The sequence below is a fragment of the Giraffa tippelskirchi genome, chromosome 13, assembly GCF_054371585.1.
Source record: "Giraffa tippelskirchi isolate mGirTip1 chromosome 13, T2T-mGirTip1v1.2.pri, whole genome shotgun sequence".
NCBI classification, from domain to species: domain Eukaryota; kingdom Metazoa; phylum Chordata; class Mammalia; order Artiodactyla; family Giraffidae; genus Giraffa; species Giraffa tippelskirchi.
The window spans coordinates 14466364-14533651 of record NC_137287.1 but is presented as its reverse complement, the minus strand read 5'-3'; the positions used below and the strand labels follow the sequence as shown (position 1 = coordinate 14533651).

Below are 67288 nucleotides of genomic sequence, written 5' to 3'. Positions count from 1 at the left end.
AATGGCTGCAGTTCAATTTGCTCATGTCTGAGCCTGAGCCAAGCGTGATGATCCTAGCCCGTTCATGGTCTTGGGAGCCCTAGGTAAAGCTCAGCAGCGCTGGGAATGCTCCTGAGTCATCAGGGACATAGCCAGCGCAGTGAGCTCTTCTGACAATTAAAAGTGTCATAGGTTCCCAAGAACTTTGATCTAGTTAGCCACCTTAATCCATCACTCTGCGACTATCACAGCTGTCTCCTCCTATTGGGTTGGCCAAAAATCATTCGGGTTTTTCCATACCATCTTACCGAAAAACCTGACTGAACTTTTCATGAACTCATTACATTCTCTGTCTAACCCAGGCTTTCCTTCCCCCTTGCTGGGATTAGTTTGTTTCCTACTTGGCCTTTCTCCCAATTGCCTTACGTAAAGCTGTCAAATATGTTTCTTACTACAGGGCAGAGCTTCCTTTTCGCACAGCCTGGGACACATACAAAATGTGAACAGTGATTTGTGAAGCACACTGGGATAAAGGGTGGAGGCTGCTCCCAGCTGGATGTACCTGGCCTGGTGCTTCGGGCCATCCCAGGCCCCACCCATCAGCCCTAGGAGATAAAGCAGTGGTCTCAACCCTGGCTGCACAATAGAATTACCCAGAAGTCTTGCAAAATTCTTTTGTGTACATTGCACCCAGGAGTAATCACAATGACATACAGGTGGCTCAGATCGTAAAGAATCTGCCCACAGTGCAGGAGACCCATGTTCGATCCCTGGGTCGAGAAGATCCCCTGGAGAAGGAAATGGTAACCCACTTCAGTATTCTTGCCTGGGAAATCCCATGGACAGAGGAGCCTGGCGGGAGACCATGGGGTCGCAAAGAACCGGACACAACTGAGCGACTAACACACACATAAGGTTGAGGGCAGGAGGAGAAGGGGACGACAGAGGATGAGATGGCTGGATGGCAACATCGACTCGATGGACATGGGTTTGGGTGGACTCCGGGAGTTGGTGATGGACAGAGAGGCCCGGCGTGCTGCGGTTCATGGGGTCGCAAAGAGTCGGACACGACTGAGCGACTGAACTGAAGGTTGAGAACTAAAGGAGTATCTGTTTGCCCTCACTACAGTGCTTCCCTTCTGAGCCACGGGTCCAGGGTATTAATAAACTAAGATCATGGTCCTGAACTCGGGTGTGCGCAGCTCTCAGTAGCTGGATCCAATGTCACGTGATGATAAAATTTAACTTCACCAAATCATCTAAGTCTAAATGGCTGTCTCCCGGGGGTTACCCAGTGGCCTTGTGGAAAGTTGAGAGAGCGGGTCCTGATGGAAGGCGGGTGTTTAGGTCGGTGTGAGGGATCTGGTGGGTGAAGGCGGTACCCGGCTGGAGACCTTAGGAACAGTAGTAGATGCCTGGATTATAAAGCGGGTGCAGCTGGAGTTGCTTGAGGGACTACTGGGAGATGAGCTAATGGAATAACGAGACTCGAGGAAGAGAATGGAGGGTGGAAAGCTGAAAAGGGCCGTGGAGGTGCTCGTCCGGCCCCTGATGACACCCATGTGGTTTCGGGGCTCAAGGCGCGCCGCATCAATGGGGATCGGTGGAGGCGAGTGTTCAGAATCGCCCCCCTGCTCCGGGAAGAGGCGGCTGCCCGTCTCCAGCTCTTACCCACGGAGACCCCGCACCCACGTGTCTCCTGCATGACACCCGAGGGTGCAGCGAGCCAGGGTTGCTCGCCCCCACTCTCCGGAAAGGGCCAGACCCCAGCTCAAGGAAACCCACCCGCTGCGTGGCAAGGGGTCCTAATCCAGGTGCCAGAACCCAGAGGGATGCCGGCGGCGGAGGCTGCGAGCGACGCCGCCAACTCTCCGAGGCCGGCAGCCTCCGCCGGGCCTGCTGGGAAATGTAGTCCCCGCAAGGTGCCCTGGGAAAAGGAGGTGAGTTGACCCTCCAGTCCCAAAGACCCCGAGACCCGGATGCGGAGGGTCTCGGGCATCCTCACTCAGCCTCCGGCAGGAGGCACTCCATCCACGGCCGCCCTGCTTGCTTAGCACCTCGTCCCAAACCGCCCCACCTGTCCCCCAACCTTCCCGACGGGCTGAAATGGTCAGAGCAATGAAAGCACCCCAAAGAACCGCGGAGAAACGGCATCCGAGTCCCTAATTAGAATGTGAGAGGAAACGGCTAGGAGCGGTCTTTCCTCAAGCGAGAGATTTTTAGATGTCACCTCACCACGTTAAGCCCGGTCACCTTGGCCAGGGCTCGCTCTCCTGGGCGTCGCAGTCACGCGCTTTTGTTTCATTTGCTATACAGTCTATTACTGGAATCACTGGTGTAATAAGTACTGTTCATTAGATGATAGTACTGGAGCATTGATAATTTCCTGACTTTGATAATGTCCTTGTTTTTAGAAAATACACATTATTTAGGAATATAGAGCGATGTTAGCATTTTGAACTGGGAGGAAATAAGAGGGGGATCCTGAATCCTACGGAAGAGAATCGGAAAATCACCTGGGCAGTGATCCGCCCTTCCTAAAGCTGATCTGCACCTGTCCCATGTGTGATGCGGGGACTCAGCGGACATGGAGTTCCTGTCCTCCCGGAGTGTGACTAGCGAAGGGAGGGAGGGGTTGTGACTTGGGGCTGCGGTGCTGTTCCCCCATCCCCAGTGCACCTCCAAAGCACCTGCCAGCCACTGTTGAGCTTCTAGGTGGGCGGGACTCTAGCTGCCAGCCTATGGCACATCCAATACATAGCACCAGCCTCTGTACCGCCCACCAGGCTCAGAGGTGGAACCCCGGTCCCAGGACTGGATGAGATCAGAGACAGAACGGGATTGGAGTCCGAGTTCATGTCCAGAACTAAGCAGAAGCAAAGCCAGCCCAGGGGAAATGATATTACTGACTCCCCCTCCCTCTGAGCCCACCGGGTATCTCCACATTGCTTGCTTCCCAAAATAGCCCTTCCAGGGATGTCTGCCAGGGGTGATTCCCCCGGCCACCTGCAGGCTCACAGGGCCCAATACTTGCCCTCTGACCAAGGCACACAGGTTTGCCTTGCCTTGCTGAATGTGTAAGCTCTGTCCCTACTCCCTCGCAGATACGGAAAGGAGTGTCAATATTGGAGGGTGATATCTCAGATGGGGAGACAGAGGATTCAGGCGAGGAGGGAAGAGGAGAAAAAATGATTGGGGGAGGGGACGGGAAGGGGTGACAAGAGAAAATGCCTCCACTGCATGAAGAGTCTTGGTCACCTATGAAAGAGTAGGCGCCTTTCTGTAGCAGTTAGGCAAGTAATACAAATGAAACACACTGAGGCAGGGATACAGCACGGAGCAGTGGGGACTGTCCATTTCCCAGGCAGCCGTTACTCAGCCCTGTCAATAGCTGTTGCTGGAAAGAACCAGTGATGCTGAATTTTCTGATCCTCTCCCCTCTCCCCAAACCAGAAATCTAGATTGTGATGTGAAATCTCCTGATTTAAATGTTGGCTCATGGGGATTCCCTGGCGGTCCAATGATTAGGACTTCCTGCTTTCCCTGCTGAGGGCATGGGTTCGATCCCTGATCAGGGAACTAAGATCCCTCAAGCTGCACGAGTGCACACACGTGTACACACACACACACACAAAGTTGGCTCAATAGTTTACACACACACACAAATACACTGTGAAGGCCAAAACTAACATGTTTGCCGTCTCTGGCCTGAACACTGGTCACATGCCTGGGCAGTGACACTGCCTCCCTCCCAGCTCAGGGCACAGTGAATGCTGAATAAACCCCAGTTCCTGTTTCCAAGGTCCGGTCTGCCTCCCTGCTCCAGGCAGAACCTGTTTCTACAACTGAGAGGAAATGGAGCACAGGGCTACTTACGTTAAGCTGAGAACCAGCTTCAGTTGATGGAAAGGGATTTTGCCAACAGATCCCCCTCCCGTGCCCATCTCCACCAAGAACCTCACGACCATCTGCACCTACAATTTTGCAGAGAACAGAATCCATCTTTAAGGAAGCTGAGGCCCCAAGGCCACAAGTAAGAGTATAAACGGGAGCTGATTATAACATCCATTTATTGAGTGCTTACTATGGATGTGCCCGGCTCAGGCCTCCCGCTCAAACCCTGGCTTGTGCTCTTTGAAATGCTGTCGACACAGGGAACATGCCAGAACCCTTCCCTTCATCACAGACCCAGATTGAGGAGACAAGTGGCATCTATTAGATGCAACTTCATGAAGCCTCTTAGACTCACTGCAGGTGATGCCCTTTCTCCAGTGCCGGCACTGGGTTCGAGTCCATCTCCTTCATGACACCACGCTACCCCGGGGCTGGGGCTGTCTCACTCATTTCTGTAACCTTCGGGAGGAGGCAAAAAGTGCGCTGGTGTGACGCCTGCAGACTGACACCCCCAGTGACAGGGTGCTCGGCCAGAAGCAGAGTTGGCAGCCGAGTTTTGCTGAGTTACCTCCTTGACCCAGGCGTTTCAAGTCAGTGATCCCATGGGAGCTTACTACAATCCTGGGAGGCAACCATCACCCTCGGTTTTACAGATGAAGAAACTGAAGCTCAGAAGAGGCAGACGTGTCCAAGGTCATGCAGTTAGGAAGAGACACTCTGTGCTAGAAGCTCACATCCCTTCCCTTTGGCCCTTATTCTCTGTGGTACAGTTCTAGATGCACCAAGCCTGTAAGAGGCAAGATTTCAGGACAAGGCACCAGAGGCATAGGGCTCATGATTCCCTGGGGCAGGCACTAAGCCTCCCCCAACCTCAAAAGGGCTACGTTCTGTGCCCCTCCCAGAAACACAACTGGCTACAGGAAGGAGAGCAGAGCCTCACAGCTTAGCCTCTGCTCCGGGCGCACATTGTGCTGTGCTTCGAGAAGCCTCCCTCTGGCTCCCATAGACTGTTTTACCAACAGAAACACATTTGTTTACATAGGCAGCCCACCCCAGTGGTCAGACTACAGTGCTGTGTCCAGCCCCCAGCGTCTGTGCACACTAAATTGTCACCATTTTCTCCTCTTTGAGAGATCAGAGAAAGAACCTGGGAAACCTTCGAGGGAAGAGGCTAAAGGAGAGGAAGGGGCTGATGACCAACCTCCGGTCTTTTGCCCCCGCCTAGAAATGCCACCTGGCTTCCTCGTCTGTTGCTTTGGTCCTGGGCCCCACCAGCTTCACCTTATAGACAGTTGTCTTTCAAAGAGATCATATACCCCAGAGCTCACCTAATGGTCCCCAGTTCAACCTCTCTGAGCCCTGTGTTAGGACACACCCTTCCTTATGGTCCCCTCTGGAGGTGAGACCCTCCCCGACCTCCTTCTTCTCCTCTGTCTTCCTCACAGGGGTTTGCCTGGCATCTGGCCCCATTCTCCTGGGCTGAGGGAGCCACGGCTCCTGTGTAATTTGCCCCTTCACTCCCTGTACCTGTGAAAGGATCTGATCAGCAGCTGCCAAAGATGCTTAGCGTCTTAAAGCAACCTGGCCAGTTCATTCCATCCCCAAACTCTCCCTCCAGCTGGAGTCCCATCTCCAGGGCCTCAGAGAACATGCCCAACCCCACTTTTCTGTCCCAATTCCTCCAGCCTGGCATTCCCTGATTCAGCCCACCAATCAGCAGCCCCGGAGGAGCAGAAGAGACTTGCTGAGAAATTCTGGTCCCCTCAGTCTCCTTAAGGACTGCATCAAAGTCAGAGCTGAAGTTTGGGCTGCACCTTAAGCCAGGGGTGTCGGCAGGGTCTGCCACGCTGGTGCGTCCGCTGTGCTGGCCCATGTCCCAGGTCGGGAGCTGGGGGCAAAGGCCTTGCCACTCTGCCTGCAGACGGAGGGCTTCTCTCCGCGGTGCGCCACCTGGTGGATGAGCAGGTGAGAGCTCTGGCGGAAGCCCCTGTCACACTAGCTGAAGCCTAAGGTTTATGGCCCGCCGGAGTGTTGGTGCGGCAGCAGATTTGAACTGTCTACAAAACTCTTGCTGCAGCTGAGTTTGGTGCACTTATTTCTTGTCTGTGTGCGAGCACTGTGTTTAAGAAGCTTGGAGCTGTGGGAGAAGGTTTTGCCACATTCTGGGTAGGAGTGGGGTCGTTCGCCCACATGGACGTGCTGGTGCTTGGTGAACTGGGTGCGCTCCTTAAAGCCATGGCCACACTCAGGACACTTGAAGGGTCGCTCTCCAGTGTGGGTGAGTTGGAGCCTTAGGCAGTCGGAGCTGTGGGTGCAGTTCTTGCTCCTCCTCCGCGTGCAATCGCTGGTGCTTGAGCAGGTAAGAGCTGCACCCAAAGCGGTCACCACACCAGACACAGAGGTAGGGCTTCTCACAGGTGTCGGAGCCCTGGTGCTGCGCCAGGCTGGAGCTGAGGCTGAAGCGCTTGCCGCAGTCCCCCGCAGCTGTAGGGCTTCTCCCCCGTGCGCGTGCGCTGGTGCTGGATCGGGTTGAAGCTAACACTGGAAGTCTTGGCACACTCGGCACAAGTATCAGGCTTCTCGCCCATGTGTCCCCGCCGGTGTCCGAGCTGCGGCCCATAACAGGCTCCTCGCACTCCAGACACTTGTGAGGCCGGAGGCCTGAGAGCGACGGTGTCGCATGAGGTCAGAGCTCAGGTTGAAGTAACGGTCACACTGAGGACCAGGGGGACGGTTTCTCGCCGGTGTGTACCCCGTGCTGCTTAACCAGATCTGAGCCCCGTCGGAAGCTTTTGCTATACTGGGGACAGCAGTAGGGTTTGGCACCGCCGTGGCTGCTTTGGTGATGATTGAGATAGGGGAGGTAGGCTTCAGCCAGTCTACACTGCTGGCACTCGAAGGCTCCAGGGACTGCAGGAGAGTTGGTCTTGGCAGGAGTTTCTTCCTCTCCAGGGCCAGAGACTGACCTACGTAGGTACCGCAGGCCCAGCATCATTTCCCAGGCGGCTGGCTGCCCCGGCGACACCAAGGGCCGCTTGTGCGAAACAACTCCGCAAACAAAGGCGGGTTTGCGGGCCTTGGGATTTCCTGGGATCCAGACAACCGGTTCCCCCGCTGCTCGGCCCCGTCGGAGTCCTTCCTTGCCGTTTCTGGAGCCCGCGACTCCATAGCCGGAAGAGCGTCCCGTTTCCTAGATACCAACCACTCAACTCACAAGCACAACCAGAGCTGAAGACTCGGGACCCAGGAATCCAGCACCGGAAACGGAAATGCCCACTAACTCATGCCATTCTAGGAAGTGGCAGCGGACGGTCTCTGTGGGTTTAACCCTCTCGTTCACCTGGCGGAGCAAATGCTCCATCTGCAGCCGCTATCAGGAACTTGACACTTTCCTCCTGGCTCGGGACTGAGTCCATCAGCGCAGACTTCAATGCCCCGGCCACCGCTGGGGGCGGCAAAGCGAGCTGTCGCTGCCAAGGACACGTCACCTGGAGTAGCACCGTACTGAGACTCCAAGGTCGGAGGTACTGTTCCACCTGAGGCCCTTTGGAGTTTCCCATCCATCCTAAGCTAGGCGTGTTCAACTTGGCGCAGACTACATATCCCAGCATGCATCGCACGCGCCTCTAGGGCTCTCACAACGATTAGATAACCACTACTCTCAACATTTTTTCTGCGTCTATGCAAGTCAGATCACCAGGATCCAGAACTACAACTTCCGACCTGCAGAACAGCGGCGGCGCTATTTAAAAAGCGTCAGAGAGGCGGTGCCTGGCCACGCCCCTCTTTTCCAGTTCCGCTCCCTTGGTTGAGCTGCGAGGAGAGGGGCGGAGCCTTAGGCCTGAGCCAAGATGGCGGCTGCGAAGTCAACCCCCACGGACTCGCTCTCGTTCTGCCTCGCGCAGCTCACGGCGGCGGCCGGGGAGGGTCTAGGTGGGGGAAAGGACACAGCTACCAACGAGACACCCTTGGGCCGTGCGCTCTTAGCCCTCCGTACGCGCCACGTCAAGGCAGCCGGGGGAATCGAGCGCTTCCGGGCACGCGGCGGGCTCCGCCCCCTTCTCGCGCTGCTACGGCGAGCGGCTGCAGCGGGTCCCGCCCCGTCCCAGGCTGGCACAGGCTCCGCCCCCTCGTCGGTCGAGTCAGCGACTTCTTCTGGCCCCGCCCCTTCTCCGGGCTCCGCCCCCTCTGCTGCACCTCCAGCGACACCCTCGCCACCAGCGCGCCTGCGCAAGACGCTGGACTTGGCGCTCAGCATCCTGGCCAACTGCTGCACGGAAGGGGGGTGCCGGGCTGAAGTGCGCAGACTCGGAGGCATTCTCCCATTGGGTAAGTGCTCCGCCCTCATTTCCTAGAAGGTTTCCACCCATACCGCTGTCTGGGGTTGGGTGGAGTCTCAAGTTCTTTGTGCTGCAACCTGGAGGGTTGTGTTTTAGGACGGCGCAGCGCCCCCAATTTTCTTGTTGTCGAGATCCGTGACGTCATTTCTCTTTCTAGAAATTAGACGCTAGCCCTCCTAGATCCGATAATTAGAGCTAATTACCTGGGTATTGATTGAGGAGCACCTCTCTCGCATCTGGGCTAGTGGAGGCCAAAGGGTTATTTGGTGACTTTGAAATGATTCTTAGTCTTCATTTATGTTCATAGCAGGCACTCAGTGCCTGCTGTGTCTAGCCTTGTGCAGAGCTCTGAAATCCCATTTGATGAACTAGACGTCAGGTGTAGTGCTTCAGAAAGTGGGCTCTGCAATCAGCTAGACCCATCAGAGCCTAGGATTGTAAAATGGGGTAATAATAACTACCTTAAAAAATTGGAATAGGGAGAAAATGAAATACAAAGACGGAGCACAGATACTCAAAGTATGGACTGGGTACTCCCAGTTATTAAAAACTAGCACAATAAGAACAAATCCTGGGAAATCCCTGGTGGTCTAATGGTTAGGACTTGGTGCTTTCACTGCTGGGACCCAGGTTCCATACCTGGTCAGGGAACTGCAAGCCTCCAGGCACAGCTAAAAAAACTAGAACAAATCCTAAGCCAGTATTATAACTATAAATGGAATGTAACCTTTAAAATTTGGGAATCACTATGTTGTACATCTGTAACTTATACAGTGTACATCTGTAACTTATACAGTGGTGCTTCTCAGGTGGCTCAGTGGTAAAGAATCTGCCTGCCAATGCGGGAGATGTGTGTTCAATCCCTAGGCCCAGAAGATCCCCTGGAGGAGGAAATGGCAACCCACTCCAGTAGTCTTGCCTGGAAAATCCCATGCACAGAGGAGCCTGGCAGGCTACAGTCCCTGGGGTCACAAGGAGTCAGACATGACTGAGCAACAGAGCACACAACTTATATAATATTGTGCATTATCTACATTTCAGTTTTTCAAATAAGAACAAACCCAGAAGATAGCAAGCTTTTCTGTTTACCAGCTAAATTGGCGCCTTCTAGTGCCAACGTTGTGAACACAGCGTTCTTCTTCATTGCCTGCCAGCTATAAACTTAGGCCTATTTTTATGAAATATTTTTTTTTTGATAAAATAAAACATTATTTTCAGTTTTCATAAAATGTATCTGGACCATAATGTATTTGACAAGAGGCCTGGCACATTAAGTCCTCAATAAATATAAGTTTTATTGTTAATGTATAACCCCCATCATTCATTCACTGTTCTGTAGTTTAAATATCTCCTGAATCCATCCCACTGCTTTGCCTTCTTCCATCACGTGCCCAGAGACTGTGCTGGGCTGTGTTGGTATCTGGGTCAACCCATCTTCTTGCTATTGCGACAGCTTCTGGGTTGCTCCCTCTGCCTTACTGTTTTCTCCTGTAATCCATTCTCCTCTTGCTGCCAGTTTATATCATGTCACGTCCATTCATAAAACCCTGTATGGCTCCCAGTGCCCTCACATTCAAGTCCTCATCTCTTGACCTGATAAGGCCCTTCGTGAAGTCATAGCATAAACACTAGATTTCACTCCTGGGCCTTTGCAAAGGGTGCTACCAAACCCGAAATGCCCCATAACACTCCCATCCACCATCCACCTAGCAAACACCTACCTATCGAACCTTCCAGATCCCACAAGTGTTAGGCCTGTTCTGGAGGCCTTCCCTGACTCTCTGAGGCCCCATTCTTTTTTTTAATTGGAGGCTAATTACTTTACAATATTGTAGTGGTTTTTGCTGTACATTGACATGAATCAGCCATGGATGTACATGCGTCCCCCATCCTGAAGCCCCCTCCCACATTCCTCCCCATCCCATCCCTCAGGGTCATCCCAGTGCACCAGCCCTGAGCACGCTGTCCTGAGGCCACATTCTTGAGGTGATTAAGAGAGAGACAAGAAGGGGTAGAACCCTCAAGAGGCCAAACTTTCTTGCAGTGACTATTCTTCAGTGTGTGAAGACAGACAGCATCCAGAACCGAACCGCCCGTGCTCTGGGGAACTTAGCCATGGAACCTGAGAGCTGTGGGGACATCCACTCTGCTGGTGAGCGGGCTTTGAGAGTGGAGCCAGCTAGGGCCTGGGGATGAAAGAAGGGATGGGGGGGGTGGGAATCTGTCCTCACTCACCCTCCATCTCCCCCCCACCCCCTACCCCCAGGTGCTGTTCCCCTGCTCGTGGAGAGCCTGACGGCCTGCCAGGACTCCCAGTGCCGCCAGAGTGTGGTTCGTGCCCTCCGCAACCTGGCGGACTCACCCCAGCACCGCCTGGCCCTGGCCCAGCAGGGAGCAGTGCGCCCACTGGCTGAACTTCTGGCCGCAGCACCAGATCCCGCGCTGACCTTGGCCTTGGTCCGTGCCCTCCTGGAGCTGAGTCGAGGCTGCTCCCGGGCCTGTGCTGAGCAGCTCAGTCTGGGTGGGGGACTCGGCCCACTGGTCAGCCTGGCCTCTCATCCCAAAAGAGCTGTGCGTGAAGCCACCATCTTGATCCTCGCCAACCTGTGCGCCCAGGGCCTGGTGAGGCCTGCCCTGGGCAATGCTGGGGGCGTGGAGGTGCTGCTGGGTGAACTCCGGCGGCGCCGGGGCCTCAACGGGGCAAGCCCAGCCTCCCAGCAGCCCCTGGTGCGGGCTGTGTGTCTGCTGTGCCGGGAGGCTATCAACCGGGCCCGGCTGCGAGATGCTGGGGGCTTGGAGCTGTTGATGGGCTTGCTGCGGGATCCCCGCGCCAGCGCCTGGCACCCTCGTGTGGTGGCTGCCCTCGTGGGCTTCCTGTATGATACAGGGGCCCTGGGCCGGCTTCAGGCTCTGGGATTGGTACCTCTCCTGGCCGGGCAGCTGTGTGGTGAGGCTGGTGATGAGGAAGAAGAGGGAAGAGAAGCTGCTTCCTGGGACTTCCCTGAGGAGAGGACCCCTGAGCGGGCAGAGGCCGGAAGCTTCCGAAGTCTCCAGTGAGTTCCCACCTGATGCTGTAGGGTAGGGCTCTTCACTACCCTCACTCACCCCGCCCCCACCCATTCTGTCTTTGTAAGACTTTGATTCTGACTCCTAATTCCTTGTTCTCACTGAACATGACCGCCTTCCAGACCCCAAATACACCTCTTCTCTCTTGGAGCCACCTTTGTTTGACCTTGGCTCTTTGCAGGTGGAACAGTGGTAAACAACCCACCTGCCAATGCAAGAGATGCAAGAGGCCTGGGTTCAATCCCTGGGTCAGGAAGATCCCCTGGAGGAGGGCATGGCCACCCCCTCCAGTATTATCACCTGGAGAATCCCATGGACAGAGGAACCTGGCAGGCTATGGCCCCTAGTGTCGCAGAGTCAGACACGACTGAAGGGACTTAGCTGCGTGCATGCAGGGCCTCTTTGGTTACTGTTCCCTGTGCCCAGGGCACTCCTCCTCTGAGATTCCTTGATTAGATCTTAACCTTCATGGGAACTTGATTTAAAACGTCAGCTCTTTCCTTACCACCACCCCCAACCCCCACCTCTTGTTTCTGTTCCCTTTTATTTTTCCCCACACATATCACTTCACACCACGATGACTAGAAACTCTAGAAGGTTGTGCCTTTTTTTTTTGCTGTTGCTTCTCTGTAGTACCTGAAACGCACTTAGCATGCACTAGGCAATAGGCAGTCAGGAATTGCTGAATGATGGGGGGGTGGGATTCCCTTTTTCCCCTGTCCCCCTCAGGCTGCCTTCTTTTCTGGCCTCAGTCACCTCTTGGAGGACCGCTCTTTTGACCTGCTCCCTCCCTTCGGCTCTGGGTTCCAAGTCCTGTCTCCCTCCTGCAGGTCCTGGCTGATCTCCGAGGGCTATGCCGCAGGCCCAGGAGACATCTCTCCGGACTGGTCCCCGGAGTGCTGTCCGCCGCCGCCAGAACCGGCTGATCTGACCAGCCCCACCTCGCTGCGGACGCCCCGCGCCCTGCGCCCGCCCGGTCGCAGCCCCACTGCCTCTGCCGCCGAGGAGCCCTGGGGCCGCGAAGGGCCGGCGCTGCTGCTGCTGTCGCGCTTCTCCCAGGCTTCCGACCCCAGCGGGGCGCTGGTGACCGGTCCGGCCTTGTGTGGCCTGTTGGCCTATGTGACGGGCGCGCCGGGCCCGCCGAGCCCCCGCGCGCTGCGCATCCTGGCGCGGCTCACCTGCAACCCCGCCTGTCTCGAGGCCTTCGTGCGGAGCTACGGGGCGGCGCTACTGCGCGCCTGGCTGGTGCTCGGCGTCGCCCCGGACGACTGGCCCGCACTGCGTACCCGGCCGGCCCGCCGCAGCCAGCACCAGCACCGGGAGCTGGGTGCGTCCCCCGCCCCTCTGTCCCTTCCCCTCCTCCTGCGGCTTGCCCGCTCTCTCACGCCATCCCTGCAAACAACCCCAGCCATCAGGTGGTGGCCGGGAAGGATTCCCTTCTTCTCCACTGTCCCCACACACAATTCTTCAACCTCTGACTATCTCTTGGGGCCCAGGGACCCCAGCACCAGGCTTGGCCTGAACAGCTTAGAATCTGCCTCTCCTTCCCCAGTCTCTTCTCATTTCCCTGTATTCCTAACTTCTGCACTGTGCTTGACTCCACTGGGCATACTGCTGTGAACTGCGGCTCAGGCACCACGTCCTCCCAGGCTCATGTCCTCCCAAAGTCCCTTTCCAACCCTGCCAGGTACTACCCAGTCTTCTGTGCCCTGTTTTGGCCCTCAAGGGCCCAGAGTCATCCCCTGACCATCCCACTTCCTGTTCTGGCCCTTAACCTTCTAGTTCCTAGTGTTGGGTTGGCATCCCTCCAGAGCCTGCGGTCATCACCCTCTGCCTTGCGCTGAGGTCACCCCCTCCTTCCTCACGGGGTCCCAGGGGCCTCTCTTGCCCATCCCCACCCCCACTCCAGCTGCCAACCTGACCTGCTCCGCCCGCCCCTGCAGGTGAGATGCTGCTGCAGAACCTGACAGTGCAAGCCGAGTCGCCCTTTGGAGTGGGGGCCCTCACCCACCTGCTGCTCTCTGGGAGCCTGGAGGACCGGGTGGCCTGCGCCCTGACCCTGCCCTTCATCTGTCGGTGAGGGAGACGTGGGTACCTCGCGGGGGCAGGGGGCGCAAGATTGCTGTTCTCCAGCCCCGCCCTTTTCCACCTTCTGAAAGATTCTCTTTTCCCCTCAAAGGAAGCCCTCTCTGTGGCGCCGGCTACTTCTGGACCAGGGCGGCCTCCGGCTTCTCCTCTCCGCGCTCACCCGGCCCCCTCCACACCCGCTTTTCCTCTTTTTCGCTGCAGACTCCCTTTCCTGCCTCCAAGGCCTGGTGTCTCCCACAGGGAGCCCAGCCATCCTACCTGCAATCCCCTTGGACCTAGACCCACCCTCCCCTTGCCTCTATGAACCTCTGCTGGGCCCAGCCCCCATGCCAGTCCCCGACCTCCACTTCCTGCTGGACTCAGGCCTCCGGCTCCCTGCCCAGCGAGCCGCCTCAGCCACTGCCTCCCCCTTCTTCCGGGCCCTGCTGGCTGGCAGCTTTGCTGAAGCCCAGATGGACCTAGTGCCCCTCCGAGGTCTGTCGCCCAGTGCGGCCTGGCCCATCCTGCATCACCTGCATGGCTGCCGGGGATGTGGGGCCGCCCTGGGGCCTGTCCCTCCGCCGGGCCAGCCCCTGCTGGGCTCCGAGGCCGAGGAGGCCCTGGAGGCCGCTGGCCGTTTCCTGCTGCCAGGGCTGGAAGAGGAGCTGGAAGAAGCCGTGGGCCGCATCCACCTGGGACCACAGGGTGGCCCAGAGTCAGTGGGAGAGGTGTTCCGCCTGGGCCGGCCACGGCTGGCTGCCCACTGCGCGCGCTGGACCCTGGGGCCAGGGCAGTGCCCCCGGAAGCGAGCCCTGGCTCTGGTGGGGCTTGTGGAAGCAGCCGGTGAGGAGGCCGGGCCCCTGACCGAGGCCTTACTGGCTGTGGTGATGGGGGAGGAGTCGGGGGGCAAGGGTCCCAGCCTAGACTGTTGATGTACCCTGGGAGGAGACCCAGGGATAAGTTAGCTAGGAGGAGGTCTCTCTCAACGGGAGGAGGCTGAGCAGAAGGAGTCACCGTCGAGGGCCCATGAGAGGATGGACCTGGAGCCCTGGGTGATGGTCTGAGACCCAGGAGTGAGAAGCCAAGGCCAGGGTCTGGGCATGGGGCCCTCGAGATGGAGAACAGCCCAGGGCCCCAGGCACCTGGCCTGGCCCAGCTTTATGGAGTTGGAATTAAAAGCTTTGGAGTCGGCTCCCCCTGTTGTGTGGTGTCTCTGCTTCCTTTCCTGTGGGAGTACCCGTACCTCTTAACCCATCCGGCAGGGTTGTGTCCAGGTATCTGTGTCTCAGTGGGCTTCCCTGGTGGCTCGGGTAAAGAGCCTGCCTGCTGGTGTAGGAGACGCAGGTTCAATCCCAGAGTCTGGAAGATCCCCTGGAGAAGGAAATGAGAACCCAGTCTAGTATTCTTGCCTGGGAAATCCCATGGACAGAGGACCCTGGTGGGGCTCATAGAGAGTCGAACATGCCTTAGCAATTAAACAACGACAATTGTGTCGGTACAGGCCACCCTTGGCGTGCAAGAGTTTAATAAGTAACAATGTTCAGGTTCCTGGAGCCCCGGGATATGCTGCAGTTGCCAGGCTGCTCCTGAGGATGTGGTTTTGGGCCCCAGGGGAAGCCTGCTTCCTGCTCAGGCTACTTCATTGCTCAGGCAGCCACCCAGCTGGACACAGACCTTGATCGGGGCTGAGGGGATGTGTGGGTGGGGATGGATGTCCAAGACCTTGGCACTATTGTTTCATCACCCATCACCCATCGTGGACCTTCTGTCTCTGCGTCCATTTTCATCTCTTGGACCAAGTGTCCTGCCGTTTTTCTGAGGGAAGACCTATTGTGTTCTTCAAGTCCCTGAGGCCACTAGTCATGCCCAGAGGGAGCTGGAGCCCTAGGCTGGCATTGCTTTGGTTGCCCGGGCAGGGTCTCCATAAACCTGGCTCCCAGATCATTGTCCACTTAGGTGGCAGCCTGACTTTGAGGACAGGGCTTGGACTGGGGCTCTCCACTAACTTCTGGGAAGCCAAGGGGGACCCTTGCTGCCTCTGAGAGTAACCAGGTCTCTGTTCTCAGTATGTCCTTTACAACCACCCAGAGAGCTTTTTTTTAAAATGGATTATATAAATATTTATGTAAGGACTTACTCATTTCTCTTTCCAGCTTTTTTTCTTTCTTTTTGGCTGCATGGCACGGCTCATGGGATCTCAGTTCCCTGACAAGGGGTCCAATCTGTGCCCCCTGCAGCGGAAGCTTGGAGTCCTAACCACTGGACCACCAGGGAATTCCCCAGAAAGCTTTTTAAAAAGTACTGATGCCCGGGCCGTTTCTAACTGAATTGGACTGAGGGGAGAGCGCCTTGGGCATCAGTATTTTTTAATTTATTTTTAATTAGTGGATAATTGCTTTACAATGCTGTGTTGGTTTCTGCCATACAACAAGGTGTATCAGCCATAAGGATACATATGTCCTCTCCTTCCCAGTGGAGCCCCCTCCCCCCGCATCAGTATTTTTTAAAAAGCCCCCGAGTTGCCATTCCAGTGCTCACTTCTCGACCTGTGTCTGAGTTGAGACCCACAGTCTGTCTGCAGCACTGCTGTGTCCGTCCACACCTATCTCTATAGAGTTTCTCATTTCCAACTTGATTTCTCAGTCCAGGGGAAGCCTCTTGTTCCTTTGTGGCCAGAGTCTGTCTTGCTTTCTTCTCTATCAGTATCTTTGGAAAGGGCTCTTGGGGGACAGGTCTGGGTCATCTCGGTGCAGGGGACAGTTGGCTGAGGTCTGGCTGACTGGAAGCATTTCTCCTGAGTCTGCGTGGGACTTGGGCCTCAAATTCTGTTTACCTGTGTCTGTATGTCCGTTTCCAACTCTATGGTTTAGAGTCTGTGGATGGGTTCATCATCTCTGTCTCTCGGAGATTTCTTTGTATCCAGTTTGTGTGCCTTTTGGGAACTCTGTTTATGTCATTGTCACAGTCTCTTAGGGAAGATCTCTGAACCTGGAACCTAACAGATCCTTAGAACAACACCACCGCCTCCAAGTTCAAAATTCTGTCTAGAGCAATCCTCTGGGAATAGCAGGGGGTGGGAGAGGATATCTGTCTAGGACTCAAGGTACTAACTTTGGGGATGGGGGGAGGTGGGCTTGGGGGCCTCAGTCTGTATCTAAGAGTCTCACTGAGCAGAGGATCCCGGGCTTTTTCTGGAGGAGCCACTTCTCTTACTCTGACTCTGGCCGCCTGGGGCTCCCTGCAGCTGAGGCCAAGGCTGGGGTGTGGCCGTCTCCGCAGCAGGCAGGCGGGCTGGGCCTGGGTGGGCCGGGGCCCTCCCTCCCTTACAGGCCCCCACCCCGGGTTCTCCCGTTCTCTCCCCCACCTTCACCCCCCCCCCCAGCCTTATCCCAGCGGGTCCCAGCTTCCTTACATGGTCACGGCTGGGCCTCCAGCTCCCGGACGTCCCCCGCCCCCCGCCCCCACCGGACACGGCCCCCGCCCTGCTCGCCCCGCGCGGTCTGCCCGCGCCCCGTCATGGAGGACCTGGGTGAGTGGGGTCCGGGTCCCCTTGTCCCCAAGCCCCTCACCACTGCCTGGACCCGCTTCCCCATTCTGGGGCCCCCTCGCACTCCCGGCATCTCTCCATCCCTGCCTCCCGGTCTTCTCACTTCTGGTCTCTGCCGGCGCCTCCTTTCCGACTCCACGTCCCCCTTCCTGCCGCTCCCTTCCTGCCTTTGCCAGACTGGTCGCTCCCTCCCTTCTTCCTTCACTTCGCTCCCCCGTCGCTGGCTGCAAACGGATGGGCAGGGAGGTGCAGCGCCTGCGGGCGCCTGGGCTCGGGAGCTCTGGGAAGGGAGGAGTTAAAAGGACCTTAGGTTCAGGGGCTGGGAAAGCAGTCGGGAAAAGAGACTATGACCGTAAGTTCTGGAGAAGAAAATGGGCTTGCCCTAGGGTTTGGGGAAGGAAAGAGTTAAGGGCCCTTGAGTATGGTAGGGTCAGGTCCTTGGGTCAGAAAGTAAATATAATAGATGAGTGCCGAGATGCCAGGGAGAGGTTAAGGGTTCCATCAAGGCGCTCAGAGATGCAGAGTAAAAGGGCAAGGACTTCTAAATTCTGGAAGGTTAAAGAGTTCAAAGGTTCTGGATCTGGGGATGGAGAGCGGAGTGAGTTGGGTTGTGTGTGTTGGGGGGTGGTGCTGTCTGTCCCTCTGACTTGGGGCAGAAAGGAGGACCCACGCATCTCATCGTCCCTGTCTTGTGAAACTGGGGCAGGAAGGCTGTGCGCTCTGTGGGAAAGAAGGAGTTCCAGCACCCTGCAGTAGGGGGTGCTGCTCAGAATGAGTAACGGGCACTGGTACTGAAGAATAAACCAATCAGAAAGCAGGTTCCAGCAGACTCACCAATGAGGTGCATAGGGCGGAGCCCAGTGCCATCTGGAAGGTGGGCCAGGGCTGGGAGGGGCCTGTTTAGGTGCGGGGGGGGGGTGGCAGAAAGAGCATCCAATCAGAAAGCAGGTGTCAGGCATACAGCCAATTGAGCAATTTGGGGTGGAGCCAAATTTGCCTCCAGTAAAGAGCCAATTACCAAAGATTCAGAGAATTAAAGAGTCAGGTAGATGAGTTTGTAAATGACTCTCAGGATGAGCCACGTGGGATGCTGTGACCGTAAATAGTCCTTGCTGCCCTTCCACATCTCTGCCATGGTCTGCCTTGTATTTCTTCTGATTCTTGACCTGTACTCTTAATACTGGCTTCTCTCCTCCTCAAATACTGCCCACTTAGAACACTTATTCTCTGATCTCTTAAGGCCCTGTCTCTGCCTTAACCTTGACCTCTCAACCTCTCACCTTGACGGCCTCTCCCTGCAGATGCCCTGCTCTCTGACCTGGAGACCACAACCTCACACATGCCAAGGTCAGGGGCTCTAAAAGAGCGGCCCCCAGAGCCCCTCACGTCTCCTCTGACACAGGTGAGCTCAGATGCTGGGGAGAGGGACAGCCACTCGGGCGAGGTTTGGTGCAAGGAAAGGAAACCTGGGCCTGAGTAGGGCAGAGTACAGGCGTATCATCCCACACACATGTCCTTCTCTATAGATGGGGCCTGGGGAATCTTCAGGAGCCTCTGGGGACAAGGACCATCTGTACAGGTGAGAAGACTGGGTATGGGGGGATGGGGTGGCCAATTGAGACTCGGGCTTGTATTCCCCACCCCTGAACCCAAGCTCCCACCCTCTTTCCCAGCACGGTATGCAAGCCTCGGTCCCCGAAGCCTGCAGCCCCTGCCACCCCTCCATTCTCCTCTTCCTGCGGTGTCTTGGGCACGGGGCTCTGTGAGCTAGACAGGTTGCTTCAGGAACTTAACGCTACTCAGTTCAACATAACAGGTACCAGGGTTATTGGGACAGGCCTTGATGGGATGGGGGCAGGGCAGGGCAGGGCTGGGCAGAGACTAAGGGGGGTAGCCATTCCCTTCTCCCAGGGGATATTCCTGACCCAAGGATTGAACCGGGGTCTCCCGCCTTGCAGGCAGATTCTTTACTGTCCAAGTCACTGAGGAAGCCCATAGACTTCCCAGGGTAGCAGCTAAAGGGATGTGAGCCTTAACTGGGAAGGAGGCTAGCGCATGGCTCCATGCCCAGTGCCCTTCTCTCCTCTCTGCAGATGAAATAATGTCTCAGTTCCCATCTAGCAAGGAGACAGCAGGGGAGCAGAAGGAAGAACAGTCTGAGGACAAGAAAAGGCCCAGCCCGTAAGTCTGGCATAGCTGGCGGTGTTGGGAAAGAGGTGGTCAGTTCTGGATGCTGGAGTTACTGGAGGAAGCGTTACCCTGAGACTCTGAGTTGACGCAAGTTGTGTTCTTCACAGCCCTCCCAGCCCCTCCCCTGTTCTCCCAAAGCCTTCAGCCACCTCAGCCACCCTGGAGCTAGACAGACTGATGGCCTCACTCTCTGACTTCCGTGTCCAGAACCATGTGAGTCACTCAGGGAGTGTGGGGTGGACCACTGTGGGTTTATGGCTCTCAACCCATCTGAGACCTTCCCATACGTGATGCCTTGCTGACTCAACTCTCCTGTCCTCACTATGGCAGCTTCCAGCCTCGGGGCCCACTCCACCACCAGTGCCAAGCTCCGTGAATGAGGACACCCCCTCCCCACCAGGGCCTGCCAGCAAAGGCAGCCTGGACACCATGCTGGGGCTGCTTCAGTCTGACCTCAGCCGCCGTGGCGTTCCTACCCAGGCCAAGGGCCTCTGTGGCTCCTGCAATAAACCCATTGCTGGGCAAGTAAGTGAAGCTCTGCGAGTAAGGGGGTAGAGACCCATGCGTGCCAAGTCACTTTGGTCATGTCCAACTCTTTGCGATCCTATGGACTGTAGCCCACTAGACTCCTCTGTCCATGGGATTCTCCAAGCAAGTGTACTGGAGTGGGTTGCTATGCCCTCCTGCAGGGGATCTTCCCCACCCAGGAATCGAACCTGCATCTCTTATATCTCCTGCTTTGGCGGATAAGTTCTTTATCACTAGCGCCACCTGGGAAGCCCAGAGACCTATAGACCCATTTCACTGAGAGTCAGTGGGTATTATTGTTATTCATATTTTGCGGATGAGGAAATTGAACCTCCGAGTCAGACAGCAAGTGAGTGGCAGAGTAAGAATTCCAACCCAGGTTTTATTTATTCTAGTCCTACTGTGTGCTAGGCATTATGCCAGCTCCTTTACAAACCCCCATGTAACTTTTTTAATTAATCAATTTATTTCATTTCTGGTTGCACTGGGTCTTCATTGCTGTGCGTGGGCTTTCTCTCCTTGCAGAGATTCGGGCTACTGTTTAGTTGTGGTGCGCAGGCTTCCTATTGCGGTGGTTTCTCTTGTTGCAGAGCACAGGGTCTAGGCACAAGAACTGCAGTAGTTGCAGCCCATGGGCTCAGTAGTTGAGGCTCATAGGGTCTAGAGCGCATGCTCAGTTGTTGTGGCGCTCGGGCTTAGTTGCTCCGAGGTGTGTGGGATCTTCCTGGAGCAGGGATCAAACCTGTCTCCCCTACATTGGCAGGCAGATTCTTATCCACTGCACAACCGGGGAAGTCCCCCATCTCATTTAATCTTCACAAAAGCCTCATTGGCTCCACCCACCATCTCTTCAGGACCCACAAAGACTGTTTCTCCTACACCAGTCTGGTTTGGGAGCTCCAGTTCTTGGCTTATTGACTGGGCAGATGTTATTGGCAACTGTGCCCAGTGGTTGATCTAGATCCTCCTGCTAGATAAAGTGCCCTACTGCCATCCATTTTGCTGATAATTTACAATCTCAGCAAAGCAGGGTAACATTATGAATTTTGTAAGCATTTTCACCTTCATGGGCCCCTTCCTCCATTAAAAAATATATAAATTGCATTTTATGACTGTTAGAGTGAAGATGAATGCATTAATATTATATATTAAGTCATTTTCTTCTAGCTCGTTTTTTTCTAATTTTAAAAGAAATTACAACATTTTTGTGGCCTACAAAAAGTATGGTGGGCCCTAGGTACTGTGCTGGAAGCAGGCTTAAATCTCCATCGCTTTGGGATTGAGTGACTTAGACATTCGATACTTCATCCTGACTTCTCAGAGATAAGATGTGAAAAGTGCCACGTAAACCTTGGCTCACTGGGCATCTGGCAGCCCGAAGGCCACTCTGACCCACGCCTCAACCCCCAACTCGCAGGTGGTGACGGCGCTTGGCCGTGCTTGGCACCCTGAGCACTTCGTTTGCGGTGGCTGTTCCACCGCCCTGGGAGGCAGCAGCTTCTTCGAGAAGGATGGAGCTCCCTTCTGTCCTGAGTGCTACTTCGAGCGCTTCTCTCCGCGATGTGGCCTCTGTAATCAACCCATCCGACACGTGAGCCCTGCCTGGACCACAAGCCCCGCCTCTGTTTCACCCAAGGAGCCTGTGGGATGAGCCTCATCCACTTACGCGTTTCCCACCCCCACCCCAGCCGCTTCCAGGGTTCTCTTCCGCAGCTCCTTGGACTCCGCGTTCTTTGATTCCCAAGTTCCTGCTTAGGTCTCCCGCAGCTTCAACTCATACTTCAAGCCACTCATTTAGGTTCAGGGTGGAAGAGGGAGGGGAGAGGAAATGGGGGGGGGCACGCTGAGTGTTCCCTTTCATTCCCCGCAGAAGATGGTTACTGCCTTGGGCACCCACTGGCACCCGGAGCATTTCTGCTGCGTTAGTTGCGGGGAGCCCTTCGGAGATGAGGGTGAGAGCTTGACTCCCATCTTGAAAGCCGAGGGTCCGGCTCGACATCCCGCCCCGCTCCGTTTGGGCCTGTCCACTAGGACCTCCGAAATCCCCGGGGGCCTGAATTTTCTCCTGCTCTCTCCTGGCCCCAGCCTATCCCACCTGTGGATTCCCATCCCACTCGCTCTCGCTCTGCCCCCCCACCCAGACCCTGCTCCTCTCCACCGACTGCGTCCTCTCACTGAGCCGCTTCCGGCCCCTCCAGTCTCAGATCTTTGTGGGCTCCCGGGGCCACCTCGCGCCCTTTTCCTTCCTCCTTACTCTGTTCCCGCTCCTAGGTTTCCACGAGCGGGAGGGCCGCCCCTACTGCCGCCGGGACTTCCTGCAGCTGTTCGCGCCGCGCTGCCAGGGTTGCCAAGGCCCCATTCTGGATAACTACATCTCGGCGCTCAGCGCGCTCTGGCACCCGGACTGTTTCGTCTGCCGGGTAAGCGCTAGTGGGCCTTGGAGGGAGGGGCCAATGGGGGCGGGACTAGGAGTCGGGGCGGGGTTAATAGTCCGAGCGGGGTCCCAGAGAGGCGGGGCTTCATGCTAGCTGGCGGTGCGAGGGGCTGCGGGAGTCTCTGGAGGTTATTCAGCTCCAAGAGGGAGTTATTTGGTCTGGAGGTCGGCGCTGACCCATCCTTTCGCGGTTGTCCTTCCTCAGGAATGTTTCGCGCCCTTCTCGGGAGGCAGCTTTTTCGAGCACGAGGGCCGCCCGCTGTGCGAGAACCATTTCCACGCGCGGCGCGGATCTCTGTGCGCCACGTGTGGCCTCCCGGTGACCGGCCGATGCGTGTCGGCCCTGGGCCGCCGCTTCCACCCGGACCACTTCACCTGCACCTTCTGCCTGCGCCCGCTCACCAAGGGCTCCTTCCAGGAGCGCGCGGGCAAGCCCTACTGCCAGCCCTGCTTCCTCAAGCTCTTCGGCTGACCGCCTGCCGGGCTCGTCCCTCCGAGAGAGCGCAGCCCCAAAGACCTCGCCCTTCCCCTCCAAAAAAGATCGGGCTCTCCAGACCCCAAGGAAAGCCTTGCTGTTGGAGCTTGGGGCTCCACCAGCCCGGCTTCTTGAGGCCCCACCCCACTGGAGGGACCGGCCCCGAAGGTACTGTACGTTCTCCGTGGGCGAGTTCAGAAAAGGCCCCGCGAACCCTTAAGGCCACGCGCCTCCCGAAGTGGGTCCGTACACTGACCGATCCCACGTGAGCCCTTCACTTTGTTCCCAGCCTTGAGGGAGCCCCCCGACAGGAAGAGGGCCCTTGCAATTCCCACGAATCCGAGGCCAGGCCAAGAGGTTCCTCTCCCCGTCCCTCACTGTTCTGTGCACTTTTTTCTACCTACATAAACACACATTCCACGTCACGTCGGTGCTGTGTCTCTGCGCAGGAGTGGCTCGCGTCGCGACGCCCCGCCCCTTGTACTACTCTGGCCGCCACGGGCTCTAGGCCGCCGCCTTGTGGCGGGAGCCGGGCCTGCAGTCTCAGCTCTTCAGATGAGCCTGAGGCTGGAAAGGTCGGCCACGTGCTCAGGATTGTATAGACGGTGGCCAGCCGGGACGGGAATTCAAGCGGGGCCCCATCAAACCTTCCTGTCCCCATACCCCCATTCTTCAGTTCCTTATATTCTTGAAATAAGCACTTAATCTGTACCCACTCCCTCCACCCTTGCCACCTTGTCTGGTCTCCAGATTTTCCCCCTCCTTTAATAATTTTAAAAAAAATTTTTACTTTTTGGCCAGGCTTTGTGGCATGTGGGATCTTAGCTTTCCCACCAGGGATCGAACTTGCACCCCCTGCATTGGAAGTGCAGTCTTAACCACCTGACCACCAAGGAAGTCCCACCCCCTTCCTTAAAAGACCCTCAGAGATGGGGCTCCATTCGAAAGTGCCCATTTATGCCCACCCTTTGGATCTGAGCATTAAATTCCAGCTTCTCTCATACTAGTATTGACTTATAACATCTCCTTTAGGCAGAAGATGGCACTTAGGGTGGTCAGGGCGCTGACTGAGGGAAACTGGGAGCTGTATGAGTTAGAAGGAGGCTTCTAACTCAGCTTGGAAATCAAGGAGGGCTTCCTGGAGATGACACACAAGCCAAGCACCTGCAGAGAAGGGTGGGACCAGGGGTTCTTAGGTGCAGAGAGGTTCAGGCTGCATCTGAATCCCCAAACCCCAGGGGTCTTTCTAAGCCCAGTATCTTAGACCCTGCAGTTCCCTAGGAAGGGGACCTAGATTTCTGCTTTAACTACAGGGACCTTTGAGGCTGGAAACAATGGATCCCCAAAGGCCGTTCCAGCTCGAGGAGGGGCTAAGAGCCAAGAACAGGTGTGGTGTGGGCAAGAGCCAAAGTTGAGGTTCTCTGCCTTGGCCTTGGGCAAACCACCTCCCCCAGGCCCTTTCCTCCTGAAGCTCCCCTCCTGTGTCTTCCTAAGCGTCTGGCTCTTCCTCTTTCACACATCCTCCCTGGAGAGTGCTGTCTTTCCCTTGGCTTGTAACTGCCTCCCAGTCTTGAGCCATTCATTTCCCAAGAGTTCACTGAGCACGTACTGTGCTAGGCCCCATGGTGGGTGCTGAGAAACATGTTCTTAGACTCCTGATCTAGTAGGGGAGACAGATGGAGAAAAAAAAAAAAAGAAAGAAACAAAACCACAGTGACGAGTGTGATAAAGTAACGGAAACTCCCCTGATGGCCTGGGTAAAGCTGGCTCTTCTCCCTGTTTCCACCCATAGCACCTCCCTAGTCCCTCTCTTATTACTAACGCAAACAGGTATTTGTTGCTTGTTCATTTATTTATTTTTTTTACTGGCCTCTGTAGTTGCATCAAGTGGGCTTAGTTGCTCCTAGGCGTGTGGGCTCTTAGTTCCCTGATCAGGGATGGAATCCTTGTCCCCTGCCTTGGAAGGTGGATTCTCAAGCACTGAACCGCCAGGGAACTCCCATGCTTGTTTATTTCTGAAATGAAGACAAGCTCTTGGGGGCTTGTCTGTCAAATGACACATTTGTTTTGCTGACTGTTATCTGTCCAGTGTCTAAGTTGCTGTCTAGCAGGTGGTAAGTGCTCCAAAAATGTTTGCTAATGAAGGAAGGAATGAAGAATGAAGGGAAGGAGGAAAGACGAGAAGGGGAAAAATAGAGAACTAAGAGAAGGTGGGGAAGGAGGTACATGAACCAGAGCATCAGAGAAGGCCTCTGTGAATATATAATATCTACACTGAGATTCTGAAGGTTGAGGAAAGAGCCTGCCAGGCAAAGAGCCTGAGGCGAGCACCCCAGGCAGAGGAAAGAGCAAGTGCAAAGGCCAGGAGGTAGGAACGAGCTTGGTGTATTGGAAGAAAGGAAAGAAGGCCAATGTGGGTGATTAGAGTGAGCAGGGGAGAGTCGTAGGAGATGCGATCAAAGAGGAACGCGGTGCCACATCACGCAGCGCTCTGCAGGCTCTGATGAGGGCATGTGTGTGCATGCTAAGTCACTTCAGTCATGTGTGACTCTTTGCGACCCCATGGACTGTAGCCTTCCAGGCTCCTCTGTCCATGGGATTCTCCTGGCAAGAATACTGGCATGGGTTGCCATGCCCTCCTCCAGGGGATCTTCCCTACCTAGGAACTAAACTCACGTCTCCAGTGGCTCCTGCATTGCCAGCGGATTCTTTACCGCTCAGCCACCAGGGAAGCCACAGAGATCTGATTTTAAGTGCCTACAACCCCAATGTGTCCTCTGATACTTGCCCCTAGATTTCTTCCTGACCCTTCATTTTTAAAAATTATTTTAGTTGGCTGTGTCGGGTCTTAGTTGTGGCACATGAGCTTCTCTCTAGTTGTGGTGCTTGGGCTTTGTTGTCCCATGGCATGTGGGATCTTATGCCACCCGACCAGATGGGATCTTGACCAGGGATGGAACCTGAGTCCTCTGCATTGCAAGGTGGATTCTTAACCACTGGACCACTCAGCCAGCCACTTCAAATTCATCACCTGCTGAAGCAGATGCTGTGGGTGCCCTGCCCATATCCACCTGGCCCATCCGGGAAGTCATGTGCAAACACTTCCCAGACCCTCAGTGTCCCCAGATGCTCCTTGAGTTTCTGTCTGGAGGAGGGCCTGGGAGGGTGGGTGGGAGTCTGTAACCTGAGAACCTCCAGCCAGTTAGAGATAGGGATTGGTGAATAACTACCCCAGCTCTCTGGTTCCTGGGGGTCAATTCTGAGGTGAGTTCCCCACAGTATCTCAGAGGGTACCCACTGGGATTGTCAAAGTGGTAACTTCTTTAAAAATATTTTATTTATTAATTATTCATTTATTTGGCTGCACTGGGTCTTAGTTGTGGCATGCGGGATCTAGTTCCCTGACCTGGAATCGAACCCCAGGTCCTCTGCATTGGGAGCTCAGAGTCTTGGCCACCACCAGGGAAGTTTCACAGTGGTAACCTTTTCATCAATACACCCTTTATTGGCTTTTCTCCCTTTGTCTCTCTTCCTCATTCCTTCACAGCCCTGACTGTGATCAGCTCCCCAATACAGTTCACGCACTTATCTTAGAGTCTGTTTTTGAAGGGACCATAATGAAGAGATTCCTTAAATAACTCATTACCTTCCCCTAAAATATTGTTCTCTGTTCTCATTTCCACCATGAACCCCACTACCGTAATCAGACACCCAAGTCTGGTCAGTTCTTCTAGAAAGATAGAGGTGCGGGTATTTATTTATCAAGCCATTCCCTTCTTGCGTCCAGCCCTGTGCTGAGCAATGGGATTCCAGGGATGAATCTGATCATCTCCTGCTCTTGGGAGAGTCGCTGGTCTATTGGGGAGACAGATCTGGACCCAGGCAAGGTCCACACAATGTGCTAAGAACTGTGTCAGGAAAGTCAGAGAAGTCTTTCCCGAAGAGTTGCCATGGGCTGGGCACTGAAGCCTGAGTAGGAGCTGGCCATTTGGGAGGCAGGGGGATGTTGCAGGCAGGGGGGTGTTGCAGGCAGAAGGCACAGCTTATAGAAAAGTTCAAGGGATATGAGAATCCAGGGGCTGGGGAGGGCAAAGGCATGGGAAGGAAATGTGATTTCATTCTGGGTTTGGTGTGAAGGAGCGAGGGAAAGGGTGGGCATGGGTCAGGGTACAGCAGGCCTGAAACTTCAGGATGAGAGGCTCCGGCCTCCTCCTGGGTGTGATGGAGAGCTCTGGAGGTTTCCTGAGCAGGGGAGTGACACTGTCAGATTTGAGTCCGAAAACAATTCCTTGGGACTTTCCTCGCAGTCCAGTGGGGCAGGACTTGGGGCTCGGGTTTGATCCCTGGTCAAGGAACTAAATCCCGAATGCTGTAACTGAAGGTCCTACATGCCGCAAGGAAGATCGAAGATCCCATGACACAACCAAATAAATAAATATTTCAAAAAGACAGAAAAAGGCTCAGTGGTAAAGAATCTGCCTGCCAGTGCAGGAGACACAGTTTCGATCCCTGGTCCAGGAAGATCCCACATGCCATGGAGCAACTAAGCCAGTGTGCCACCATTACTGAGCCTGCGCTCTAGAGCCTGGGAGCTGCAATTAGTGAGCCCACACGCCGCAACTACCAAAGCTCAGGTGCCCTGGGACCCATGCTCTGCAACAAGAGAAGCCAGCCACAAGGAGAAGCCTGCACGCTGCAACAAAGAGTAGCCCTTGCTTGCTGCAACTAGAGAAAAGCCTGCACAACAAGGAAGGTCCAACACAGCTAAAAATAAATAAAATTATTTTTAATCCATTTTTTTTAAAAAGAAAGAAAATGATCCCTCTGGATTAGTTTGAACTGGGGGGATAGCTCAGCCAGTTTCCCTAGGTCAAAGCTGAAGGATAGGCATTTTTAGCCTGTGAAAGAAGTCATTTTGAGCCCGAGTCTCTGGGGAAGAGATGGGGACTAGGGCCCAGGAAGGGGAATACCCTTGAATTTGTGTCCAGCTCCCCAGGACCACAGCCTTCAGCCTCTGTGAGGCCTGATTCAGCTAAACAAAGCCAGGGAGTGGGGGAACTTGTCGGCTCAGTGCCCCCGGGGTAACCATTAATCCTTCCCAGGGGGGAATCCAGGGGCTGGTGCCCTGAGGGGCAGATCGTGGGCAGAATGGAGGAACACACGGAGGCAGGCTCAGCACCAGTGCTGGGGGAACAGAAGGCTCTAATTGACAATCCTGCTGACATCCTAGTCATCGCGGCTTATTTCCTGCTGGTCATTGGTGTCGGCCTGTGGGTGAGCAGCTGGGAGATGCTGCTAGGTCCCCGTTTCTGGAGCCTGGGGGGAAGTCTCAGGGAGCCCTCTGTGTGGCAGGGGAAGGATGCCTGGATCTTTGAGGGAGAAACCCGGTGTGGGAGGTGGGGGACAAGTAATTCTTCTTTTGATAGCTTCAGGGTGGCCCAGCCCACACCCCTTGTCTGCCCATTTTGGGGCTGGACTAGTTTTAAGGGGTCAGTGGCTTTTCATCGGGACAGCATTCTAAATGAGCTCTCTGTTCCCCTGTCTACATAACAGCTGGCTGACCTGTATCCAGGGCCCACAGAAAAGTCAGGCCCCATCCAGCCTCACTAAGGCTTGGGGAGCTGGATGCTGCTTTAGGGCCTGGGTGGATCTGTGTCTTGGGAGGAGGCTGGGGGTAGGGTGTCGGGGGGGAATCATCAGGGGAGCTGCACGCCGGTTAATATTCAGCCTGGAACAAGGCTGAGGAATGTGTTGAGGAGGCTAATGAGGTCCAAAGATGTGCCCCGAACCCAGGCCTCTTCCCACTCCCATCCCCCAGTCCATGTGCAGAACCAACAGAGGCACCGTTGGTGGCTACTTTCTGGCAGGACGGAGCATGGTGTGGTGGCCGGTAAGAGAGGCTGGGCTGTGGAGCGGGAGGAGGTCTGGAGAAACAGCCTGGCTCACCCCCACCTCTGGCCACCCAGGTCGGGGCCTCTCTCTTCGCCAGCAACATCGGCAGTGGTCACTTCGTGGGCCTGGCAGGGACCGGTGCAGCGAGTGGCCTGGCGGTGGCTGGATTTGAGTGGAATGTGAGTCCCTCCTTTTGGCCAATAACCCCTACTCCCCACCCCTCCAGGAACACCTGGAAGGGTCACACCTGGAGAGGCTCCAGGTAGAGGTGTGAGACCAGAGTTGGGACTTCCCAACTGTGCCATGAGGCTGGGCTTCGAGTGATGCTCAGGCAGCCAGCTTGGAGGCAGAAGCAGGTGGGAGATCCCAGGATCAGGGCAAGGGTAGGTCCAGAGGAGGTGTATTAGCTGATCATATCAGCATTGAGGGCAAGATGCTTGAATTCATAGGAAGGAGTCTGTTAGTAAGCAGTGTTTTAATAACAAAGTTGATCATAGTATGGCTGTAAATAAAACTGATCACACGAATAATAGTGTTCAATACTGGGATATGGCAGGTGGTTTGATTCGCTAGGAGACTTCCCTGGTGGCTCAGATGGTAAAGCGTCTGTCTACAATTCAGGAGACCTGGGTGGGGAAGATCTCCTGGAGAAGGAAATGGCAACCCACTCCAGTATTCTTGCCAGGAAAATCCCATGGACGGAGGAAACTGGTAGGCTACAGTCCATGGAGTCGCAAAGAGTCAAGAGTTGTTTATGACTGAGCGGCTTCACTTCACTTTTTTGATTTGCTATTGCTATGTGAGCCTGGACCAGCCACACCCTCACTGGCCTCGATTTACTCCTCTGTGAAATGGGGTGAATGGTCTCAAAGTTGGTACAGTGCTTCTTCTGACGCCCTCCAAAGCGGTGGCCTGTGAGCATCTTTAGGCCAAATGAAAGCCCCTCACAGAAAAGGGCAGGAAAGGAAGCTCTGGGACTGAGGCTTGCCTCAGAGACTTGGGGAGATCAGGGCTTTGAGCTCAGGGCTTCCTGGAGGAGGAGGCCTCTTAGCTGAGCCTTGAAGGACAGAAGGTTTGGGTGGATGGAGAGGAGAGGGGAGGCAGAGGCTGGGCTTGGGCTGAAGGGTCTGTACTTGGATTCAGGTGCTGGGGGTGGGAGGAGGAGGAGTCTAGGGGTCATCTTGGGAGAGATGGCCAGGGGTCATGGCCCAGGAAGGCAAGAAGAGCTGTAATTAAGGGCCCAGCGAAGTATCAAGAGCTTGTCCAGAAGGCCCAGAGCCCAAGGTCATCGTCTTGTGTCCTCTGGGGCCCTGGTGCGACCTGGCCTTGGAGTAGCATGTTCCCCAACAGAGGAAGTTTCTTCAGACCCCTTGGGGGCGAGGACGGGCTCAGAGCAGGATCTAGGGCGAGGAGTCACCCTCCGATGTCGCGCTGTGCCCTCAGGCGCTGTTCGTGGTCCTGCTACTTGGCTGGCTCTTTGTGCCGGTGTACCTGACCGCAGGTGTCATCACCATGCCGCAGTACCTGCGCAAGCGCTTCGGCGGCCATCGTATTCGCCTCTACTTGTCCGTGCTCTCGCTTTTTCTGTACATCTTCACCAAGATTTCGGTAAGCACGAGTGGTGGGCGGAACGGGCCCCTGGAAGGATGGGACCACCCAGTGGAGGTCTCTAGAAAGCCCCGAGGGGGCGCAACTAAGGAACAATCGCTGTAACAACCGTAGTGGAGGCAGGGCCTGGAAGGAATCGATTTCTGGGGCTACAGCCATAGTGGGAGGTATCAAAAAATGAGAGCACTTTTGAGGTGTGGCCACTTTGGATCGTCATTCTGGGCAGGAGGTGGACCTGGGTCCCCACCCTGGCCCCTGGATCCTGCCCTGCGCGCTCCCTTCTTCCCCCAAGGTGGACATGTTCTCCGGGGCAGTATTCATTCAACAGGCTCTGGGCTGGAACATCTATGCCTCCGTCATCGCGCTCCTGGGCATCACCATGATCTACACTGTGACAGGTGGCGGGGGCGGGGTCTTAGGGAGGGGAGCCGTGCTAGGGGCGTGGACTGTAGACGAGGCTTAAGGAAGAGATCCGTGCTAGGGTTGTGGGCGGGGCTTAGAGGAGTCACCAAAGGTAAAGAAGGCTGGAGAAGTTGTGTGATGTGAGCAGAAGTATCTAAATCTTTGGAAAGCAAACTACACCTCCTCCACCCCAATCCTCTACTCCCCTCCCCTTCCCTCACCTTCCTTTCGCCCCCACGTTCCTTGGATTGGTCCGGAAGTTCGTAGCTCTGAGCTCTTCTTGGGCCTGTACAACAAGGGAGACTTAAGTTTTTATTAACGTCTGGGAGGGGAGAGTGGACTTGGCCAGACTCCAGGATAGCTCACCAATCTCAGTGAAGGACCGAGGAGCCCGGGGTGGGGTCTGAGGCCTGACGCTAGCCCAGAGTGGGCGGGGCCTGGTGTCAAGGCCTGCTGTAAGGCCCGGCCCCTCGGGATGGGATGGAGCTGAGAATTGGACCTTACAAGATCACCTCCTTCTGTTACACAGACGAGAAAACCTGGACTTAGAGGAGGGCCTGTAGTGGAGGTCCTACAAGGGGGGCACCTGGCATCCGTGGAGCCCCAAACTCAGCCCCACTGTGCTCACCCAGCCCTGCCTCCTGACGCCAGAGTGCAGGAGCTCGGAGAATGGGCCATCATTTTGAAATCTGCCCTCCAGGAAAATTAATTGGAAAAGGGGAACCCTTTTCCAATTCGCGCAAAGACAGTCTATGTACTAGAGGCAGCTTGTCTGGGCTGTGCCCCCTGACCCAGGCCGGTTGCAGGAGGGCTGGCGGCGCTGATGTACACGGACACGGTGCAGACCTTCGTCATTCTCGCGGGGGCCTTCGTCCTCATGGGTTACGGTACGGGCTCAGCCCATGGGGGAGGGGCGCGAAGGTCGCAGCTCGCAGAGCTCTCCACCCGGGAGCAGGGACATCGCGCGTCTGGGACGAGGTGGCCAGAGGGAGGGCCCTGTCGCTGGCGCCGGGTCCCCTGACGGCCTTGCCCTCACAGCCTTCCACGAGGTGGGCGGGTATTCGGGGCTTTTCGACAAATACTTGCGGGCAATGACGTCCCTGACGGTATCCGAGGATCCGGCCGTGGGCAACATCTCCAGCTCCTGCTATCGACCCCGGCCGGACTCCTACCACCTGCTCCGGGACCCTGTGACGGGGGACCTGCCATGGCCCGCGCTGCTTCTGGGGCTTACTATCGTGTCCAGCTGGTACTGGTGCAGCGACCAGGTGAGGGATCGGGGCTGCGGCGGGATGCGAGGCCGGGGTAGAACCTGCGGGGGTGCGGAGCTGAGATGGGTGGAGCCTGAACCCACCTGGGAAGCCAGGTGGAAGGCGTGGTCCGAGGTGGGGGGGGGCGGGAGGCCTGCCAGATAGACCTACCCAGATGGAGGCGGATCCAAGGGGCAATGTCTGCTCTTGGAACTGAATTGTCTGCCTCGAGGGGCCAGCGGCGCGGCCCGGATTAGAGAGGCGACTTGGGGCAAGGCCAGACAGCCGGCGAGTTACCCGGACTGGACGCAGGTAGTTTGAAAGCACCTCGTCGCAGGTCATAGTGCAGCGCTGCCTGGCTGGGAAAAACCTCACCCACATCAAGGCGGGCTGCATCCTGTGCGGCTACTTGAAGCTGATGCCCATGTTCCTCATGGTCATGCCGGGCATGATCAGCCGCGTTCTTTACCCGGGTAATGTCTGCAACCCCGCCCCGACCCCGAATCCTGAATCCCATCCAGCCCCTTTCTCAGTGGAGGATACAAGTGCCCGTCTCCCATTTCCGTTCCCGTCCGAAGATTTGGGCCACCCAGTCCCGCCTCCCACCTGGGGATCCCATCTCTCCTCCACTGGGATTCCCGGTCCCCACTTCGGCGATCCGAAGTTCCAGACCCGGCCCCGACCTAGCCGCGTGGCGCCCTCCTTCTCGCAGACGAGGTGGCATGCGTGGTGCCCGAGGTGTGTAAGCGCGTGTGCGGCACGGAGGTGGGCTGCTCCAACATCGCCTACCCGCGGCTCGTCGTGAAGCTCATGCCTAATGGTGAGGGCGGTCCCCAGGTTGCCCCGCATGCCCACAGGCGCCAGTGCGAGGCGTCATACCTCGCCCAGCCCGCACCCTCCGGGCGTTCCCTTGCGGCCGCAGGCTCACGGTTCCAGTCCGCCCGCAGGTCTGCGCGGACTCATGCTGGCGGTCATGCTGGCGGCGCTCATGTCCTCGCTGGCCTCCATCTTCAACAGCAGCAGCACGCTCTTCACCATGGACATCTACACCCGCCTGCGGCCCCGCGCGGGCGACCGCGAGCTGCTGCTAGTAGGACGGTGGGCCTGGGTTTTCCATCTCCGGTCCCACGACTCGGCCCCGGGGGAGGGGCAGTAGGGACAGGGGGAGACCGGGTCCTGGGTGAAACCTCCCGATGGCCGCCCACCGCAGGCTCTGGGTGGTGTTCATCGTGGCCGTGTCGGTGGCCTGGCTGCCCGTGGTGCAGGCGGCGCAGGGCGGGCAGCTCTTCGATTACATCCAGTCGGTCTCCAGCTACCTGGCGCCGCCAGTGTCGGCCGTCTTCGTGTTGGCGCTCTTCGTGCCCCGCGTCAACGAGAAGGTGAGCGTGTGTACACATCGGGCGCTGGGGCCGGACTTGGACGCCCGAGGAGGCTGACGCGCTCTCGGCCCCGCAGGGCGCCTTCTGGGGACTGATCGGGGGCCTGCTGATGGGTCTGGCACGCCTGGTTCCCGAGTTCTCCTTCGGCTCCGGCAGCTGCGTGCGCCCCTCGGCGTGCCCTGCGCTCCTCTGCCGCGTCCACTACCTCTACTTCGCCATCCTGCTCTTCGTCTGCTCTGGCCTCCTCACCCTCCTGGTCTCGCTGTGCACACCGCCCATCCCGCGCAAGCATGTAAGTACAGACCTCCCGTGGGGGCACTAAACGTGGGCGGGTGTGGCCCCTCTCCACCCCAGGCTGCAGTCTGCTTCCCACGACTCCCAGTGGGGAGGACCTGAATGTGTAAGGAGGTTTGGTGAGGGGCAGGCCAGGAGTCCAGTTTGAAGCTTCACTTGCAAAGCAAGCACAATGTTTTGATTTAAATCACATTTATTTGAGATGGTTTGGAGGTGGCCTTAAGATCATGGGGGAGGTGAAAGCCCCCCTGAGTCTTGGCCTGAGTGGTGGCAGGGAGGGACCTGGTACTATCCCGAAAGCCCCCAGAAGGCTTGGTCTTGTGCTGCGGGAAGGCAGGTGCCCCAGGACAGAGCTGATTGGGGGGCAGGATGAAAGAGCCGGGGCCCAGAAGGAGGGGCAGGACTCCACAGGTGCAGAAGGGGCAAAGGCAGAGAGAGGAAGCCCTGGTAGCAAACACCCACAGGGAGGAACACCGTGTTGGCAGGATTGGAAGACTAAAGTACTAGATTGAATTGTGAGTGTAGACAGGAGACATGGGGGTGATGAAGCCGAGTACAGAGCAGGGCCAAGAGTTTTTAAACACTCAGTTGAGGAGCTTGGGTTTAGCCTGAGGGCAGCCATGGAAGGTGGTCCCGGGCTGCTGTGCAGGCTGGACAAAGAGACATGCCAGTGTGGACGGGAGACCTCCTGCTCTGGGGCGGGGTCGGGGGACAGCGCTCCCACTCGGCCCCTGCTCCCCGCTTCCCCAGCTCCACCGCCTGGTTTTCAGTCTCCGGTACAGCAAGGAGGAAAGGGAGGACCTGGATGCTAAGGAGCTAGAAGGTCCGACCACAGCCCCCGTGCAGAACGGGCGCCCTGAGCACGCAGTGGAGATGGAGGGTAAGGCATTGCCCCCGGGAGTTGGGGCGGGGGAGCTGGGGGAGCCAAGTGTCCTCAGACTCACTGTCAGGCCTCAACTTCTCCCAGCGCCCCCGCCCCCAAGGCCAGGCCTATTGCAGCAGTGCCTGCTCTGGTTCTGTGGCGTGAGCAGGGGTGGGGCGGGCAGCCCCCCACGCCCTACCCAGGAGGAGACAGCTGCCGCAGCCAGGCGGCTGGAGGACATCAGTGAGGACCCACGCTGGGCCCGCATCGTCAACCTCAACGCCCTGCTCATGATGGCCGTGGCCATGTTCCTCTGGGGCTTTTATGCCTGAGGCCCACTGTGTCGGACACCCTGAGCCACAGCCTTGAGATGAGTGGGGGTGGGGAGCCCGCAGAGGTGAGAAGGGCCTGGGGCCAGAGAGTAGCGGGGAGGCCCCGGGACTCCTACTCTCTGCCTTGTTTCTGCCTGAGGTCCAGTCCATTTGACTGGTAGCCACATCCTGTGAGGCCTTGGCCAGCTGGCCGCTGTGGTTCCCCTAAGAACAAATAAAGCTGTCTTGCCTAGGTCGTGCTGCGGCCAGAGTGTCCTTGTTCCAGGCCCCTGTCCTGAGACCTGGGCCTCCAGCGGGGCTGCTCACAAGACCTTCTTTTCTGGGCACGGGAGCCATGTGGCCCTCCACTCATCCACCTCTAGCTGGTGCTTCTCAGTCCTCCAGCCCGCATCCTGTAGACCTGGGGAGAGGGCAGAGGGGTGGTGCTGCGGGACAGACTCTGGGCTAACCCTAGGGAGAGGGGTAGGGGGCAGCACGGGCTGGGTGTACTACTCAGGCTCCCCTTGCCTCTGTGGGGTGATCTCTGGTGTAAAATGAGGCTAAAACCTCATCTGGTTGAGGTAAGAATTCATTAAGCAGCACAGGGAAAAGGGCTAGAATGGAGTAGGAGCTAAATGAAAGATCATCATCATCAGTAATTTGTGAGCTTTCCCCCTCCCCCCAAGCCCTCCACCCCACTCCTCTTCTCCAGTGCCAACTGGGCTTCCATAGTCGGTCAACACTGAGTGCCTCACAGACCATCCTAACCTCCCCGTCCTGCAGACAGGGAAACTGAGACCCAGACTGGAGATCACAGAGAAATCCAGGTCTTCCACCTCCCAGATAGAGGGGTAGGGATGGGGCTACGCAGGGCCTCTGGGGAAAAGGTCCAAGAGCCGTAGATCAGAAGGATGTTACCTTTCAAGAACTTTGGGAAGAGCTTGTCCAGCACTTGGTGTGTCTCCCTGACAACGACCCAGCTCTCTTTCTCAGGACCTGGACAGGAGTGAAGAACCAGAAGCTCCCAGGTGTCCCAAGCCGAACAGGCTCCTTCCCCTCTCCACCCTGCTTTGGGTCAGAAGCAGCCTAGACTGCGAGGCATTTACCTGCCCATACTTGGTTCCTCAGTTCCTCCAGCTCTCCTGGGAGGGGTCCATCTCCCCGCAGGGCTCCAAGCACCAGCCCGTGAGTGGCAGCCCTTAGAACGGCCTCAGGTCCTGCCATCTGACTCAGGACAACCTGTACGTGATCTGGAGAGACCCAGGGACAGACTGGTACCCAGGGACAGACAAAAGGGCCAACTCCGCAACTCTCTCAGGCCTACCAGCCTGCTTCATCCCTGTCTGGCCCAAAGGCCTTGGCCTGGCATGAAAGGCCAGCTCCCACCCTTTCCTTTCCAACTTCATCTCCTGTTGCTCCCCAATGCTCTGGCCAAGCTAAAATGCCCAATTTCCAAGATACAACTTCAAAGCAGCATCCTGAGGTGGGCTTATTTTGCATGTCTTTAATAGCTAGTGAGAATGAGCATCTTTAAACACATGACCAACAAACCATTAAACTTTAGTGCCTGTTTCCTCAAGAGGTGACCTGAATAGGAGAGGAAAGAGGTTCCTTGGGGAGAACCAAAGGTCACAATCTCATTTGTGTGTGCTGCAATGTAAAAGTGCTTTTACATAATCACCTTCTTTGATCCTCACAAAAACCCTGGAGATAATAAGGCAGGTATTATTAGCTCCACTTTACAGAGTGGTTAAGGGAACTTTACAGGGGCATGCAGGTATATAATCTGAATGGATTCGACTCAGCTTCAAGCTCCCCTGAGGACAGCAGGCAGACTCCAAACTGTCCAGCATGTGTCCAGAGCTTGGGGCCCTGGGGCTGGAGGAATGAGAGGCTGAGCCCAGGAGGATGAGTCTGAAGCTGGGAGAACACGGCACACTTACTTCGTGACTGGTCCCAGCGAAGAAGGTAGGGTTCTTGGTGCCCCTCAACCAGCTGTTGCAGCTCAAAGACACTGAAGGAAACAAGAGTGTGCAGTCGGTGGTGGAGGGAGAAGACAAAGCAGGCGTGACCATCCAGTTACTGCACAGCCACCTAATCGTTAACCCGAACTATCCTGCACCTCTTTCCCATCCGCCCCTCAGCTGTTACCCTCTCCCGCACCAACCCTTCCTTTCTTCCCGCATCCAACAAACACATCAACAAACATGTTCTCTTTGTCTTACAAGAGTCACCTGAGTAGCCCTACACTCAGGCAAGTAAACATCCACAGAGTAGAACTACTTTATTTGGTGGTTCAGAAAGGCCGATCTGGGATTTCTCTGGTGCTCTTACTACAAGGAGCATGGGTTCAATCCCTAGTCAGGGAACTAAGATCCCACATATTCATGTTATACACCGCTTGCCCTCAAGAACCCACAGTGACCCACCCCCCTCCACCGCCAGTGGGAATGAAGAACCAGAGAGGTAGGGCTTAGTCAGGGGAGGCCAGTGATAATCAGAACAAGGAACGCAGGCTTCCCTGGTGGCTCAGTGGTAAAGAATCCACCTGCCAATGCAGGAGACATGGCTTTGATCCCTGATCCAGGAAGAGCCTGCATGCCACGGGGCAGCTAAGCCTGTGCGCCACAACTATTGAGCCTGTGCTCTAGGGCCTGGGAGCGGCAACTGCTGAGCCCAAGTGCTGCAACTACTGATGCCCTCGAATCCTAGAGTCCGTGCTCTGCAACAAGAGAAGCCACCACAATGAGAAGCCCTCGCACTGCAGCTAGAGAGTAGCCCCTGCTATCTGCAGCTAGGGAAAAGCCCATGCAGCAACAACGAAAAGATCCGGAACAGACAAAAATAAAATTATATAAAAAAAAAAAAGAACAAGGAGCACAAGATGGGGGGAGGGTGCCAGTGTGATGGGTGGGAGACATTGGGCCACTCACCTGGAAGTCACGCGGTGTAGGGGGGCCCCCAAGGATAGAGACACAGATGACCAGAAACCTGTGGGAAGCTGGAGTCAGGATGCCCAGGCAGAGGAAGGAGCTAGGAGACATAAGACTTGAGCCCAAGGGGTTGGGTCACCTGTCCACAGTGGCTCCATCTGATTGGCTGATGTGGGGCCAAGTACCTCTCCCCGCTGAAGGAAGTGCCTCAGGACCAGCCAGAGCCGCTGTTCATTCAAGGTCTCTATGACAAGGGCCCGGACCGCTCGGTAGTTGGCGTAGATGTGGAGGGCAGTGAGGAAGAAGAAACAGCCGAGGCTTAAGCTGAGGCGAGAGGGTGAGCTGGTCCGTGGGAGCAGAGGCCCAGCTGGGCGCCTCCTCCCTGCCTCGGATCCCGGCTTACCTGGGGCTATCGGACACCAGGGGCAGCATCAAGAGGCTGACCAGGAGCCCTGCCAGGTTTACCAGTGTCTCCTGGAAAATGGCAGAGGGGTTGGGAGCTGGAGGCTCCCCTCCAGGCCAGACTGAACATCCCTGAATGCCTTTCACCATAGTTCTCCCTGCCCCAGACGCTCCCTACACTGATATGGGTGCCTAGGAAATTTTTAACATTTTTGATGAGTGAGCCATCCTTTAAGATACCATCTGCTTCTCTGCACAGCTAGATGCAATGTCCGTGGAACATTTCTTTGTTTTGCAAGCATCACTTGTGTAGCCCTACACTCAGGCAATAAGTGTCCACAGAGTAGAATGACTTTATTTGGTGGTTTAAAAAGGCTGATCCAGGACTTCCCTGGCAGTCCAGTGGTTAGGACTCCATGCTTACACTGCAGGGGCCATGGGTTCAATGCCTGGTCAGGGGACGAAGAATCTACATGCCACATGGTGTGGCCAACAAAATAAAAGGCCGATCCCCCCAACCCCTTGGTATGCAATAATAGGCAGACCCTTCTGCAAAGGGGTCAACGAACCACCTAGGAAGAAATGCACAAAATCCCAACTTCCCTGGAGAATCAATATTATCAGACCCCACTGATGGCCCAAGATGGCCTGACTGAGCCTACCTTAAGGGAAAAGACCCATGGCCACGACCCTTGACTCATCAGGAGGGAGGAGAAGTCTGAACTGGGGTCCCTGACTATGGGGGCCCCTGGGATAGGCGGTCCTAGTGCAGAGGGGTGGGCTGTGGGTGTAAACTGGGGATCAGGGGCCTTGGGAGCTCAGGAACAGAGGGCCCTCCTCGGGGTGGGAACAGTCATCTCCAGCAGCCACATGGAGTGGCAGCAAAGCAACAGCTTCAGAAAGCAGGGGCCTGGTCCCGGGCTGAGCACTGGTCTCGGGTGCCCCAGTGACCTTACCGCCTCTGTGAACTAGGAAGCCCCAAGGCCCTGGAAAATGGGCCTGGGAGTGGAAGGGGCTGGAAGTTAGAAACAGAGCAGGCGAGAGAGCAAACATGGAGCTGGGAGATCCTGAAGAGCAGGGCCTGGTGTACTCACTCCCTAACAACCTTGGAAGAGACAATGGGGAAGAACTGGTCCAACCATTTCTTGAGAGAAGGGACAAGCCCAGGGGGACCCCCAGGGAGAATCAACCTTTCTGTGTCTTTTTTGCCTCAGCTGTAGAGTGGCGACAATGACACCCTGCATGAATCCATTGTAAGGATTTCACGATTGCAGACAAATGAAATACTTGGCACAAGGTTAATGCTTAAAAAATACTAAATTGTGTTGGGACTTCCCTGGTGGTCCAGTGGTTAAGACTCTGCTCCCAATGTAGGGGGCACAGGTTGAATTCCTAGTCAGGGAACTAAGATCCCAAATGCTGCACAGCATGGCCAAAAAAAAAAAACTTGTGTTAATATTATTGAAAAGCGTTAGTTTTAATTATTTTTTAAATGAAGTTCTATTTCACAGAATAATATAAGAGATGGCCAGAAAGTAGGACTGGAGAGAACAGAGGTTTCTTTTTTTTCTTTTTTGCCATGCACCCCCCACTCCCTCCACCCCCCGGCATATGGGAGCTGAGTTCCCTGACCAGGGATCGAACCCACGTCCCCTGTACTGGTGCGGAGATTTAACCACTGGATCACCAGGGAAGTCCCGAGAATAAATGTTTCTAAATTGCTTCAGTGTCAAAACCGTGTCACGCTTGTGACCTCCCTGGGCCTCACTTTCCACATCTGTAAAACAGAGATAATAATAGTATCTATCTTAGAGGCTTGGTGTGAGTTAAAGGATTCACACAAGCACTTAGCATAGGGATACAGAGGGATCCATGCCTTAAGGGTTCGGCCCTAGGAATGTCCCCATCCCCACTCCAGGCTCCTCTGGTCAGGCGAGGGGCTGGGCGGAAAGGGCCTGCTGCACCGCCAAGTGGAGGCCTCTGGCCAGTGACTCCAGGCACCTCACTTTCTAATTTGCCAGGAGCTTTAGCATGTGGGGCCTCGCATGGTCAGAACACGTACCTCACAGGGTGAGGCTCTGCTTAAAGAGGAAGTCCAGGGCAGGGGCTCACTCCTGGCCACAGGGGCAGCGGGCAGGGCCTGAGAGGACCAGCCTGGATTTGTTGCCACAGAGTCCGAGCCCTCACAGCTGATGACCTATCTGAAGACTCACCGACACTTCCTCCTGCTGTCTCTCAGCGCTCCCCCCAGGAGCCCTCGTGTGCGTCACTTCACATTCCCACATTGTGTTCCCACCCCCGTATTCCCCGTGCGCCCCGCATCTTCCCTCCAATTCTGGCTGCTCACCTGGCTGCCATCCTTGGCTGACACGTCGGCCATGTTGTTTCTCCGGGCCTGATGCATGGTCAGCGCGGCCCGAGTGGCCCCACCAGCCACACCCACGAGGCACTGGGTGGGGAAAGGGAGAGTGAAAGTCAGAGGGGCTGTGAGCTGCGGCAACACAAACATTTCTGGGGGTGAGCAAACAAATGGCTCAAACCAGTTTGAAAAAAGTAGGCCTCAGGCTACCCCACAGTGAAACCCTGAATGCTGTCCTTGGTCTCCCATTCTCACCCCGCATTTCCACTAGGCCCACCTCCCCTGTCTTGTTCCAGGAGAAAACTAAAGGTGTGCCTGCCATGCCACCCTATGGACCCAGCTCCAAGAAACTCGCTTTCCTCCCCCAAGGTGGAGACCCAAAGGCCATTCTTAACCCAGAACTTCCCCAGCCTCCAATGTCTGCTTTAGCAGCCTCCTCCCCTGGTGGATCTCCCAGGCACAGTCTGGCTTGCAACTCGGTGCTTACATTCTCCCTGCCTGGAACTAACTCCATTCTCTTCCTGCCCGAGTTGAGGCCTAGCCAAGCCTTCCAGGCCAGTTTAAAACCCACACCAGGGGCCCTGACCTCCTAGGGCTCTCCCTCTGAGGTGGGAAAGCTCATCGACTAGGACCACTGAAGGCTTTCACTCATTTGTCAAATCTCTTAGATGTCAGATACACATTTCGGTGCTGTGGTAGACTTCAGATACAACTGCTGCCTTCCTGAAACTTAGAAATCATCAGATAGTAAACAAATAAACCAGTGATGACATGGTCAGCATCTGTTCAAAGATAAGAGGAATGTGGTATGAAAGGAGGCTGCAGTGATGGGTGGGGACCTGATCACACAGAACCACAAAAGCCTCCTTAAGGTTGTTATACCAAGAGCAACAGGCAGGGCAGTAACCTGATTTCCACTCTAATAAGGACTATGGGGTTGCTCTGAGGACTGAAGAGGGGTGAGAACAGATTCAGGGAGATGACCACAGAAAATTACTGTGCTTTTTTTTAAGCAACAAGGACCCACCAGGTGACATGGGGATGCAGTTATAAAAGGACTGGAGAGATTTAAGAGGGGAAAACACAGTCTTGAATGAAGGCTTAGGTGCGGGTGACAGGGGGAGGAGGTGAAGGCATGGATGACAGTAGGCTTCTGGTTGTTGCATCTGGGGGATGGAGGTGCTGGTCACTGGAGACTAGAACTCTGGAGAGGGGTGGCAAGGGGGGAGGGGCAAGTTCACAGCCGTGCTGAAGTCCCTTATTTGACAGATGAAGAGTCTGAGGCCCTCAGAGCAGAGCTCAATGCAGTATTTTGTCAGAGGTCACAATCTTTTTTTCCTCTGGGGTTTCCTGCCCTCAAGGAGGAGGGGTGCTCACAGCATTCAGTCCTGGGCCAGGGAGCTCAGTGGCCTCCACCATAAAGAGCTGTTGGCTCCTAAACATCGGTCATGCCATGTGGAATCACACACATGATTTTGAAGGGGTGGTTGGGCCTTTGCGATAGGTCTTAGGTCTTTTTTTTTTTTGCCACACCACAAGGCATGTAGAACTTCCCTAACCAGGGATTGAACACCAAGCCTCCTGTGGTGGAAGCGTGGAATCTTAAGCACTGGATTGCCAGGGAGATCAATTATGTGTCTTCCTGACTCTTTACTCTGCACCAGGTACTTAACCCTGAGGGGAAGACAGGCTGGGCCTCAGGTTCTGTCTTTGGATGAGGCCAACCTGAAGGAACCACCAGGTGAGCAGCCTGGTGGAGAGGAAGAGCCCAGATTCACCCCACTTGCCCCTCCAGCCCCGCTGTCTGGTCTGCACTCCGTCTTGCCACTGGACCTTGACCCCCAACGCTCTTTCTGCCCACAACGCCCACCCTGCAGCTCACACTCATTCTTCAGGGCCCACTCTCAGGGAAGACCTTCCTACATGCCCTGAGCAGGCCAGAGTCCCTGCTGAACCCTCCTGCAGCCCCTATACTTCTCATCTGGAATACCTATACCTATCATTCGATAAATATTTAATTACGTGTAGCTTTCTTTCAAAGATGGGAGGGCCTGTATTCTGTGCCAAACATGCAGCAGGCACTCTAAATATTTTATGGAAAGAATGAAAGGTGGCCAGAGGGCTGGTCCCACAATGTTGACAATGGATCACCCCTTCTATCTCTTGCTCAGAGGTCTCTCACCCATCCCCTGGCTCCAGACAACACCTTAGACCATCTCAGACCCTACAGGGCGTCTGGCTGGAGAGAAGGATCAGAATACACTGCTGGGTCTGAGAAGAAACATCTGAACTTTTTCATTCTTCTAGAAGTGCCTTGAACACGGGGCCCAGGCTGGGCTGCCCTTGGGGCTCCAAGTGAGCCCCCACACAGCACCACCAGGGCAGGAACCTTGGGTATAGGGCGCCCCAAGATGGGTACCTTGGCCAGGTTGCTGACGCAGACGGTTATGGTGAAACAGAAGGGCAAGATGGGAGCCATTATCTCGAGGAACATGGCGATGTCGTTGAGGATGTCAGCAAAAAGCCTGGGGAAGGAATAAGGGGTTAGAGGTCAGAGACCTTCATGCTAGAAGACTCCCCTCACCTTGGTTCCAGCCCCTTCTCACCTCCACTGCTTGGCATTACAGTCCATTTTGCTCCTGTGAAGGAGAAGACATTGGTCAACAATTTGGATTTAAGGGGAAAACACATCCTTTGGGCAGTGCGGGCCATCCTCAGGACTTGGGAAGGTCCAAAGGGCTCAGAAGAAGAACCCATGTCCCAGCCAGACTTCTGTCCCCACAACCTGTCACTGCTGCTTGAAATGCCACCATCAGTAGGGAGGACCTTCAGTGGTTACTCACATTCAGTGGTCACTCACATTTACCCCTTACTAACCCATGAGGCACCGAAGGAAAAAACTGATTGTCCCGTGGCTGCTCCCCATCCCCTGACCCTCCTGGGAGAGAGGCCATCCCTGGGTTCCTCTGCCATCTGCCTTCCTCTCTTCCTCCTGCTTCAGAGGGCACCCAGCAAGAAGCCTGCACATGCTGTAAGCACTACATTTAGCGTAAACACTACCCTGCATGTTACAGACAACCAGCCCGGAGAGGGGTACAACTTTCCTCGGATCACGTGGAGAATGGGGATGGAATGGCCAAGAGAAAGAGCCAGACTCTGACACCCAGCCTAGTACATCTCTATTTCGCGACACCATGGACGGTTCCCTCCTCTGCAGCTGGAGTGACTCCTGGACCCTTGTACAAACCCTCAGGGACCCCATCTCCAAGATCCCAGTGGCAGGAGACACTATAGCCCTTGGGCGAGCTCAGACTTTGCAGCATTAACACTGACCCTGAATTTGAAATCTTCTAGACAGAAAGACAGCATTCCTGGGTGGGGCATGGGGTGCACATGGGGAACTCCTGAGGGAACTAATACATGACAAAGGCGGGACTAGAACACAGGGGCTCCGATGCCTCAGAAAGAGTATAGGCTTTAGGTTCAAATTCCATCTCATCAGTTACAAGCTCTGTGACTTGGTCTATTTTACATCTGGACAAGGTACACATTTGATCCTACTCTTCATAGTTGTTAGAAGGATTGAGAGGATACACAGAGAGCTGGTGAGGCCCAGTGTGGGTTGGTAATCGCAGCTGGCGTTTACTGAGCACTTATTATGTGCTAAGCACTTTATATACACTAGCTCACTGCACCTCACAACCATGATTGATGGCAGATATTAAATCATTCCTGAGGTCCTTCAGTACTGACCGGAAGAGGAAGTAGGCAGCACAAGGCCCTCAATCCCCTCTGGATAGATGGTGACATGTATCCCATGTGGGACAGGGATTCTGATGACCTCCCCAAGCCCACTCTCCACAATTCAACCACGTGTCTAAGCCACCCACTGCAGGAGGGTCATTCCTTTTGAGCTAAGCACTGTCCCACCCAGGCATCTCTTTTAACAAGCCAGCAAAGGACACTCAGAGCATCCTGACCCCTCTGTTTTTCCCATGATGGACAACAGAGGGGCCAATCAGGGCTCTTAAAGGCAGATCTCATCCTGGCAGTGGCTCTGTGGCTTCACTGCTTGGTGACCCCGGGAAGTCACCTGTACTGGGTCCTCATTAAAGACTCCTTAGCTCTGATGTACCTGCTAAATTTCCCCTCCCTTGGAGATAGGTAAGAAAGAGGGGGAGCTGAAAACACAGCCAGGGCTGAGACAGACATGACTCTGCGGATCAGGAAGAAAAACTCACCCCATCCACCAGGCAAAGATGATGCGGCCCAGCATGCCAGTTGAATCTGGGGGAAAGAAGCATTGGTAAGGAACAAGCAAGAGCCTTGGGTGCTGTGGAGCCTGGCACCAAGACGGCTTTCCATCTTGGGTCACTGCCTTTGGGAGCTTAGTCCGATTTAGGAAGTTCTGCTGCATGATGGGGTCAGATGTGCCTAGACTTAGTAGTCCCTCAGTACGTACCCCAGAGAACTATGTACCCACACACATCAACAGACATGGACCAGAAGGATTCCTTGCAGCACTGTTTATAACAGCAAAAAACTGGGACACCGAATGCTCACCAACAGGAGAATGCATAAATGAATTCTGGCTCACTTACTCAGGGGCATATTAGACAGCTATGAAAATCCAATGGACCACCAATACTCACACCAGCATGGATGGATCCTAGTATCATCATCCTATATGAAAAAGTCAGTCATGAAGACTACAACACAATATGCTGTTTGTAAAAGAAAAAAATTCCTGATGTTTTCATAAAAGAAAAGACCCTGATGCTGGGAAAGATTGAAGACAGGAGGAGAAAGGGGCAACAGAGGATGAGATGGCTGGATGGTATCACTGACTCAATGGATATGAGTCTGAGCAAACTCTGGGAGATGGTGAAGGACAGGGAGGCCTGGCGTGCTACAGTCTATGGGATCACAAAGAGTCGAACATGACTTAGTGACTGAACAACAAATGCTCTTCATAAAGCTTGAAGACAACTGAAGCTAAACACTATAGTGTCAAGGTATATATATCAATATGGCAAAACTATTTTTTTAATAAAAGCAGAAAACCCTCTGTGGAAAGTTCAGAGGTTATTGTTGATATTCTAGCTATTAGGTTGGGCAGTGGGTTCACAGACAGTCATTATAGTATAAATAAATGAAAAGGATTTGAACTGCAGGTTGGTGACAAGAGAGCTGGGAGTATAGGGTAGAAGGAGAGGCTTCCTCAGGCTGGGGTGAGTCAGAGAAATTTCTGGAATCCACTAGACTTTCATTTGCACAAGTGCTTACCAGCTCCCCACTGTGTGCCAGGCACTACGTGAGGGTCTGGCCGGGAGGTGTATGTGGCGGGGTGTAGCGGACCACAGTGAACCAGAGAGACATGGTTCCAGGCTCAAAAGCAGACAGCAACCATGATGAAGGACATACACACCTGACAAGGGGACTACTCTGTTGGAGGCCATCTGCAAAGCCCTTGTCAGATGTGGAGGCTGGCAATAGGATACAATAATGACACACATCCTCACCATCTTTGAAAGTCTACACGGTACACCACTCTAGGAAACTTAATTCCCACCTGGTCCTCTTTGCCTCACTTACAATTGGCTGAGCTGCAAGGTCTAAAAACTTCTGAATCCTGGTAAGGGATCAGCTGTCCACAAATTATACTTGGCTCCCTCTGAAAACTCTAACCGGCAAAAGAGTGTGGTGGTTAAAGAGTGGGACACAGGGGCTTCCCTGGTGGCTCGGTGGCAAAGAAACCACCTCCCAATACAGGAGACATAGGTTTGATCCCTGGTCTGGAAAGATCCCATTACTGAGCCTGTGTGCCTAGAGTCCATGCTCCGCAACAAGAGAAGTCTGCACACCAGAACTAGAGAGTAGCCCCCGCTTGCCGCAACTAGAGAAAAGTCTGCACAGCAGTGAAGACCCAGCATAGCCAAAAATAAATGATTTTTTAAAAAAACAGCTGCTAAAAAAAAATAGTAGGAGGGGACATATGTATACCTATGGCTGATTCGTGTTGATGTTCAACAGAAGACAACAAAATTCCATAAAACAATTATCCTTCAATTAAAAAATAAATTTAAAAAAATGTAGGACACAGGAGTCAGTCAGTGTGGGTCCAAATCTTGGCCCTGTGACCATAGGCAAATTGCTAAACCTCTGTGCCTCAGCTTCCCCCTCTGGAAAAGAAATTCATAACAGCATCTACCCAGTATGGCTATTGAAGAGATTAAGCTATATATTACATGTCAGTGTGCAAAATGCCCGGCACACAGCAGGCTGTCAAAATACTGGCTGCTTGTAGTATTAATATCACTACTTATGACAGTTAACATCTTGTTCCATAAAGAGATCTGTAACTAAAAATGACCGCATCAAAAAATTCCAAGGGAGTTTTTTACGTAAAGCTCTGCATGCAAATTTCTCATGTGTGATGGAAACAAGTATGTAACATCCTTTCTAATGAATGGGGCTTCTTTTAATGTCAACAACAGGCTTTATAGTAATTGGATATTTTTTCATCTTAATATGGCCTTGTTTTTTTCTTAATAACCTGCCTGAGCTGAAGACATATATAAATATGTTGGTGATTAGACTAGAGTGTTTAGAAATGACACAAAACTACTGACCCCAGCTCCCACTGCATTCCAAACACTTAAGCAACAGGAGTGCAATAGAAAAGATCCAAATTAAACAGTGTGGAGGTATGAAAATGTACCCTACAACTAAAACTCCTGGGTTCAAATCCAAGCCCCACCACTTACTGGCTGTGACCCTGGGCAAGTTACTGTTCTACGTCTCAGTTTCCCCATCTACAAATTGGACACAATGACAACACCCATCTCAGAGCTACTGTGAATGCTGAATCAATACATTTAAAGACTGGTATACTGCGACTTCCCTGGTGGTCCAGCAGTTAAGATTCTGCCTTCAAATGCAGGGGACACAAATTTGATTCCTGGTCAGGGAACTGGTATCCCACATACCTAAGCCCGTGAGCTGCAACTACTGAGCCATCAAGTTCTGGAGTCTGTGCTCTGCAACTAGAAAGAGCCTTCATGCTCAATGAAGAGCCAGCACAGCCAAAATTTAAAAAAAAAAACAAAGACTGGTACATAATAAGTACTGAGCGGGAACTATTATTAATATTATTAAAAGAAGAGATAACTCAAACAAGAGCCACAGATCACCACTTTTCCACTGACATGTACTCTCAGAGAAAGTGCTTCTTTCCAGACTCACATTTGGACAGTTGGGTTAATGCTAAGGGTACAAGCAGGAGCCTCCAGATTCTTCAAAAGATCCAGGGAGGCTCACCAGAGCTGTGGCCAGGCTGACGGTAGGAGCAATGAGCCTTGGGTCTGATTTAAATCCCCACTGGGAACAACAGTGAAAGTCAAAGAATGCAAGAGACAACCAAGGGCCCTCCTGAAGGAAAACAGTTCCCCCTTTCTTTTCCGCTTCACTCTCTAGAGGGCATGGTACCAAACTGTATCTCTGTGCACTCCCCGCTCCCCTAATGGTTTTTCAAAAAGCAGTATACATTCAACAGATGGTTACTATCGTTATTTATAGATCATCTACTTTCCCAGAGGATCCAAAACACCTTTCATTCTTCCCCAGACTTCCTCTCTGCCATTTAGGACCTATTACAAAATTGTTTTTGTCTAGGATTAACTAATTTCCCACACCCCAGGCAGTTGGCAGTTTTATTCAATAATTGAACTCGTAGGCAGTCCTCCACAGATGAAGAGTAAAGGGAAGGGGAACGTTTTGCTTAGGGATCTGGGCTCCAGATGATTAAGGGACACTGAACCGCATGGATGGGGAACAAAGCGCAGCTGCAAGGCTAGTGGGTGGGATGAGGGTATTCCTGCCCTGTGTTATTCATCAGTTGTCAATAAAAACAACACAAATGTTTTACTCAGTTGAATTCTGCTTTTTAACGGTACAAGGCACTCTTCTAGGAACTGGGGAGACTTGGCTCCTGGATTTAATCAGACAAGAATGCATAAACATACTCATCACAGCTCAGAGTTAGATGTTAAAACACTGGGACAAGGGAAAAGGAGGGGTTGGGCTTCCCTGCATAAGGAAAAACAGAGATGATGGCAGGGCTGAGAGGAGCGATGGGTGAGACTTCAGGGGCCCAGCTCACCTTTCATGAGCCAGGTGGCCGTGGCAGCTGAAACAGAGGCTTTTGCATCCCCTACCCCTATGCCCAGCAAGACTGCGTGGGTGGCCAGGGAGCCCGAGAGGCTGGAAGCAAAGGCCTGGAGAAGAAAAGATCTCAGTGTCCAGTCTGTAAGTGGGAAGGGACAGGTGGCGCTCTGTCTCCTCTGCCCCGGCTACGTGTCTCTCCCTTCCCCAATCGACCAGGCTGACCTGCACGGAATCCCACAGCTGGTAGGGCAGGTAGTCCGGGCTGACGCTATCGGGGAAGCCCTGAGGCAGGAACACGGCCAACAGCCGGGAGAGAGGTGGGGAGGCAGTCCCGGGAGCCACCCCTCCGCCCCCATCTCGTCCTCCGGGTTTCGCTGTGAAAGCCCCGGAGAACCCAAACCAGCGGCGCCCCCAGGCCTCCCACTGCAGGCTCCCGTCGGAGGCGGCGCGGCAGCCCCGGGCCGCCCCGGAGCCGAACTGCTCGGAGCACAAGACATCAGCCATCCTGAAACCCTCCCTCACGTCCTGCAAGATGGGAAACGTGGCCACAGGAAACTTCCGGCTAAACTACGGCAGCTGCAGAGAGACAATCTTCCTCCGTGAAAAGGGCCTCCTGCTTCTGCGTCTGCTTTCAACCAGCGATATGGTTCCTTTCCAGCCTCCCGGCCCTGCTTCGACCTCCCGGGGCTGGTCTTTCCTCGCCCTGGTTCTTCGTAGCATCTTGTCTGGGGCTGCGGGAGCCCTTTGACTCGCCAGACCCTGGAGGTACTGGCTTTGCTGTGACCCGCGACTTCCGGTTATGGGGACAAGGGAAGACGGCGTCCCTAGGGAATTGCGTTGCGACCCAGTGCAGCCACAGAATTTTTAGCTGTGTGGCCCAGGGCAAGTCGGTGTCCCCTCTGGGCCTCAGGTGCCTTCTCTGCTGTGAAGCCAGAGACTATATTTTACCCCTATTCCTAGTACCCAACACATAGTAGGTGCCTGAACCATACTTATGAGTGAAGGAATGCATGCGTGTTGAGAACTTGAACCAAATGATCGCTGAGGCCCCGTTAAGCTTCCCTCTTGGTTGGTTTGTGGGTTTTCTGTTTGTTTGTTTGTTTTCCTTCTGGTGTCTCTGACCCTCCACTGGAAATTTTCTGCCCTTCAGCCTTCCAAATAAATAAATAAAATAAAATATGAACTTATTGTCATGGCCCACAGGGCTCTGTAGATTGGGATCTGCTCCATTGCTCAGACTTTACCCTTTACTGATTCATCCTCACTGCCCACCCAGAACATAAATTCCCAGGGGAGAAGAACTTTGTCTTTGGCACCGAACTTTGTCTTTGTCCCAGGGTCTGACACAGGTCAGGCGCCAACTACCTTTTTGTGAAATGAATGAATTTATTTTCTCAGTAGCCCTGCAGGTATTATTTTATTTCTCATTTGAACAAGGAAACTGGAGTTTGCATACCCAAACTGGAGTTTTATGGGACTTCATCAAACAGATGAAGACAGCTGAAAAGCGCCAAGTATTCATTCACCTAGTCATTCAACAGTTATTTAGTAAGAAGCTGCTACTCTTCTGGGCTCTGAGGCAGGAGTCCAACTGGAGGCTAATGGTTTTAGAACTACATCATCTTGGCTGGCCACGTGGCTTATGGGATCTTAGTTCCCCAACCAGGGATGGAACCTGGGCTGCTTGCAGTGAAAGTGCAGAGTCCTAACCACTGGACTGTGAAGGAATTCCCTATTTTGTATTCTTTTTAAGTATTATAAAAATAATGGAAGGATACATTCTTACTGTAAAATAATTCAAACGATAATGTAGATGGAGAAGGTCAAATTCTCCTTTGACATTTATCCCTCTTTCCATTTTCAACAAATATCAGTCAATGACCAGAAGTAAACATTGTTTGCCATTTGAGAGAGCGAGAGAAATATAGTTTAATGTTTAATGCCCACTGCCATACTTTCAGCCTCAGGCAGCCGGCTCTAACTGTAGTTCCTTTAACATCTTCGATACCTTTTCATATCAGCACATGTGTAGCTATCTCATTATTTTAATAGTTGCAAGTCATGCCTTGGTATGAAAGTGCCAGTTTCTATAAAGATCCCCATAATTACTTTACAATGTTGTGTTAGTTTCTGCTATACAACAACGTGAATCAGCTATAGGTATACATATATCCCCTCCCTCTTGAGTCTCCCTCCCACCCCCTTATCCCACTCCTCTAGGTCATCACAGAGCATTCAGCTGGGCACCCTGTGCTATACTGCAGCTTCCCGCTAGCTATCTACTTTACAAATGGCAGTGTGTATATGTCAGTGATACTCTTTCAATTCGTCTCACTCTCCCCTCCCCGCCCTATGTGTTTTTTAATTTGAAGCTTCCCTGGTGGCTCAGTGGTAAAGAATCTGCTGCCAATGTGGGAGACATTTTGATCCCTGATGCCGAAAGATTCCATGTGCCTTAGAGCTACTAAGCCCGTGTGCATAAACAAAAAGAAAAAGAAAAAAAGCCTTACCAACTTACACTCCTACTAGCAGTGTATGAGAATGCTCGTCATAGTCAAGATATGTATTTCTATCTAAAAAAGTTCCCTTTGGCACCTTTGCATTTTAAGCTCCACTCTTGTATTCTGGCTACAGATAACCACTGACAGTGCTTTCTGCCACTATAGATTATTTTTGCTTATTCTTATTCAGTAGAAATGGAATTCCACTGTATGTGTCTTCTATGCTTGGCTTCTTTTGCTCAGCCTAATGATTTTGAGATTCATCCATGTCGTCATGAGTACACGTTTCTTTTTATTGCTGAGTAGTCTGTTGATTAGTCTGTTTCTTTTTCTTGCTGAGTAATATTCCATTGTATGAATATGCCACAATTTGTATATGTACTCACTGGTTATTTGACATTTGGGCTGTTTCCAGTTTTGAGTTATTGTGATAAAGCTGCTGTGAACATTTGCACTTGCATATAAGTATTTTTGTATATAATGCTCAAACTACCGCACAATTGCACTCATCTCACATGCTAGCAAAGTAATGCTCAAAATTCTCCAAGCCAGGCTTCAGCAATACGTGAACCGTGAACTTCCAGATGTTCAAGCTGGTTTTAGAAAAGGCAGAGGAACAAGAGATCAAATTGCCAATATCCGCTGGATCATCGAAAAAGCAAGAGAGTTCCAGAAAAACATCTATTTCTGCTTTATTGACTATGCCAAAGCCTTTGACTGTGTGGATCACAATAAACTGTGGAAAATTCTGAAAGAGATGGGAATACCAGACCATATGACCTGTCTCTTGAGAAACCTGTATGCAGGTCAGGAAGCAACAGTTAGAACTGGACATGGAACAACAGACTGGTTCCAAATAGGAAAAGGAGTACGTCAAGGCTGTATATTGTCACCCTGCTTATTTAACTTATATGCAGAGTACATCATGAGAAATGCTGGACTGGAAGAAACACAAGCTGGAATCAAGATTGCCAGGAGAAATATCAATAACCTCAGATATGTGGATGACACCACCCTTATGGCAGAAAGTGAAGAAGAACTAAAGAGCCTCTTGATGAAGGTGAAGGAGGAGAGTGAAAAAGTTGGCTTAAAGCTCAACGTTCAGAAAACTAAGATCATGACATCTGGTCCCATCACTCCATGGGAAATAGATGGGGAAACAGTGGAAACAGTGTCAGACTTTACTTTTTTGGGCTCCAGAATCACTGCTGATGGTGACTGCAGCCATGAAATTAAAAGACGCTTACTCCTTGGAAGGAAGGTTATGGCCAACCTAGATAGCATGTTTAAAAGCAGAGACATTACTTTGCCAACAAAAGTCCGTCTAGTCAAGGCTATGGTTTTTCCAGTGGTCATGTATGGATGTGAGAGTTGGACGGTGAAGAAAGCTGAGCGCCGCAGAATTGATGCTTTTGAACTGTGGTGTTGGAGAAGACTCTTGAGAGTCCCTTGGACTGCAAGGAGATCCAATCAATCCATCCTAAAAGAGATCAATCCTGGGTGTTCATTGGAAGGTTTGATGTTGAAGCTGAAGCTCCAATACTTTGGCCACCTCATACGAAGGGTTGACTCATTGGAAAAGACCCTAATGCTGGGTAGGATTGGGGGCGGGAGGAGAAGGGGACGACAGAGGATGAGATGGTTGGATGGCATCACCGACTCGATGAACGTGGGTTTGGGTAGACTCCGGGAGTTGGTGATGGACAGAGAGGCCTGGCGTGCTGCAATTCATGGGGTCGCAGAGAGTCGGACACGACTCAGCGACTGAACTGAACTGATAAGTATTTTTGTAGACTTGTATGGTCATTTCTTAATAACTCCATTTGGAGTGGGATTGCTGGGTTATGTGGTCAATGTATGCTGAACTTTATAAGAAATTGCCAAATTATCTTTCAGACTTTTCATTTTACACTGCCACTTGAAATGTATGAGAATTCTGGTTCTCCCAGATCCTTACCAACTCTTAATCAGTCTTTTAAACTTTTAGTCATTGCAGTTGGTATGTAGTGGTATCACATTGTAGCTTTCGTTTGCATTTCCCTGGTGAGTAATAGTGTTAAATATCTCTTTATGTGCTTATTGGCTATTTGCATATCTTCTTTGTGAAGTGCCTGTTCCAATCTTTTGGCCATTTAAAAAGCTGCAATATCTTATTGTCGAACTATCAGAGTTCGTTTTCAATTCTGTATACATGTTCTTTGTCAGGTTGTATTGCGATTATTCCTCCTTGTGGCAACAGATACTTTCTACCCTAAATAAAAATACGTTCACACAAAAACCTATACACAAATATTTATAGCTATTCTATTGATGCTTACCAATAACTGCAAACAATCCAAATATTCTCCAGTGGGTCAATGAATAAACAAGATCTAGTGCATCCTTGCAATACACACTTAGCAATGGAATGGAACAACTAATTCACTGTTACTTGCAACAACTTGGATGGAGCTTAAGGGCATTATTCTGAGTGCAATAAGACAGTCTCAAAGGTTATATGCTGTATGATTCCATCATAGTGTGTGTTAGTCACTCAGTCATGTCCAACTCTGCAACCCTATGGACTGTAGCCTGCCAGGCTCCTCTGTCCATGGGGATTCTCCAGGCAAGAGTACTGGAGTGGGTAGCCATTCCCTTCTCCAGTGGATCTTCCTGACCCAGGGATCGAACCCGGCTCTCCTGCATTGACGTCCTCAAAAACACTGAACTGTAGTGATGGCAAACAGATCAGTGGTTGGCAGGATTTAGGGATAAGAGGGGACTACCACATAGCTCAGTCAGTAAAGAATCTGCCTGCAATGCAGGAGACCTGGGTTCGATGCCTGTATTGGGAAGATCCCCTGGAGAAGGAAATGGCAACCCACTCCAGTCTTCTTGCCTGAAAAATCTCATGGACAGAGGAGCCTGGTGGACTATATAGTCCATGGGGTCGCAAGAGTCAGACACAACCTAGCGACTAAACCACCACCAGGGATCACAGTGGAGGTAGCAAGAAGGAGTTTTGGGGGTGATGGAAATGTTCTGTATCCTGATTGTGGTAGTAGTTAAATGAATCTACATATTAAAATCCATACATTGTATACCAAAAGGAAGTTAATTATGCTGTATTTAATTAAGATAATGGAGTAAACAAAAAGCATATCAACAAACTGAGTGTACAGGTGCCTGTGAACACTGGTTTTTGTTTTTAAGATTTTTTTTATGTGGATCATTTTTTAAATCTTTATTGAATTTGTTATTGTTTTTGAATTGCTTCTATTTTATGTTTTCATTTTTCGGCTTCTAGACATATGGGTGTTAGCTCCCCCACCAAAGATTGAACCAGGGATGAAGCCCACAACCCCTGCACTGGAAGGCAAAGTCTTAACCACTGGACCACCAGGGAAGTCCCTGAACATTGGGTTTTGGATGGAGAAAGATATGACGGAAAATACATATCTCTTTAATGCTGGCTACTTTGTTGGGGGAGGGAGCAAAAATGATCCACTTTTTCAGTGTGTATTTTTATAATGTTTCATTTATTTCAATTAGTATATGGTGATTTAAAATTTGAAAAAACCTATTAAAATGGAAAACATTAGGAAAATATTTTTAAAGATGAAAAAGGGTATTTTTGCTTTGTCAAGTACCTGATGATATGGTAGAGAATAAGACAAATGTGTGTCCATTCCAGTGGAACTCAGCTACCGCATCTACAAATGGCTCATCTGTAAAATTATGACTGTTATTGGAACTGGCCTAATGGAAGCTTTTATAAGAATATATACTTTGTGATTTTTTTTTTTAATGCCGCGCTGTGTAGCTTGCAGGATCTCAGTTCCCTGACCAGGGATTGAACCTGGGCCATAGCATTTAAAGTCCTGAATCCTAACCACTAGGCCTCCAGGGAACTCCCAAGAATAAATACCTTAATACTTGCTTGAAACAATGCCTCACACAAATCATAACTGTAATGTTAGCTGCTATGAATATATCATCTATGAATTGGAAGAATAATTGCCATCACTTTTAGGGGGATGACTTTTAAAGTGCTTATCTTGCAATGGGGGATCAGTCACTGTTCATTTTGTTAGCCTTTGGAACTTGGCTTCTGGGATGTAGCAGGGAGGGCAGGGCTGTCCCTGGTGTGGTTTTCTGGGTCTCCCCACTTATCTGTTCTCTTGGCTTTGCTATCTTCCTAATTTCAGGGGAACCTCTCCCTCCTTCTCCTCCCCTGGTTGACATATCACTCTCCCTCAGGACCGAAATGCAGGGCGTTTCCTTCTTTGGCTGACACTGGACCCCTTGTCTACATCTAGCTTGGCACAGAGGGACAGCCAGAGGCTGAAAAGTGTGGCTGAGACCTACACAGCACCGTTGGACTTGAAGGTGAGCCAGCCAGGGAGAAATGTGATCTCAGGGCAGTTCAGGGTCAGAAAGGTCGTGCAGCGGAGGTGACCCTGCAGGGCACCAGGGATCCTCAGCGGGGAGTGAGGAGATGGGGAGAAAAGGATACTTAAATTCCATGTCTTTCTCTAACCACGCAGATGGCCCTTATTCAGACCAATAAGGATCTCATTTCTAAAGGAATAAAGGAATTCAACATTCTGCTAAATCAGCAGGTAAGCCTGGTGCTCTGTTTCAGAGGACAGGCCTGAAGTGTTGGGGGGTGGGCAAGGACAGAGAAAGGAGAATAACTTGGAGCAGGGAAGGTAATGGTGGAGCAGATGGAAACCATGAGAGACAGGGAATACAAATCAGAGAAAAAAGGACGTCATAGTTTGTGGTTATTCCTGAATCACATGTCTGAGTCGGGTCTCCTCTGCCAAATTCTGATCGCCCCCACCCCCCCCCACCCTACGTCCCCTCCAGGTCTTCAGTGATCCTGCCATCTCTGAGGAAGCCATGGTGACCATGGTGAACGACTGGGTGAGCTTCTACATCAACTATTACAAGAAGCAGATGTCGGGGGAGCAACAGGAGCAGGACAAGGCTCTGCAGGAGTTTCGGCAAGAGCTCGATACCCTGTCTGCCTCTTTCCTGGACAGATATAGGAACTTCCTGAAGTCCTCGTGAGCACCCCCTCACACGCTGCCTTTCTCCTAGCGCAGAGACCCAGGCTGCAAGTCTAAGAAACCCTTAAATGCTGCCTCTGTGTTCTAGTCCTCGGGCTCTGCTCCTTCATGGTGTTGCTGCACCCTGACACCTCAATAAAGACCAGTTCTGGTTGTGATGGTCTTCCTGGCTCGTTGGCTCTTCTTTGGTTTCGATCCCTGAATCGTGGAGACAGTTGGTCCCTTTTCCCTCAGCCCTGCTTCCTAAATATGGTCTTGAAGATCAAACTTCTTACAGCAGAGGTTTGCAGCCTTAAGTAACCACTGGGCAGTACTAAAATAGCCTGAAGGAGGGGCCAGCCGACAGAGCCTAAAGAGTAAGTGCTGAGGGACAGGAAAGGGGACAAAAAGGAGATAGACGCTCATCAGAAAGCAGGGTCCTGTGACATGCTGTCTAGAAGAAAGTTTTTGGAATTGCCCAGTCTTGTTTATCCTACACTGCAGCATGTGATAAGAGAATCAAACTATGACAAAAGTATGAGACAACCTCACTGTAGGGGGTTGGGGAATGAAATATACTAAAATATCAGACTGTGGAAATGATGGAATCTATAAGACTAAGCCACAAATAACTGCTTACAAGCACTGTGCCCTAGTACTGGTTAATAATTCTGATACTGTTGCACATGCTCATTGGAATTGAACAATAGGCGTATATACATGGTGGATAATGGGAGTTGAGTTTCTCAATGTCAGAGTGGGAATTTAGGGATAAGAAAGGTGGGGGGGGCAGTTAGAATAATCTACGTGGTAATGGATTGGAGTTAGAAATATCAGCACGGACAGACTTGTAGGTGTGATGATGGCATATAGCCAGTGGGTTAAGTTGTTCCTCTTTTCCCTCCCTGTCCCCCTCCTTTTTTTTTTTTTTTAAAGATTTATTTGGTTTTGTCAGGTCTAAGCTGCAGCATGCAAACTCTTAGCTGTGGCATGTAGGATCTACTTCCCTGACCAGAGATCAAACCCAGTCCACCTGCATTGGGAGCTCAGAGTCTCAGCCACTGGACCACCAGGGAAGTCCCCCCTCCCCGTTTTTAAACAACTAAGTAGACATCCGTAAGGGAACAAAAGTGCCTCTGCACACTCCATCAAGGAACCCAGGCAGTTTCTAACCCACCTGTGTATCTGAAAATTAACAAACAGGACCTCAGTAAGGGCTGCAGATCCAAGGGAGATGCACATCTCCTCTATCTCCACTGGTTACAAGGGGGCAGGGGGTGGAGGGGTGAAGCCTGGAGATGGCAAACTGGGAAGAGACCAAGAGACCTTCTGGAGAGAAAGACTTTGTGGAAGTCCAGCCTGCCTGGTGGGGACTCCAGCAGCATATCATCGGAGCAAGGTAAGATGAGCCTGGAGGTGAGAAGAAGGAACTTGCCAAGGTGGCCCGTCTCCCCAGGGCGACTTCACCAGGGTTGAGATTTTCACAACAGCAGGGGTGACCCACCTTGGGCAAAGGAGGTGGAAAGCCGTGACCCCTCTCACAGAGCGGGTGGGAAGCGCAAGGGGTGAGTGACTGCCCTCCATTCCCAGTTGCGCACATTCCAACTGGAGAAACCCATTTCTCTCCAGCAGTACCCAGATCTCTGAGGAGGGATCTTCATAATTGAAGGGCGAGAGGAAAAAATGGAAGGAAACATAAAACCATGGCATTAATGGTTCGTTTCCTGCTGTCCGCTCCAGTACTTCCGCAAGAAGTCTGCCCATGAACCGGTTGGAGAACCTCACCCAAGGAAACCCCTACAAACCCCAAGAACCCCAGGGGCTAAACCCATACCTCCTTGTACTCTGCTCCCGGCTCCCAGATGCCTCTGCCAGAGTGAGCCCTGGGGCGCTCAGGTAACTGGCCAAGGGAGAAAATACAAACGGGCTGTAGCGCCACCTTCTGGAAAACAGAAGAAAGGATTCTAACAGCCTGCCTGTTGAATTGTTAAGAACCAAAGACTTAAAAGCTTAGTTAAGGAGGGTTCGCCTACTTGTAACCTGAATTCTAACCTGAAAGCAGAGGCACATACCTACAAACACTACTTAAAAATCAAGGAAATATGATGGACCTAGAAATTATCACACTAAGTGAAGACACTACATATAACATGTCAGATGGTGAGCGCTGCCAGGATGAAGAAGAAATCAGTTATAAAGGAGACAGTACACAGGGAGTGTGATTTTTTTTTTTTTTAACTGAGTGTTTAGGTAACACCAGCAAGCAAGTTGACTTTTTTCTTTTTTTTTGGCCACACTGCTTAGTTCCCGGACCAGGGATGGAACCAGCGCCCCCTGCAGTGACATCGCTGAGTCTCAACCACTAAACCTCCAGGAAAGTCCCACATTTGAACACAGATCTCAAAGAAGATAGGGTTGGATCCAGGAAGTTATCTGAAGTGTATGCCTCAATGCAGGAATGGCCAGCACAACAGCTCCGAGAAAGGTGCTCATTTCAGAAAAATCAAGGCCCCAAAGGAACGAGGTATGTCAGAGAGGTGTGAGCAAGAAGGTACATGATGAGAGATGGTGTTAGAAAACTTTGAGGAACCAGGTGGCTTCCCTGCTGCTGCTAAAAGGAAGCCAGAGGGAATCCTTCATCCACACTATGGTCCTCTTCCACACTTAATTTTGTTGCAAGGGCCTCCACTGAATTGATTGCCTCTTTAGTACACCTATTGGTTTATTTCTGGTATCTATAATGTAAGAGTCACCTTGGAATCATGAGGCCACATACAGGAGACCCAAGTTCAATCCCTAATCTGGGAAGATCCCCTGGAGAAAGACATGGCAACCCACTCCAGTATTCTTGCCTGGGAAATTCCATGGAAAGAGCAGCCTGGTGGGCTACAGTCCAGGGGTCTCAAAGAGTCTGACATGACTTAGTGACTCAACAACAACTCTGACTTTAGGGATGTTCTCATCCCATAAGGTACACAAACACCCAAACACACGCACACATCCAACCATGGTCTTCCGGGCTGTTACTACCATGCCTTTTCCATTCCTAGGCTTACTGATTAGGTGAGGAGTAAATACAACTCCATGAAATCAGAAGACGACTCCTTCTTGGCAAGAAAGCTATGACAAACCTAGACAGTGTGTTGAAAAGCAGACATTACTCTGCCGACAAAGGTCCATATAGTCAAGGCTATGGTCTTCCCAGTGGTCACGTACGGTTGTGAGAGCTGGACCATAAAGAAGGCAGAGCACCAAAGAATTGATGCCTTTGAAATGTGGTGCTGGAAAAGACTTCTGAAAGTCCCTTGGACAGCAAGGAGATCAAACCAGTCAGTTTTAAGGGAAATCAACCCTGAATATTCGTTGGAAAGACTGATGCTGAAGCTGAAGCTCCAGTATTTTGGTCATCAGATGTGAACAGCTGACTCATTGGAAAAGTCCTTGATGCTGGGAAAGATTGAGGGCCGAAAGATAAGAGAGTATCAGAGGATGAGATGGCTGGATGGCATCACTGATGCAATGGACATGAACTTGGGCAAACTTGGGAAGTGGTGAGGGACGGGGAGGCCTGGCGTGCTACAGTCCATGGAGTTGCAAAGAGTCAGACACAACTGGGTGACTGAACAACAACAACAAATACAACTCACACCAGCCAGATATACTATCTTGTCTCTAAGAATGTAGAAATAGCACCCAGAATTCCCAATTCAGTAGCTTCTCATACTAAGTGGAGTAAGTCAGACAGAGAAAGACAAATCATATAATATCACTTATATTTGGAATCTAAGAAAATGATACAAATGAAGAACAAAAATAGACTCACAGACATGGAAAACAAGCTTATGGTTACCAACGGGGGAAAAGGGGGATAAATTAGAAGTTTGAGATTAACATACACACACTACTATATATTAAATAGATAACCAACGGAGACTTACTATTTAGCACAGGGAAATATACTCAGTATTTTGCAATAACCTATAAGAGAAAATAATCTGGAAGAGTATATATATATATATATATATATACATATATATATATATATATATACACACACACATATGTGTATAACTGAATCACTTTTCTGTACACTTGAAACTAACACAACATTGTAAGTCAACTTTTTTAAGCTTTTCATGACAGGTAAATCTGGGCCTCCATATTGGTATGGCCATTTTCTGTCATGTACTAAAATTATATAAATACATATATATAGTAGTTATAATTATGGATATCATTATCTTAATTATACCATTATCAATTTGCTGTTTCTGGGTGGGGACAGATGGTAGAAAGTTCCTTACTGTTATCTTGTTGACATCATCCTAAGAAAGTCCTCTACTTCTTCTATTGCCTGTATATTTTAAATACTTGCAGTTTATTTTATGTCATTAGGGAGACCTGGGTTCAATCCCTGGGTTGGAAAGATCCCCTGGAGGAGGGCATGGCAGACTACTCCAGTATTCTTGCCTGGAGAATCCCCATGGACAGAGGAGCCTGGCGGGCTACAGCCCATGGGGTTGCAAAGAGTCGGACATGACTGAGCGATTAAGCATAGCATACTCTAGTAAATTAATTAAAAGGAAAAAATGAAATGGTGCATGACTCATCCTAGGATCTTTTTTTTATTGTTGTATAGTTGCTTCACAATGTTGTACTAGTTTCTGCAGTACAGCAAAGTGAATCAGCCATTTGTATACACATATCCCCGCCCCTCTAGATTTCCCTCCCATCACCACAAAGCATCGAGTTCCCCACACTATATAGCACTATATAATTATCTTACAAATTATCTATTCCATGCACAGCAGTGTATACCTGTCATTCTTAATCTCCCAATTCCTCCCACCCTGCTCAGTATCCATACATTTGATCTCTACGTCTGTGTCTCTATTTCTGCTTTGTAAATAGGCTCATCTGTACCACTTTTCTAGATTCCACATATATGCGTTAATATACAGTATTTGTTTTTCTGTTCCCGACTTATTTCACTCTTTATGACAGTCTCTAGGTCCATGTATGTCTCTGCAAATGACCCAATTTTGTTCCTTTTGATAGATTGCTGCCAAAAATCTTGGCTACCCCTCTATTGAGGCCAAATAGAAATATGCAGATAGAATTTGGAGGAAATAGAAGAGAGTAGCTTTATTTTGCTTGGCCAAAGGGAAATGCAATAGGCTAGCACCTCAAGAACTGTGTCCCCCTTCCTGGGGAATTACATGAGGTTTCATAGGTGGAAACTTGTAGTCCAGAGTATGTGATAAGGATCAAAATGGTGAAGGTTTTGCATTCTTCTTCTGCAGGCATTGTTATAAAAACAGTCACTTCTGGCATCAAGTGGCCTGGTACATGGGTCCAACAGCCCCGTAATTGGGTCCTATCATCTCTGGCTTATTGGCCTGCAACCTTCTTTCTGAAATGCAAACAGCTGTAAGTGGTGATCTGCTAGAGAGTGAGGGAGAGGAAATACTAGATGCAGGAGGCAATTTACATAATACTAGGGGTGATAGAAGGTAAACTTTGAGAAGGACAAATCTAGTTACAGACACTACAGATTAGTAATAGTTAAAATAAAACTAAGATTTGTTAGCTCTTTAAGGCCAGTTGATATTTCTTCTCTAGTCTGTTCACTGTTTCCTTTATTTCCCTCGTTTTTCAGGAGAAAAGAAAAACTCATTTCTATTTTTGTTGGAGCAGGCTGAGTAATATTCTTTTTTATATATGTACCACATCTTCTTTATCCATTCCTCTGTTGATAGGCATTAAGGTTGCTTCCATGTCCTGGCTATTGTAAATAGTGCTGCAGTGAACATTGGGGTGCATATGCCTTTTTGAATTATGGTTTTCTCAAGGTATATGCCCAGTTGTGGGATTGCTGGGTCATATCGTCGTTCTAGTATTAGTTTTTTAAGGAACCTCTATAGTATTCTCCATTCTGCTGCTGCTGCTAAGTCACTTCAGTCGTGTCCGACTCTGTGCGACCCCAGAGATGGCAGCCCACTAGGCTCCACCATCCCTGGGATTCTCCAGGCAAGAACACTGGAGTGGGTTGCCATTTTCTTCTCCAATGCATGAAAGTGTAAAGTGAAAGTGAAGTCGTTCAGTTGTGTCCGACTCTTTGCAACCCCATGGACTATAGCCTACCAGGCTCCTCCATCCATGGGATTTTCCAGGCAAGAGTATTGGAGTGGGGTGCCATCGCCTTCTCCATAGTATTCTCCACAGTGGCTGTTATAATCCCATTGACAGTGCAACAGGGTTCCCTTTTCTGTACACCCTCTCTCTCCAGCATTTATCGTTTGTAGATTTTTTGATCATGGCCATTCTGACAGTTTCAGGAGATATCTCATTGTAGTTTTGATTTGCATTTCTATAATAATAATTAGTGACGTTAAGCATCTTTTAATGTGCCTCTTGGCCATCTGTATGTCTTCCTTGGAAAAATGTCTGTTTAGGTCTTCAGCCCATTTTTTGATTAAGTTGCTTGTTTTTTGATATTGAGCTGCCTGAGCTGTCTGTATATTTTGAAGATTAATTCCTTGTCAGTTGCTTTGTTTGCAAATATCTCCTATTCTGAGGACTGTCTTTTCATCTTATGTATGGTTTGCTTTGGTGTGCAAAAGCCTCTAAGTTTAATCAAGTTCCACTTGTTTATTTTTGTTATTATTTTCATTACTCTAGGAAGCTGGGTCAAAAAAGCTCTTGCTCTGATTTATATCAAAGAGTATCCTTTCTATGTTTTCCTTTAAGAGTTTTACAGTGTCCTGTCTTACACTTAGGTCTTTAATCCATTTTGAGTTTACTTTTGTGTATGGTATTAGGGAGTGTTCTAATTTCATTCTTTTACATGTAGCTGTCCAGTTTTCCCAGCATCATGTATTGAAGAGACTGTCTTTTCTCTGTTGTATATTCTTGCCTCCTTTGTCATAGATTAGGTGACCATAGGTGCATTAGTTTATCTCTGTACTTTCTATCTTGTTCCATTGATCTTTATTTCTGTTTTTGTGCCAGTACCATACTGTCTGATCTTGATCACAGGCAACTGAATCACATTGAATAGGTATATGATATGTCTTCTAACTGGGAAAAAGGAAAGTGTTATTTATGGTTATATGTACAATGAAATTAAATTAAGGCAATTCACATTTTAAAGATGCATTTTCTTGTAGACAAAATTAACCTCAATATAAAAATGAATGAACTGACTGTAATTGGATTTGAGACAGAAGAGCATTATAGCAATGCACAGATTCATAAATGAGCCTAGTTTGCAGCTAATTGCAAACTCATGAAGCATCTTAGAGTTCAAAACGCCTCCCCAGCATCGTCTCATTTAATACTAAACGCATTGTGTTAAACCATTTGATTTTTGTATGGCTAGTTATGCAGCAATAGCTAAAGATACAACGATCAAAGTGAACTTAGTTAAGGGTAATTGTAATAATCTGTTGTTTCTCCTTTTTAAAACAGATTTATATATTTTTGGCTGCTCTGAGTCTTTGTTGATGTGCATGGGCTTTCTCTAGTTGTAGAGAGCAGTGGCTACTCTCTAGCTGAGGTGTGCCAGCTTCTCATTGCAGTGGCTTCTCTTGTTGCAGAGCCCAGGCTCCAGAGCAATGGCTCAGTAGTTGTGGCTCACAGGCTTATTTCCTCCACCGCATGTGGGATCTACCTGACCCGGGATTGAATCCCTTCCCCCTGCACTGGCAAGTGAATTCTTAACCACTAGGCCACCAGGGAAGCCCCAATGCTTCTTATTTTTGTCTATTTCTGATCACTTTGTTATTCAAGTTTTTCTCAGATAACTGTATTAAAAATGACTACATTGGTATTTCTTTCCAGATTCCCAGGAGAGTTTGCAAGAATATGCTTGTTTGTGAAGAAAAACTGCTGACCCCGAATCATATGACTAAGCAGAATTCAAGTTCTCTTACAAGTTAGTCTTGATCATACAAATAGAAGAAATTCCTTTCTATATAAGAAATATATGATGGATGATATTGTTCATTCACTGTCTGTTTAGTGTTTATGACAAAATTTGGAAATGAATGAGATGCTTTATTTAGAACAATGGAAGAAATCATATTTGTAGCATCACTGTAAGTTTTCAAGCAGAAACAGTGAGGAAATTCAATGAGAAACGTAAAATCTGCTAACATTCTTCATCTCAATGAAATAAATCCACTTACACACCGACATTGGTATTCCATAGTTCAGTGAGTAGATGCACAGCTTGAAAAGAAACTTAATGCGTGAAATACAGAGTATAATTTAAAATGTGCTTCATCATAATGTTATGTCTGACTCTAAGACCATATTAAGTCAAGCTACTCAACTTTCTGTTTCAGTGTAGATGCCACTAGAACAAATGTAGTTGATACTCAGTTATTTCAGTGACAATGGTAGGCACCATGGACTAGAGCCTGGAAGAGAGCACAGTATCTTAATAAAGAGAATAAAAATCAATGATGAAAAAAATTAGCAGGTTAAGTCTACATTATCAAGAAGACCAGTTAAGATAGTTTTATACATAGAAGGCTTCCCTGGTGGCTCAGATAGTAGAGTCTGCCTGCAATGCAGGAGACACAGGGTTCGATCCCTGGGTCAGGAAGGTCCCCTGGAGAAGGAAATGGCAACCCATTCCAGTATTCTTGCCTGGAGAATCCCATGGACAGAGGAGCCTAGCAAGCTATGACCACGGGGTTGCAAAGAGTTGGACACAGTGGAGTGAATAGAGAGAGAGAGAGAGGAATGAAGGACCCAAAAGTGAAAAACTGTCTCAGATTTTCCTCTCCTATAAAACTACAGAAATAACATAGTTGCCACATTTGGTTATTTCCATTGGAATGGCAAAACTCATGATTCTTCTTCTACTAAAACTAAAGACATATTACATGGGGTAATATTTGTCATTTAAGAAGAAATTATTCTGAAGAAATCCAAGCAATTCCATGAGATGAATGAAAATTTCTCATTTTTTTCATATCGGTGGTTGGGAATAAATTAGGGAAAACAGAAAGAAAATGAAAAGGAATATGTTAGATATCAGAGAGAGAAGAAAGTCTAATCAAGTAAATGACTAAACTGTACACAGAAGTTGAAAAACTAAAAATTCCAGGTACCTTCCTGGTGGACCAGTAGTTAAGACTTCACGTTCTCAGGGCAAGGGTTTGATCCCTGGTTAGGGAACTGGATCCCATAAGCCTCAATGAAGATCTCGCATGCCTCAACTAAAACCTGGTACAGTTAAAAAATTTCAGGAAATAAATAGAAAGAGCAAGTTCTACTTGCTCAGATTGATTGAAGAATTATAACTTCTGACACTGAGACTTTGAGCCCCGAATAGGCAACTCTTCAACCCTGTGACCACTGTCCCTTTTGTAACTGCCATTCCCAAGAATCTTTTCAGAGCCCCCTATATGTCTTTATTCCTCAGACTGTAGATGAAGGGGTTTAGCATGGGCATGACCACGGCGTACATCACTGAAGCCTTTGCACTTGAATGTGATCTGTGGGTAGCAGCTGAGCTAAGGTACACTCCTAGGCTTGTACAAAAAAATAGACAACTGAGAGGTGAGACACGCAGGTGGAAAATGCTGCTTGCTTCCCCTGAGCTGATGAGATCCCACATATGGAGGAAACGATCTTCGAGTATGAGAAAAGGATAGCAGCCAGGGGACCGCCAGCCAGCAGCACAGCTGCAAAATACATCACCATGTTGTTAAGAAACATGTCACCGCAGGCAAGTTGGACCATCTGATTGAGTTCACAGAAAAAGTGGGGGATTTCCACGTCTGTGCAGAAGGACAGTCGCAATACCATTAGGCTTTGTAACAGTGAATGCAAGACACTTATAATCCAGGTCACCAGAAGCAGCAGTCCACAGAGTCGGGGGTTCATGATAACCATGTAATGCAGGGGATGACAGATGGCCTCAAACCTGTCATAGGCCATCACGGTCAAAAGATAGATATCCAACCTTGAAAAGAATCGGAAAAAGTACAAACTGCATAGGTTATAACTTTGCTCTGTGTCTGCTTGGGGACAGTAGTGGTGGTAAAACAGATGTCTGCGAAGGACAGGTTGGAGAGCAAGAAGTACATGGGTGTGTGGAGGTGGGAGTCATAGACGGTGGCCAGAGTGATGAGCAGATTTCCAAACACAGTGACCAGGTACGTGGAGAGGAAAATCACAAATATGAGTGTCTGTAATTCTGGTTCCTTTGAAAACCTCAGAAGAATAAATTCTGAAACTCCTGTAAGATTCCATGGTTCCATGTGGGGAAGGGGACTAACAGAGAAGAGGACAATGTCATGACTCATTTTCACATAACTGACAATACTCACCGGGTTGCAAGGTCACAATATATATTTGTGGTCAAGAAATTAAACTTGATGTTTTGTGTATTGGTTTGTCTTCTTTAGAGGGTCTCCCATTTCATCTCTGATTAGGAATTTTTGTCACATCTCAGCATTTTCCCCAAGAAGTCATGCATTCTACTGCTTTACTGAGAGTATCTTTCACACACTTGAGGAGTACCTATGGAGTGCCTACCGCAATGCAGGCGGTATCTAGGCAATAAGTACAAGGTGCTGAAAAAAACAAAGCCCTGACAATCCAATGATAGGGAAAGAACAGAAGCAAATAAAATAGTTTATCAGGACTTCCCTGGTGGTCAAGTGGTTAAGACTCCACACTCCCAGTGGAGGGGACCCAGGTTTGATCCCTGGTCAGGTAACTAGATGCAACATACCACATCTAAGAGTTCACGTGTGTGCATGCTCAATTGTGCTCGACTCTTTTGCGACCCCATGGAGTGTAGCCCTCCAGGCTCCTCTGTCCATGGAGTTTCCCAGGCAAGAATACTGGAGTGGGTTGCCATTTCCCACTCCAGGGTTTACATCCTACAACTAAAAGGCCCTACGTGGCACAGGGAAGATTGATGCTCCTGTGTGCACCAACCAAGACCCAGCACAGTCAAATACATCCTTTTTAAACAAGAAAGTGAATGGATTCTTTTCTGGAGGCTCCAGAAAAGACGTCTGGATTTTAGCCCATTGAGACCGATTTCAGGATTCTGAACTCCAGAACTTTAAGAGCATAAATTGGTTTCTTTTCAGCCAATAAGTGGCCTTTTGTGACAGCAGCAATAGGAATATAATAGAGACATTGATTCAATAAAATTTTTTTAGGGAAATAAGTTTAAGACTATCAAGTCATTCATTTAGCTTCCCTTGAGTAAGGGCAATCTATGTTGAAAATTCACATTAAGTAGAAAAAAATTTTAAATCAGTTTGGATATATTCCACTCTGTCAGCTGGCACAGTAAACTCCTTATTGCATAAATGTAACTGTGGTTCTCACTGTGGTGCTTTT

The 67288-nt window shown here is 51.5% G+C and overlaps 5 protein-coding genes and 1 pseudogene across 13 annotated transcripts; 4 read left to right on the top strand and 2 right to left on the bottom strand.

Annotated features, from left to right (window-relative positions):
• The first annotated feature begins 7710 nt into the window (after positions 1–7710).
• Positions 7711–14538, top strand: ARMC5 (armadillo repeat containing 5). Its single transcript, XM_081558183.1, has 6 exons — positions 7711–8202; positions 10258–10365; positions 10480–11266; positions 12110–12606; positions 13223–13355; positions 13459–14538. The coding sequence occupies exons 1-6, from the start codon at positions 7725–7727 to the stop codon at positions 14276–14278; spliced, it is 2823 nt and encodes a 940-aa protein (XP_081414309.1). The 5' UTR covers positions 7711–7724; the 3' UTR covers positions 14279–14538.
• Positions 14539–16848: 2310 nt separating this feature from the next.
• On the top strand, positions 16849–22945 carry TGFB1I1 (transforming growth factor beta 1 induced transcript 1). Of its 3 annotated transcripts, none has more exons than XM_081558184.1 (11): positions 16849–16875; positions 18195–18295; positions 18420–18472; positions 18567–18709; positions 18987–19074; positions 19191–19296; positions 19414–19608; positions 21029–21202; positions 21482–21563; positions 21883–22031; positions 22251–22945. In XM_081558184.1, the coding sequence occupies exons 1-11, from the start codon at positions 16863–16865 to the stop codon at positions 22515–22517; spliced, it is 1371 nt and encodes a 456-aa protein (XP_081414310.1). In that variant the 5' UTR covers positions 16849–16862; the 3' UTR covers positions 22518–22945. The 3 variants fall into 3 exon arrangements, with proteins under 3 accessions (XP_081414310.1, XP_081414311.1, XP_081414312.1); XM_081558185.1 differs by having other exon boundaries at positions 18134–18295; XM_081558186.1 differs by lacking the exon at positions 21482–21563.
• A 4723-nt stretch (positions 22946–27668) lies between these two features.
• SLC5A2 (solute carrier family 5 member 2) lies at positions 27669–34697 on the top strand. Of its 3 annotated transcripts, none has more exons than XM_081558175.1 (14): positions 27669–27794; positions 28339–28410; positions 28487–28591; positions 29856–30020; positions 30313–30418; positions 31229–31309; positions 31461–31690; positions 32010–32145; positions 32385–32492; positions 32620–32770; positions 32883–33051; positions 33128–33343; positions 34096–34225; positions 34313–34697. In XM_081558175.1, exons 1-14 carry the CDS (start codon positions 27669–27671, stop codon positions 34537–34539), a joined length of 2022 nt encoding a protein of 673 aa, XP_081414301.1. In that variant the 3' UTR covers positions 34540–34697. The 3 variants fall into 3 exon arrangements, with proteins under 3 accessions (XP_081414301.1, XP_081414300.1, XP_081414302.1); XM_081558176.1 differs by having other exon boundaries at positions 27729–27794; positions 34096–34234; positions 34319–34539; XM_081558174.1 differs by having other exon boundaries at positions 34096–34697.
• On the bottom strand, positions 33521–48907 carry RUSF1 (RUS family member 1). 3 transcript variants are annotated; one of them, XR_014073457.1, is made up of 14 exons: positions 48601–48907; positions 48374–48488; positions 44454–44499; positions 42819–42851; positions 42632–42737; positions 40201–40302; positions 37855–37925; positions 37591–37775; positions 37452–37509; positions 36462–36532; positions 35625–35768; positions 35437–35514; positions 34336–34939; positions 33521–34260 (listed from the first exon to the last, which is right to left on the bottom strand). XR_014073457.1 is itself a non-coding variant. In XM_081558177.1 (13 exons), exons 1-13 carry the CDS (start codon positions 48880–48882, stop codon positions 34842–34844), a joined length of 1389 nt encoding a protein of 462 aa, XP_081414303.1. In that variant the 5' UTR covers positions 48883–48907; the 3' UTR covers positions 33521–34841. The 3 variants fall into 3 exon arrangements, 2 of the variants coding, with proteins under 2 accessions (XP_081414303.1, XP_081414305.1); XM_081558177.1 differs by having other exon boundaries at positions 33521–34939; XM_081558179.1 differs by lacking the exons at positions 33521–34260; positions 34336–34939; positions 35437–35514; positions 35625–35768 and adding an exon at positions 36159–36222.
• A 1-nt stretch (position 48908) lies between these two features.
• Positions 48909–56096, top strand: AHSP (alpha hemoglobin stabilizing protein). 3 transcript variants are annotated; one of them, XM_081558180.1, is made up of 4 exons: positions 48909–49143; positions 55119–55247; positions 55406–55480; positions 55731–56096. In XM_081558180.1, exons 3-4 carry the CDS (start codon positions 55406–55408, stop codon positions 55932–55934), a joined length of 279 nt encoding a protein of 92 aa, XP_081414306.1. In that variant the 5' UTR covers positions 48909–49143; positions 55119–55247; the 3' UTR covers positions 55935–56096. The 3 variants fall into 3 exon arrangements, with proteins under 3 accessions (XP_081414306.1, XP_081414307.1, XP_081414308.1); XM_081558181.1 differs by having other exon boundaries at positions 54166–55247; XM_081558182.1 differs by having other exon boundaries at positions 48987–49143; positions 55178–55247.
• A 9231-nt stretch (positions 56097–65327) lies between these two features.
• Positions 65328–66189, bottom strand: LOC145532658 (olfactory receptor 7A17-like; annotated as a pseudogene).
• Positions 66190–67288: the final 1099 nt, after the last annotated feature.

Excerpts from the sequence above, each read along its gene's own strand:
- AHSP (XM_081558180.1), top strand. The coding sequence starts at position 55,406 with ATGGCCCTTATTCAGACCAATAAGGATCTCATTTCTAAAGGAATAAAG. Across the intron at positions 55,481-55,730 it reads ACATTCTGCTAAATCAGCAG|GTCTTCAGTGATCCTGCCAT; the intron begins GTAAGCCTGGTG and ends CGTCCCCTCCAG.
- TGFB1I1 (XM_081558184.1), top strand. Across the intron at positions 18,473-18,566 it reads GACAAGGACCATCTGTACAG|CACGGTATGCAAGCCTCGGT; the intron begins GTGAGAAGACTG and ends CCTCTTTCCCAG. Across the intron at positions 21,564-21,882 it reads GGAGCCCTTCGGAGATGAGG|GTTTCCACGAGCGGGAGGGC; the intron begins GTGAGAGCTTGA and ends TCCCGCTCCTAG.
- ARMC5 (XM_081558183.1), top strand. The coding sequence starts at position 7,725 with ATGGCGGCTGCGAAGTCAACCCCCACGGACTCGCTCTCGTTCTGCCTC. Across the intron at positions 8,203-10,257 it reads CGGAGGCATTCTCCCATTGG|TGACTATTCTTCAGTGTGTG; the intron begins GTAAGTGCTCCG and ends ACTTTCTTGCAG. Across the intron at positions 10,366-10,479 it reads TGGGGACATCCACTCTGCTG|GTGCTGTTCCCCTGCTCGTG; the intron begins GTGAGCGGGCTT and ends CCCTACCCCCAG.
- RUSF1 (XM_081558177.1), bottom strand. The coding sequence starts at position 48,882 with ATGGCTGATGTCTTGTGCTCCGAGCAGTTCGGCTCCGGGGCGGCCCGG. Across the intron at positions 37,776-37,854 it reads CTGGTGTCCGATAGCCCCAG|CTTAAGCCTCGGCTGTTTCT; the intron begins GTAAGCCGGGAT and ends CTCTCGCCTCAG. Across the intron at positions 34,940-35,436 it reads CTTCCCAAAGTTCTTGAAAG|GTCTACAGGATGCGGGCTGG; the intron begins GTAACATCCTTC and ends CCCTCTCCCCAG.
- SLC5A2 (XM_081558174.1), top strand. The coding sequence starts at position 27,669 with ATGGAGGAACACACGGAGGCAGGCTCAGCACCAGTGCTGGGGGAACAG. Across the intron at positions 30,021-30,312 it reads ACATCTTCACCAAGATTTCG|GTGGACATGTTCTCCGGGGC; the intron begins GTAAGCACGAGT and ends TCTTCCCCCAAG. Across the intron at positions 31,691-32,009 it reads GGTACTGGTGCAGCGACCAG|GTCATAGTGCAGCGCTGCCT; the intron begins GTGAGGGATCGG and ends ACCTCGTCGCAG.